The sequence below is a fragment of the Mesocricetus auratus genome, unplaced genomic scaffold (genome assembly GCF_017639785.1).
Source record: "Mesocricetus auratus isolate SY011 unplaced genomic scaffold, BCM_Maur_2.0 Super-Scaffold_100018, whole genome shotgun sequence".
NCBI classification, from domain to species: Eukaryota; Metazoa; Chordata; class Mammalia; order Rodentia; family Cricetidae; genus Mesocricetus; species Mesocricetus auratus.
The window spans coordinates 50,212,728-50,283,711 of NW_024429199.1; the positions used below are offsets into that span (position 1 = coordinate 50,212,728).

At 44.5% G+C, this 70,984-nt stretch overlaps 1 protein-coding gene, 2 long non-coding RNA genes and 1 pseudogene across 3 annotated transcripts; 2 read left to right on the forward strand and 2 right to left on the reverse strand.

Moving 5' to 3' along the window:
• The first annotated feature begins 715 nt into the window (after window positions 1–715).
• LOC121132876 lies at window positions 716–2,440 on the forward strand (annotated as a pseudogene).
• A 10,851-nt stretch (window positions 2,441–13,291) lies between these two features.
• On the reverse strand, window positions 13,292–31,643 carry Prdm9 (PR/SET domain 9). The gene is made up of 11 exons (XM_040728338.1): window positions 31,562–31,643; window positions 28,143–28,223; window positions 27,713–27,836; window positions 27,136–27,243; window positions 25,358–25,407; window positions 23,215–23,347; window positions 21,815–21,916; window positions 21,334–21,605; window positions 20,918–20,985; window positions 19,475–19,668; window positions 13,292–14,928 (listed from the first exon to the last, which is right to left on the reverse strand). Exons 2-11 carry the CDS (start codon window positions 28,197–28,199, stop codon window positions 13,376–13,378), a joined length of 2,661 nt encoding a protein of 886 aa, XP_040584272.1. The 5' UTR covers window positions 28,200–28,223; window positions 31,562–31,643; the 3' UTR covers window positions 13,292–13,375.
• An 18,517-nt stretch (window positions 31,644–50,160) lies between these two features.
• On the forward strand, window positions 50,161–66,927 carry LOC121132829. Its single transcript, XR_005869475.1, has 2 exons — window positions 50,161–50,544; window positions 66,420–66,927. It is a non-coding gene; the product is annotated as an uncharacterized LOC121132829 (long non-coding RNA).
• Window positions 52,051–56,253, reverse strand: LOC121132828. The gene is made up of 4 exons (XR_005869474.1): window positions 56,132–56,253; window positions 54,547–54,715; window positions 53,828–53,923; window positions 52,051–52,264 (listed from the first exon to the last, which is right to left on the reverse strand). It is a non-coding gene; the product is annotated as an uncharacterized LOC121132828 (long non-coding RNA).
• Window positions 66,928–70,984: the final 4,057 nt, after the last annotated feature.

Below are 70,984 nucleotides of genomic sequence, written 5' to 3' on the forward strand. Positions count from 1 at the left end.
GTGAGCATCTTACGAAGCAAAACTGACGTTAGAACAATTATTTTGTAATTGTTTGTTTTTTACCAAGGGGGCTATTCAGCTGATGTGAGATTATAGAAGCAAAACACAGGACATATTACTCATAGCTACAAATACAGACAGAAATTTTAAATATTTAAGTCTTATGTAACCATGGCTGGTCTAGAACTATAAGTGGTTATGGCTGACCCCAGACTCACTGCCACTGCCTCCTGAGTGTCAAGATTAAAGACATGGACCATCATGCACTCCCCCGAGGTCATTTTCTTTAAAAAGAAAAGCGAGCCGGGCATTGGTGGCGCACGCCTTTAATCCCAGCACTCGGGAGGCAGAGGCAGGCAGATCTCTGTGAGTTCGAGGCCAGCCTGGTCTACAAAGTGAGTTCCAGGATAGTCTCCAAAGTTACAGAGAAACCCTGTCTCGAAAAACCAAAAAAAAAAAAAGAAGAAGAAGAAGAAGAAGAAGAAGAAGAAGAAGAAGAAGAAGAAGAAGAAGAAGAAGAAGAAGAAGATCGAGGGGCTGAAGACATGGCTCAGCAGTTAGTGGGGGCAGGTTTTGTTTGTTTGTTTGTTTGTTTTTATGACAGGGTTTCTCTGTGTAGCTCTGGCTGTCCTGGAACTCACTCTGTAGACCATGCTGGCCTTGATCTCAGAGATCCACCTGCCTCTGCTTCTCCAGGGCTGGGATTAAAGGTGTACACCACCACCACCCGGCTGGCTGTTCTTCCAGAAGGTCCAGGTTCGTTTCCCAGAACCTAAATGGTGGCTTCACAACCTCTAACTCTTGTTCCAGGAGATGCAGCGCCCTCTTGGGCACCAGGCACACAGGACATACAGACACTCAGGCAGACAAAACACCCATCCATCCACATGAAATCAAACTTGAAAAGGTAAATACATTTGGTCAGGGGGTAAGGGTGGTATGCCCAGCTCAAAGTCCTGAAGCAGTTGTGTAAAGTAAAAGATTAAAGTTGGGTGTGGTGGCACTCAGGAGGCACGGCAGACGGGTGGATATCTGAGTTCAAGGCCAGCCTGGTCTGTGGAGTGAACTCCAGTACAGTCAGAACTAGACGATGAGACCCTGTCTCAAAAAACCAACCAAACAAAAAAACTGGTATCTTAGAATGCATCTGAAGGAATTTCTTCTTGGGGTTTCAGAAAGGAAGCAGAGTAGGAAATAGCAGAGCGCATCGAAAGGGGATTGGAGAAAAGGGACTAATCTGGGACACGTGGCAAAGAAGACAGAGGCTTTTGCTCTTGATAGTGTGAACGTAGAGTCCAGGCCTAGCAGGAGGTGTGTCCCGGGGCTGACTCTTCCGGATCAGTGCTGCCTGGAAGTGATTAACATTCCTCTTTCACGAAGGAAGCAGCCAAAACAACGTAAGCAAATGAAGAAAACGGCAAAAGACACGTGGGCAGAAGAACCCTCAGTAGGGTGAACCCAAAACAAGGTGACTCAAGACGCCATTCAGGATGAAGATGTGTGCCGCGAGACAAGCTTACACAGAGTGCATCGCCAGAGGTGAGTTTTCTGAACCTTTTTGGAAGAGGATTTACTTTTTAAATGTTTCGAAAACCTAGAGAAAGCCGAACAAGGCCTTTTGCCCCAGGTCCCTGACGCGAGTTCCCTTCTTGAAAGTTCTTTGGAATAGGCGACTAAGGGGACAAAGCAGGAGAAAAAGAGGCCAAGCAAGAACAGCCTCGAGAGATTGTTGGAGCGAACTCAGCACTTGAGTCTTCGAGTACGTGACTAGCGGGCAGCTTCCGGTTGAAAAAAAAAATCACGGTCGGGAAATTGATTTATCAGATCGCGAGCTGCTTGCGGAACCTCCTGTAGAGAAGCCGAAGGGTGGTGAACACTGCTCCTTTGTTTTCGATGCCGGAGTGTCCTCAGACCGGGTGCAGGAAGAAGCTGAGGAACAAAGCCGCGCCGAGGAATTCCGCACATGCTTGTGCACGGTCCCCCGTCCGCACGCATGTGCCGAGTGTGGGAAAGCTTTTGTAGAGAGCTCGAAGCTCGAGCAACATTTTCTGGTCCATAGTGGAGAGCAGCCCTGGGAAGCTCTTCTCCTGGACTTCGACTTGCGCACAGGTACCCGCATCCTCACACGTGAGAAGCGCTTTGTGTGCCCCAGAAGAGCTTTATTCAGTCAAAAAACATGAAAACTCACATCCCTATCCACACAAAGGCAGGGAAGAAATGTTGAAAAAAGGAAAAAAAACCAAGACAGAGATTGTCTGCAGGTCGGATGGTCTTAATGGATGAGTCAATAGGGATATGCGCTTTGTGGATTATTGTTTGTAGGGTGTGATGCCATCATGGCTAAGATAATTTTGCAACTTAAAAGCATACTCTTATTTTTTTTAATGCTTCTTTGTACCATCTTAAGAACATTCTTATATTCCGTGGTATAGTTCCAACAGTAAAGTCAATGATGAAGTCGCTTCAGAAGCATAATCCTTAAGGTATATGCTGCATTATTGAATTGATGAGGGTTTTTTTGTATACTTCATAGAAAATCACTGATTTTTAATTATGCCATTTCTAACTGCCTGGCTCTTTTTTTTTTTTGTTTGTTTGTTTTTTTTTGTTTTACGAGACAGGGTTTCTCTGTATTGTTTTGGAGGCTGTCGGTCCAGCCTGGCCTCGAATTCACAGAGATCTGCCTGCCTCCCGAGTGCTGGGAGTAAAGGCGTGTGTCACCACCGCCCGGCGACTGCCTGGCTCTTACCTTTAAAAATGTACTTCATGGTAGATGAGATAACCCTAAAGAGTGGAAAACTTTGGCTGTAGTCAGCAAATGAATGAGTTACTTACATGTTTTGGTGTCAAACTATTAATCATAATTAAATGTGAGTGGTTGTATATATTGTTTTTAAAAAAGAATGCTTCTGAGGGGTTACAGGTTAGATAGGCTCCCTGGTAAGCAGATAGGGGAAAGGGGCCATAGCCAGGCAATAAAGATATCAAACTTCCAAAATAGCCAGCTTCACCCTCCTGACCTGAGACAAAAGCCTGGCAGCTTAAAACAAAGACCTTGTAGGCTTTTTTTTCTCCTGCCTGTGGCTTCCTACTGGTGGACTGGGCCATCAGCAAGTGTGAAGCCAGATCAGGACATGTCACACTGTTGTGGGCTAACCAACCATACCTTTCTTCCAATCAACCTTTTCTAAAGTAGAGGGGAAACTCTTTGAGGGAGGCAGAGGCAGGTGGATGGATCTCTGTGAGCTCAAGGCCAGCCCTGTCTACAGAACAAGTTCCAGGACAGTCTGTCTCCAAAGCTACACAGAGAAATCCTGTCTTAAGAAACACACACACAAAAAAAATTCTGAAACTTTTTACTTTACCCTCTCAATCCTGCTTTTTGGAGAGTCTTTTTCTCTGTGTACTTGCAGAGTCTCTGTCTCTGTCTGTCTCTCTGCCTCTCTGTCTATCTCTGTCTCTGTCTCTCTGTCTCTGTCTCTCTCTCTCTGTGTGTGTGTGTGTGTGTGTGTGTGTGTTCCCTTACCCATTTTGTTCCTAGGAGTCATTTTGAGTCTGTAGCCAAGTTAAGTCCTGTTTACTATAAAACTTGAGTTTCTGTTTGTCAGAGCTGGTATTTACCCTACCTAAGTAACCATAGGTGTATCATAAACCAACCTCCCCCAGAGCTGCCTGGTTTCAGAAATGTTCTATGTCCTTTATTCTAGGGCCCACTTTCCTTCACGGCCTCATCTTGCTTCTGTAACCCTGCAAAATTCCCACTGTATGGTTTTTGCCTTAAAAAGCGCTTGAGAAATTGGCTTGGGGGCCGGTCTCATAAACCCTGCCTTAGGGGAGACAGCCAATGAATTGGTTACAGGTGGCTCTGGGGAGTTGCTTATGGATATTTAATTAAAGTTTGCTTCAGATTTGGCTCATAATTTGAGGAACTGGATTTTCTCTCAAGAATCTTAGAATTAACATGTCTCTCATACAAATGCCCAACAGCTTAGATTTTAGTTGACTCCAGATGTAGTCATGTTGGCAACCAAGATTTTTTTTTTTTTGGTTTTACCAGACAGGGTTTCTCTGTATTGTTTTGGAGGCTGTCGGTCCAGCCTGGCCTCGAACTCATAGAGATCCGCCTGCCTCTGCCTCCTGAGTGCTGGGATTAAAGGCGTGTGCCACTGAAAGACCCCGGTAGAGATGCTTTCACGGAAGGGAGACCCGTACCCAAGGAACAGCGAGACCACGAACTTGGATGCAACAGCAAGAGGCTTTTATTGATAACATGCGGGTACCCGGGCGTCTCAGTCTCGGGGAACTGAGCGCCCCGAGCTGGGGACTCAGGGGTTTTTTTATAGCAAAAAGCGCAGGACAGAAGCGAGAAGCTTAGTAACAGGACCCTGGTTGGACAATTCAAATGAGGCTAGGGTTCGGAGCGCGGGCAATTGAGGTTTTTCTTGGAACTCTAGTCTTGGCCCTGTCCGAGGAACAATCGGTTTCTGTGTTTGCTCAACCTTGCTGAGCTGGCCATCTGGCCGCCCGCAGATATCTCTGTGTTTGTTTAACCTTGCTGAGCTGGCCATCCGGCCGCCCGCAGATATCTCTGTGTTTGTTTAACCTTGCTGAGCTGGCCATCTGGCCGCCCGCAGATATCTTGTTTGGCACCAGGCAGCCTGTGTCCTTGGGCTGAGCTCCCTTCTGAAAGGCAATGATTATGCAGCTGTGGAGGAGCGGAATTTTCCATAAGCCTCAGCTGCCTGTTAGACTGGGCCAGGGTCTTTCACCATAAGCCTCAGCTGCCTGTTAGACTGAGCCAGGGTCTTTCACCACCACCGCCCAGCTGGCAACCAAGATTAACTATCACAAGTGTAGAATAAGCAGAGAACCATATTTAACTAGAATGAGATTTTCTTTTTTGTTTGTTTTGTTTTGTTTTGTTTTCTCCAGACAGGGTCTCACTGTGTAACCCTGGTTGTCCTCTAATTCACTAATTAGACCAGGCTGGCCTCAAACTCACAGAGATCCATCTGCCTCTGCCTCCCGAGTGCTGGGATTAAAGAAGCACACCTCTATGCCCAGCTAGCATAAAATTTTGAATCAAGAAGGCGAAGGAAATAAAATGCTGTAAGGGCCACTTGAAGTTTAGACACGACGCCAACATGTGTATCTGATAAAGGCAAAGAAAATCTGGCAAAATGCCGTTGTGTGACTCTGTGTTAAGTATTACTACTGAAAACAGGTGGTGCCTGCCTGCCTGTCTCTGTTAGAGTTTTATTGCGGCGAAGAGATTCCATGACCACAGCAACTCTTGGAAAAAGAAAACTTTTAACTGGGGCTGGCTCACAGTTCAGAGGTTTAGTCCATTATTGTCATAGCAGGAAGCATGGTGACGTGCAGGCAGACACGGTGCTGGAGAGGAGCTGAGAGTTCTACATCTGGATCTGTAGGCAGCAGGAAGAGACAGTGAGTCACTAGGCCTGGCTTGCACTTCTGAAACCTCAAATCCCACACACACACCCCACCCCCAGTGACACACTCCCTCTAACAAGGCCATACCTATTCCAACAAGGCTACACCTCTCATAGTGCCACTTCTTATGAATCTGTGGGGACCATTTTCATTCTGATCACCACACTGCCCCTGGGACTAAAGGTGAGTGGCTTTGCCCCACTAAATAAAGCATGTTGCATTGGCCCTGGAGTCCTTGGTGTAGGGAAAAGGGACCAGTCAAAGAAACACACCCTGAGCAGAGCCAAAGAAACACACTTTGGCCCTGCAACCACAACCAAAGAAATGTACCCTGACCCTAAAACCAGTGCCAAAGGAACACACTTTGTCCCTGGAATCAGAGTCAGTGAAAGAAATGTACCCTGGCCCTAAAATTGGAGCCAAAAGGCTAAAAAGGACCAGAGAAAGAAACACACTTTGGCCCTGAAACCAGAGCCAAATCTGACCCTAATTCTGTGTAAAAAAGTAACCAATCCCGGAGCAGAGCTCTAGCCAATCTGAGTTCAGCACTGAAATCGGACCAATCCCTACTCTGGAAAAACTTCCCCAACCCCAGGAATCCCTATATAAACCCTGTGTATGTTCAGCTTCGCTGGTCCAGCTGCCTTCCAATAAACCCCTTTGGATGAGCTTTGGGTGAAGATCTTCTTTTACGGCGGCGACAGAACAGAGTCGACCCTGGGCAGAGTAGAGCAGAGCAAGCAGAGGCGATCCTGGGCAGAGCAGAGCAGAGCAGAGCGAGCAGCGCTGTAACACTTGCCCGGGAAACCTTCCTTGGCAGAGCAGAGTTGTTACACTCTGCTCCCGGCTCCCCCGCTCTCTGCTCTCAGCTCTCCAGGAGCAGAGCTGAACTGTAGCAACTTCGCCCGAGAAACCTCCAGCCTAGCAAAACTGCTACACTGGGCGAACATCCCCAGCTGGAAGACCCTGTCCTGCCGGAGTGGAGCTGACACACGGGAGAAGCCTTTCTCTGAGGCAAGGCTGTAAGCTGCCAAGTTTACTGCAGCCTGTGGTGGTCCTTGGCTCCCGAGCTCCAGGATACCTTTCCACCTGAGCTGTGTAACACTGACTATTCTGTGACTCCCGAGTGCCAGAACACCTGACCCACTCCTGTTCCATCCTGTCCTGACCCATCCCGACAAAACGCTTACACTTGGCATTTTACAATCTCTGAGTTCCAAAGCTTTAGAGTTTGGATGTCACCATCTAGGATAAATTTAGGAGTGTGCCTGATGTCTTTCCTGCTCTTGACCTGTCGCGTCTGCCGAGCAGCCTGTGTCCGAGAACGTGCGGAGGGTGTCGGGGATTGACAACACAGAGACTCGTTCAACGATATAAAGAAAACTTTAAGCAGGCCCCAAAAAGGTTCAAGAAAACTTCCTAAGAAAGGCTCCCTCCAGAAAAGCTTCTGCTCTCTCCTCTACCCTGGCTGGTTCTGCTCTGACACCAGAAACTGATCTGGGCGTGGCAGAAGGGGCGGTTAGTCTTTGGACAAGGTTGAGGTCAGGGCGGTTTCCGTGGGCAGGCCTTATTGCCCTGGGGCATTGTATCGTTTGTAGTAAACATGTTTTTAGTAAACATTGTCTTACAGCTGCCTACTCCCAGGCCATGGGGAAGTGGGTCTCTGCTCAAGGTCTGGTGTTCCCACATTGACCTTCTGACCTTCTCAAATCATGTCATAAATAATTCTATTATCCTATAAAAAAACACTGGGCTGGAGTGTAGGTGGGTTTTTCTTTGGGCCGCCCACTCACAAAAAAATGGCAAGAGATTTATTATTAATTATGAAGGGTTGGTTTATAACTTGTCCCACTAGTTCTTGTAATTGATATTAACCCGTTCATATTAATTTACATTTTGTCTCGTGGCTTTTTACTGCTCTTCCATCTTGCACTTCCTGTTTCCTGTCTGTGTCCATTGGCTCCTCTCCTGTTAGATTCAATTCATCTCCTCTTCTCTTCTCTCTCTCTCTCTCTCTGTGGAAGTATCACCTAACCTCTTCCAGTCTAGCTATTGACCATTCAGCTCTTTATTAAACCAATCAGAGAGTGCCTTGGCAAAGACACATCTTCACAATGTACAAAAAGGTTATTCCACAACACTGGACAGATGACCTAATGGTTAAGAGCACTGGCTGCTCTTCCAGAGAACTTGGATTTGAGTCCCAACACCATATCCATTATTATACTCTGAATTTACTTGGTGTCTGTTGTAGTATGCATTTCTGAGTCTGTTAATCTGGTTCCTCTCCTTCTTTAGTTAACTGGGACAAGGGTCTGCCAGTTTTGTTTGTCTCAAAGAAGCAGCTCTTTTTTTGTTTTGTTTTGTTTTGTTTTGTTTTTTTTCAAGACAGGGTTTCTCGGTGGCTTTGGAGGCTGTCCTGGAACTCGCTTGGTAGTCCAGGCTGGTCTCGAATTTACAGAGATCCACCTGCCTCTGCCTCCCGAGTGCTGGGATTAAAGGCGTGCGCCACCAACGCCCGGCTCAAAGAAGCAGCTCTTATTTGCTGATTCTTGGTATTGTTTTGTTTCTGTTTCATTGCTTTCTGCTCTTTTTTTGGTTATTTCTTGCCATTGACTAACTTTGGATTTGGTTCTTTTTTCCCTTCTTTTTGAGTTACATCATAAACCATTTATTTGTGCTCTTTCTGATTTTTAATGTAGGCACTTAGAGCTGTACATTTCTCTTGTAGCAATGCTTTCAGTGTGTCCCAGAAGTTTTGTTGTGTTGTGTTTTCCTCTTAATGTAGTTCCAGAAAGGGTTTTTTCCTTGATTATTTCTTTGACCCACTCATCATTCAGTAATGGGTTGTTTAATCTCTGTAGGTTTTCATATTTACTAGAGGTTTTATTGCTGTCCATTTTGTTTTATCACATTGCAGTCAGATAGACACAAGGAGTGATTTCAATCTTTTTGAATTTTTAAAGATTTGTTTTATATCCCAAGATGTGCCTGCTTTAGAGAAGCTTCCACGTGCTGCTGAGGAGAATGTGTCTTCTTGGGTGTTTGTATAGGATATTCTGTAGATAGCTGTTCAGTCCATTTGATGTATCATGTCAATTAACTCTGATGTTTTCCTGCTTTTGTTTGCCCAGGTCATCTGTCTATTGGAGATAGTGGGATTTTGAAATCATTTACTATTAGTGGATTAATATTAATCTGTGTTTTTTAATTCCAATAGTAGACTTTTTTTTTTTTTTTTGTTTTTCGAGGCAGGGTTTCTCTGTGGCTTTGGAGGCTGTCCTGGAACTCGCTCTGTAGACCAGGCTGGCCTCGAACTCACAGAGATCCGCCTGCCTCTGCCTCCCGAGTGCTGGGATTAAAGGCATGTGCCATCAACGCCCGGCTCAATAGTAGACTTCTTATGAAATTGGGCACCTCTAAGTTTACAACATATATGTTTGTGGGAACACCAGACCTTGAGCAGAGACCCACTTCCCCTTCTGCCTGGGAGTAGGCAGCTGTAGACAATGTTTACTAAAAACAATACAATGCCTGGGGGCATTAAGTTCCTGAAAAGGCCTGCCCGCAGAAACCACCCTGAGCTCGACCTTGTCCAAAGACTAACCGCCTCTTCTGCCACGCCCAGATCAGTTTCTGGGGGTCAGAGCAGAACCAGCCAGGGGAGAAGAGAGAGCAGAAGCTTCTCTGGTGGGGCCTTTCTTAGGAAGTTTTCTTGAACCTTTTTGGAGCCTGCTTAAAGTTTTCTTTATATCGTTGAACGAGTCTCTGTGTTGTCAATCCCCGACACCCTCCGCAGGTTCTCGGACACAGGCCGCGCAGCAGACGCGACATATGTTTTATATATATATTTTATTGGTTAGCTGTTCCCTTTATTAGAATGAATTATCTCTTTTTATCTCTTCTGATTAGTTTTAGTTTGAAGTCCATTTTGTCAGATATTTAATTGGAAACACCTGCTTGCTTCCCTGTCCTCTTTGATTGGAGTACTTTTGTTTATCCTTTTATTCTGAGTCAGTGCCTTATCTTTAAAAGCCAATTGTTTCTGGTAGGCAGCAGATATATAGATTTTTGCTTATTGATCCATTCAGTCAATCTGTGTTTTTTGATTGGAGGATTGAGATCATTGATAATTAAAGTTATTATTGATGAGTATGTTAGTTGTCATCATTGTTTTGTGGCTTGTTGTTGTTTGTTTTCTCAGTGGTATTTTGTGTCTTAATAATTATGCTTCATATTTCTTTCCATAGTCTCTCTTCTATTTTCATTCCTCTTTTGAAATAATGTTTCCTGGATTTTCCTTAGGTTTGGTTTGCTGGATATAAATATTTCTAGGCTGTGTATGTTGTGGAAACATTTTCTTTCTCCTTCGATCATGGCAGTTTTTTGTTTTTTGTTTTTGTTTTTAGATTTATTTATTTATTATGTATACAGTGTTCTGGCATGCATGCCAGAAGAGGGTATGAGATCTCATTATAGATAGTTATGAACCATCATGTGGTTGCTGGGAATTGAACTCAGGACCTCTGGAAGAACAGCCAGTGCTCTTAACCTCTGAGCCATCTCTCCAGCCCCGGCAGATAGTTTTGTTAGGTATACTATTTTGGATTGGCTGTCATAGCCTTCTAGCACTGCTTCAGCTCTTCTGGCTTTCAACATTTCCACTGAGAAACTAGCCATCACTCTAATGGATTTTCCTTATATGTGACTTAATTTTTTTTCTCTTGATGCTTTCAATGTACTTTCTTTGTTATGTATACTTAATATTTTAACTTTAATACACTGTGGGGATTTTCTTTTCTAACCCTATTTCCTGTTTTGTGTGCTTCTTGTAATTGTATGGGTTTGTCTTTCCTTAGTTTGGGGGTGTTTTCTTCTGTGACTTTGTTGAAGATCTGTTCTATGCCATTGACTTGGGATTCTTCTCCCTTGTCTATGCCTAGAATACAAAATTTTGGTTTTTATGGTGTTCCACATTTCCTGTGTGTTTCTTTCCAGCATTTTAATTTTTTTCATTTTTCCTGTTTATTTGATCTATACACTCTGTTTTATCTTTGAGAACTGATATTCTGTCTTCTGCTTGATTCTTTCTACTTGTAAGGTTTTCCTTTGAATTTTCTAGTTGGGCAATTGGGATTTTCAATTCCACCTTCATTTCATCTTGATTCCTCTTCAGTTCTTCTTTTCCCTTTTTAAATTCCATTTTCAAGTCTTGTATTGTCTTTGTCGTGTTCATCAGCCTTATGTTTGTCTTTTTTTGGTCATCACTCAGGCATTTATTCTGCTCCAGCTTCTTTCTCCTTCATTTCATTGAGCTGTTTCTTTGTGTCTTTTTAAAAACTACTTGAATTATTTGATGAAGTTTATGATTGTTCTTTTAACTCTTGTGTCCTGGAATTCAGCTAAGTAATTCCCACTAGCAAACATTTCTACAGATGTTGGGGAAGTCTTATGTCAATAAAGCACTGTTGAGCCAATAGGAACCAAGATAGGTGGGACTAGGAGTCCAGGAGGACTCTGGGAAAGAAAACACAGGAGAGTCGAGATGTAACGCCATGGGGTAGGAAGCCAGGAAACTTCTCCGGTAAGAGACATACTTAGATTAACAATTATGGGGTAATTACTTAAGTCAGAGCTAGCCAGTAAGAAACAAGCAAGGCCAACAGCTTCATAATTAATATAGCCTCCTGTGTGTTTATTTGGGACTGATGTGGCTCTAGAACCAGGCTGCCGGGAAGGCTTCTCTCAAAGAAAAAGCTTCTCTTAACATACAGACCTCATAGGTTTGGAGAGAAGATACCTGCTTGATCTTTCATATTGACGGGATTCCTGTAATGAGATATGGGCATGTGGACTTCCTTTGTTAGTTCTAAATTTGTTGTTGGTGGAGCATGTTGAGGGAGAAGAGAAGATGTGGGAGTTTCTTGGGTCTGGAATTTGAAAATGTATTGAGTGGAATGAAGTCAGGTGGGCAAAGAGAACTGTGCTGGTATACAAAATGTACTTCCTATTCCAAGTTGGGTAGTATGGGGTTAGACAGGTCTGAGTAGAAAAGTTGGGTATAACATGGAAGAATCCTATGATTTGGAGAATAGGGAGGGAGAATATTGGCCCAAGCCTAAAGTTCCTTTGTAATGAAGGCAGGAAAGGCCAGACTAGGCTGGTATATTGGCTGTGGGAACCAAGCTAAATCTGGCGGGTTGTGGGTATTGGGATAACAAGTATAGGGTGGTAGTGAATAGTCACCAGGCTAAAATTTGGAGGAAAATGTGAGAAGTCTAGATATGGAGTTGGGTGATGGAGGCACACCCAACTCCATAGTAGTCTTTTTTTTTTTTTTTGAGACAGGGTTTCTCTGTGGCTTTGGAGGCTGTCCTGGAACTCACTTTGTAGAACAGGCTGGTCTCGAACTCACAGAGATCCACCTGCCTCTGCCTCCCAAGTGCTGGGATTAAAGGCGTGTGCCACCAATGCCCGGCCCATAGTAGTCTTTTCAAAAGGTATCATTTTCTATATTTTAATTAGTGTGTATTAATTGTACAAAATAGTGGGTTTCATTGTGAGATTTTCACTCAGGTAAGATACTTTGATAGTATTTATTTCCCTACTGCCCACATTTGTCCTGCTCACTAATCCCTTACCTTATTCCCTGACAGACCCTCCTCTACATTCATGTCTTTTGTTTGTTTAGATTTCCACATATGAGAGATAATCTACAATGCTTGTGTTTCTGAGTCTGGATTATTTTGCTAAACATTTTGCAAATACCATGATTCTGTTCGTAAGGGCTAAGTAATTCTCTGCTATCTATCTATCTATCTATCTATCTATCTATCTATCTAAAATAAACCCCTTCCTTGCCCATTTGCTTTTGGTCATTGTGTCTTATTACACCATAGAAACCATAACTAAGACACTCAGTTATGACTTAAATCTCAGATAGTTCTCCTTGGGTCCCAGACTTGATTATCTAGTACTCTTTTTTTCTTCTAATAGTGTCTTTCTATGTAGCTCTGATTGTCCTAGACATTTACAATGTAGAACAGAATGGCCTTGAAATCACAGAAATCTAACTGCCTCATCCTCCTAAGCACTGGAATTAAAGGTGTGTGTCACCATGCCTACCTGGCTGATTGTCTAATACTATAACTGTAGTGACCTCAGACTTATACCTTTCCAGGGACTGAAATTTCACAAAGACCTGAGCTCAGAATATGCATTCTCTAATGCCCTTCTGACTTTTTCTGCCTCCAGTGATTAATGGGGAATGAGGTGCTTGGGCTTCAGACTTGTATGGAGACAAACTTATTAGACCAGGAAGCTAAATAAATAAATAGCATAAAAACAAACAAAATGTAGAAGGGACTTGCGTGGGAAAGAACTGACAGACATCCTTTGAATATCCAAGAACCCTTCTTCTGCTTTTTTGTGCATTAGTGTTTTTGCCTGTGTGTATGTATGAGGGTGTCAGGTCTGGGAGTTACAGACAATTGTGAGATACTATGTAGGTGCTGGGAATTGAACCCTGGACCTCTGGATGAGGAGCCAGTGCTCTTACTCTTTGAACTACCACTCCAGCCCCCTCTTCTGCTTTCTTTGTTGTTGTTGTTTTTCTAGCTCACATCATGAAAATGGAAATTTGTAGTAGTGGGGCACATGCCTTTAATTCCAGCACTCAGAAGGCAGAGGTAGGAAGATTTGAGGCAGAGGCAGGCAGATCTGATTTTGAGGCCAGCCTGGTCTCCAAAACAAGTCTCAGGATAGCCAGGGCTACACAGAGAAACCTTGTCTCTAAAAACAAGTAAGCAAACAAAAAGAAACGACGAAAGAAAAGAAATGGAGATTTTCTGATAATTTTATACTCAAGTTTAGAAAATCAGTGGACTTGTCAGAAGTTTTAGTAAAGTAAGTGGGAAGATATTTAGAGGCTACATTTGTCTTCCTGTGATTGCTGAGGTGTGGTTTTATTGCCATTGGCTTTCTCATCCTTCTTGTGTGTCCTCTGGTGACTGATGAGGCATGACTTCAGTGTAAAGCCCCGCCCACACTCCCTGCAAACATAGGGCTTCTCCCCTGTGTGTGTCCTCTGGTGTCTGATGAGGTCTGACTTCAGTGTAAAGCCCCGCCCACACTCCCTGCAAACATAGGGCTTCTCCCCTGTGTGTGTCCTCTGGTGTCTGATGAGGTGTGACTTCAGTGTAAAGCCCCGCCCACACTCCCTGCAAACATAGGGCTTCTCCCCTGTGTGTGTCCTCTGGTGTCTGATGAGGTGTGACTTCAGTGTAAAGCCCCGCCCACACTCCCTGCAAACATAGGGCTTCTCCCCTGTGTGTGTCCTCTGGTGACAGATGAGGTTTGACTTCAGTGTAAAGCCCCGCCCACACTCCCTGCAAACATAGGGCTTCTCCCCTGTGTGTGTCCTCTGGTGACAGATGAGGTTTGACTTCTGTGTAAAGCCCCGCCCACACTCCCTGCAAACATAGGGCTTCTCCCCTGTGTGTGTCCTCTGGTGTCTGATGAGGTCTGACTTCAGTGTAAAGCCCCGCCCACACTCCCTGCAAACATAGGGCTTCTCCCCTGTGTGTGTCCTCTGGTGACAGATGAGGTTTGACTTCAGTGTAAAGCCCCGCCCACACTCCCTGCAAACATAGGGCTTCTCCCCTGTGTGTGTCCTCTGGTGTCTGATGAGGCGTGACTTCAGTGTAAAGCCCCGCCCACACTCCCTGCAAACATAGGGCTTCTCCCCTGTGTGTGTCCTCTGGTGACAGATGAGGTTTGACTTCCGTGTAAAGCCCCGCCCACACTCCCTGCAAACATAGGGCTTCTCCCCTGTGTGTGTCCTCTGGTGCCTGATGAGGTGTGACTTCAGTGTAAAGCCCCGCCCACACTCCCTGCAAACATAGGGCTTCTCCCCTGTGTGTGTCCTCTGGTGACAGATGAGGTCTGACTTCAGTGTAAAGCCCCGCCCACACTCCCTGCAAACGTGGGGCTTTTCCTCCGTGTGTGTCTCCTGGTGCTCACTGACATTTGACTTTTCACTGAAACATTGCCCACATTTTCTTTCAATTCTTGAGATTTCTGATCCAATAAACAATTTGACTGTGTCCTCTGTATTTGTTTTCTGGCCGGTTCTGAGCACTTCTTCCATAGTTTTCTTATTTTCCTCAGATCTCAGTTGTCCTTTGAGTGTGGTGGGAAAGGCTGTTGAAACCCTCTGTCTTGTCCATTTATGCATGGGTTTGGACTTTCCTTTGACCTCTTGACTTCTGGCCTTGTCATTTTCATTGTGTGAATTGAAATGTTTCTGTTCCTGAAGCTGATCTGGATGAGGATCCCCTGGCTTGGAGTTTATCATTGAAGATGCTCCTGAGAAGATTTGAGTACGATGATTCCATTGCACATGTTGACTGAGGAATTTTGGACTTGAGAAGGCCAAAGAGCACAAAAGACAAGGATGGATCTCTGTCCTTAATTCTGTGGAAAGAAGTTTTTGGTTAGAGTGAATATAATAAACAAACTGCCCAGGCATCTGATTTTCTATGTAGTCAGGCCTATCCCACTACTCAGTCTTCATGTGTTAACAACACAAAACTCAGCCGGGGTTGATGGTTCATGTCTCAACACTTCGGTTCAAGGACAACCTGGTATATGCAGTGAAACTTTGTCTCAAGACAAACAACTAACACGAGTTGTCTCCCATCAGGTACAAACGGCAAATGCATTCCCTTATCCCATTTTATTTACTATATCTTTTACAGAAATCTATAAAAGCTCATATTAGGGGCCTTTTCTACAAGTCAGCCTATGGTCCTCCAAGTAGGATCAGAGGAAACTTTACTTCTGATATAAATGGTGCAGGCGGTGAGCATACCCTACAAACTACAAGTATCTTCTAGGTTATATCCTATCGTAACCCAACAACCCTATTCCTCACCCACTGACTCAAATCCCTGTGCACCTTTCCCCCATGCGCTCTCTGCACCCATTTCATTCTACTGAGATATAGCAACACTTCCTGGCGTAGGTGGAATTTCCTTTAATGGTTTTTCCTAAGAAGGGAAATGGATATGTCAAATTGGAATCCATCCAAGTAGAAGATTGACAACTGTGAGCAACTGGGTAGATAAAGGCAGAACGTGTGAATCCAAAATTGTCTTCTCTTTCAAAAATACACATTCAACGGGGGATTCTCCTTCAGGAAGTAGAATTCAGGTTCGAGAAGGCGTCGTGTGTTCTCGGTCCTATTGACTAAAATACCCTGGCTTCTGCTGCCAGGAATTGTCTTTCTCAGTGATCCAGAATTTTTTGTTTGTTTGTTTGTTTTTGGTTTTTCAAGACAGGGTTTCTCTGTAGGTGGTCCTGGAACTCGCTCTTGTAGACCAGGCTGGTCTCAAACTCACAGAGATCCTCCTGCCTCTGCCTCCCGAGTGCTGGGATTAGAGGTGTGTGCCACCAACGCCCAGCCCAGAAATCTTAAAATGAAAGTTAACTCCTTCCTCAGGCCTCACACCAAACATTCATGCTTACTTTATTTACTCTTATCCCTTTTCAATTATAAAAGAAAATTCCTGTTTCAAAGCATATCCTTAGGGCTGGAGAGATGGCTCAGAGGTTAAGAGCACTGGCTGCTCTTCCTGAGGTCCTCAGTTCAATTCCCAGCAATCACATGGTGGCTCACAACTATCTGTAATGAGATTTGCTGTAAACATGCCAGAACACTGTATACATAGTAAATAAATCTTTAAAAAAAGTAAAATAAAATACATGAATGTTCCTTTAAAAATAGGTATTCCTATATACCTACTAGATCTCTGTGAGTTCGAGGCCAGGCTGGACCGACAGCCTCCAAAACAGAGAAACCCTGTCTCGTAAAACCAAAAAAAAAAAAAATTAAGTTAACACCGTTAGTAAACAGAACATCATCAGATGATTTATTCTGCCTTTGTTATAATAGAGCATCTATCTAAATGTGCCACCATAGGTGAAAAGTTCTATCTGCAGTTATTTATTTCTTGCATTGTGTTTTAGTTTCTTATATTTTCTTGGCCTTCTGTATCATTGATTTATTTTTAAAATCTTGTGTACGTGTTAGGAAATCATGATTTGAACTATTGAATGTTAATGGCATGTACATGCTTTTATTGTGCACATCTGCTGTCTACAGTGTGTTTGTGCACACCTCTATTTTCTGTAACTTATTTTACTGCCACCATTTCTTGGAAGTTCTTACCAGTTTAGAAATGTACCAAACATCAGTTCATTAGATTAGAATCTATCTGTTCCAGGTAAATCTTTCTAGGCTTTACTAAAATATGTACAGACTAATCCCCTCTCCATTTGTTTTTCTTTTGTTTCTTTCCACCCCTTTCTCCTTCCCTCACTTTTATTTGTGATACTGCCTATGGAAGTAAGGGTCTTGTTCAGTTACCTATCACAGAACTATATCCCCAGCTAAATTTTGTTTTTCTTCTTTTTGGGAGTGAGGGGCAGGAGCCTTGCACATACCAGGCAACACCCAATCCTGTATTTATTTTGAGACAGTCTTGGTAAGTTAGCCAGGTTGGCCTTGAACTCACCCAGTTTTAATTTTTTTTATAAAGTTATTAGTTTGGTGGGTAGGCAAAAATTAGAGATTGCTCAGTTCACAACGTTTCATCATATCCTAAACAAAGGCCATAGAAGTAACTACAGACGTATGAGTGAAAAGAGCGTCCTCTTGATATTGAAGTAGTCAAGGCAGAGTGGGGGAGAGAACTACCTGAGCATGTACACACTGGCAGCTTACCCTGTCTGTCCTATGTGTTCTCATTGTAAATGGACAGGAGCTATACTTTTTAAATGTTTTTAACAAAGAGGATTCTTTTCTGAATCTTTGCAGCACTATGATTTGTAGAAGGAGGTGCTGAGAGAATCACCAGTTTTGTTGTCAGGAGCAGAACAAGGCAGTTTGACAACCACTGTGTAGAACTGCCCCCAATTCAGAACACCAGGAGGCTGTGAAGCCAATCATTTCAAGTTCCACATATTAAATATTTGAAAATATACCTTTCATAAATCCTCCTTGACATACTGCTTTTTCATGTCAATAGGTATATTATGTGTGAAAGGGGTAAACTAAACTCAAGGGCTTCACTTCTAGTAATTTAGAAATGAAAGGACCAGACCCTCACTCAGCCCCCTGCCTTAGTAGCCATGACAGGCTACAGAAGAGACACGTAGGCCTCTGACACAAGGAAACTCCAGATCCTCTGGTCTCCAGGAGTCTAGGGCCAACACTGAACACAAAGAAACTCCCGCCCCTGCCCCTCCCCCACAGCCTCTAGATACTTGGTTCCTGGGAACTGTTTGGCCACAAAAGAAACTTCAGGGGGGATCAAAACCTCCCCTGTAGTCTCCAGGATATAGTTCTGAAAACTATTGGTCTCTATGAACTACAGGCCACCTGCAAGTAACAAGACAATGCCATAGAAACCACAGAATGTTCCCTCTCAGCACTGACCAACGAAAATAATCGGTACACAGGTACTTCATGCCAAAATATGACTTTGAGAAATTATCCTAATTGTTTCCAAATGTCAACCAATCAGAAACCAACTTGTACCTACTGATGTAATCCTGTAACTTTTAAAACCTAGCAGTAGACAGGGAACTTTACTCCCTCTGGAGACTACTGCAACAGCTTGCCACAGGGGGTCCCTCTCATTAAAGCCTTGCTTTTGCAGTCTTCCTGGTGGTCTCTGGAGACTTTGCAACTTGGGCACAACAATGTGAACAAAATAATATTTTCTTAGGCTAGGTGTTGGTGGCACACACCTTTAGTCCCAGCACGTGGGAGGCAGAGGCAGGCGTATCTCAGTGAGTTTGAGGCCTGCTTGGTCTACAGAGTGAGTTCCAGGACAGCCAGGACTGTTACACAGAGAAACCCTGTCTCGAAAAACCAAATTAAATAAATAAATAAATAAATAAATAAATAACATAACATATTTTTTTCCCCTGATATTGACCTTTTCGGGTGAAGAGTTCTGAAAGTTTGCAGCTCTTGCCTGTGTTTGATTCACATTTCATTCTGAATCTGGGGTGGGTAGAGTGGGTAACATCTGGTTTAAGCCAGCTAAAACCTGGAGATTTGAGTTGTAGTTTTTGGTTTTGCAAGACAGGATTTTTTTGTGTAGTCCGGGTTGTGCTGGAAATCACTCTGTAGACCAGGCTGGCGTGGAACTCACAGAGATCCCCCTGCCTCTGCCTCCCAAGTGCTGGGATTACAGGCATGTGCCACCACCATCCCACCAGTTGTAGTTATTTTTTATATTTTTTAAAATTAGAAACAAGCTTGCTTCATATGTCAATCCCAGCTCCCTCTCCCTCCCCTCCTCCCCCCCAACCAACCTCCCCAGGCCCCCCCTACATCCTCACTCTGCTCCCCAGAGAGGGTGAGGCCCTCCATGGGGGATATCCAAAGTCTGTCATATCATCCAGGGCAGGGCCTACGCCCTCCCCCATGTGTCCTTGTTTTTTAATTTTTAAATTTATTCTGCCTTTGAGTTGCTTTCTGTTGTATCCAGGGTTTCATTCCTGGTGAGGTTTGTGTCTGTTCCTTGCTGTGGATTCTGTTTCTAAAAATGCCTTTGAGGGATCCTGTTCATGTTTCATTTTATTTCTTTTTGTTGTTGTTGTTTTGCTTTTGTTTCTTTGTCTGTTTTTCGAGATCCACTTGACTCTGCCTTCCAAGTACTAAGATTAAAAGGGTGTTCATGTTTCTCACATTCCCCACCCTCCTTTTTACTACTTGTATTACTAGTGCTCTAGATGCTGATTTTTAGGAAGTTCTTTTAAGGTAAGTTTTTAACACTTGAGATTGTACCTCCTATAGAAGTGCTTGAAATTTTCATTTTTCTCTAATGGATTTAAACTTAACTTTTGTTTACTATAAATCATTAAGGAAAAAAGAGTTGAAACATGAACATTTTCAAGGAGAATTCCTCCTTCTCTTTGTTTTTTAAGGAGCCAAAGTAGTACTCACCTCTTCCTGTGGCAAATCCTTTCTTGATCTTGCTTCCCCACTGAATGCCCAGTTCCTGGCCATACTCATCCCCATACCAGACCAGAAGCTCACAACCGGGTCTGATGATCCGGCAGGTTCGATAGAAGATCTGTCTGTGATACTGAAAGGCCACCAGGTTCTGCTCCTCATCATCCCGGGCACAGTTCACATACCTAGAGTAGACACAAAAAGGAAGGAAATACCAGGCAGGCAGTTCTGAATCTGCACCTAGCCCCTGATTCATGCTCAGGGCCTCCATGCTTCAAAGTTTCCACTCCCACACTTTTCAAAGAACCTTATGTCCCCATCTGTCTTTTCCCTAATGTTATGTACATCATAGCTCCAAGTCCTACACCTCTATCCCCGATCCCTTTCTTTCCTCAAGAGCCCAGCTTTCAAAACTGTTTCAGACTTCCAACTTTACTGGTGACAAACAGTGACTTTCTGCTTCTCTAAATACTAACTTTTCCAGTTTATACCTTGGAGCTTGGCACTGTCCATATATTTTGCCTCTAGACTCTTACATTTCATCCTACACTGATCCCAAGTTTGTTTGAAATTTCTTCCCACTTTACCATAGCCCAGTTTACCATAGAAATTTAGAGGTCTCTTAGCCAGACAACACAGAAAATAGGACTAAAGATATAGCTCAGTTAGAAGAGTGCCTGCCTAAATACACAAAAATCAGGACTCCATCCCCAGCACCTCATAAAACTGGATATGGTGGTGCATACCTATAATCAGAAAATGAGGTCATGGGGATAGGAGATTTAATATTACCCTCTGCTACATAGGGAGCTTGAGGAGAAAGAACCTGGGCTGCCTTGTCCTAAAAAAAAATAATAGAAAAACAGTAGTTTGTTTATATTTTCTAAGACTCCTCCACAGAAAAGGGCGCACAGTACCCAAAGCTAAATCCTTCCAGTGTGGATGTCTCTGAAGCCAAGGACATCCCCTGTCCTCACAGACTGAGGGTCCTTTGTTGTAGGTTTTTTCAGCACTGTGTACTTCTCAAAAGATCACCACCAAACTTTCATATAGTAAATTATCTGTAACATGCCTCTTGTAAGGACACAAGTTGTATGACCTGCTCAAGTGATAAAATCTGTTTTCTGAACTGGGACACAAAATAAATGCTTCATAAATATTGAATAAACTGTAAACCCAATGTTTTCAATGGATGTAGGCCCCTTAAGGTTTGCCTCATTGTTCCAATTTTGCTGAGCAGATTTGTGCTTTGATAAAGTTAACGATAATATTAGTAACTTGTTTTTTTTCCTGACTGTTCACAATATGAAAAAGTACTATGCTGAGAAAAAGATAAGCAAAGCATATGGGAACCACAGAGGGGGCCGTGATGAAAGGGAAAGGGACAAGTCTTGTGACAGTCTTTCCTGGAACCCAGAGACCTAATGGCCTTACCTCATCCAGTTGGCTTGGGACTCATCCTGTCCATCCACATACTCATAGCAGTTTCTCCCCTTGGTGATCTGAGTTTCAGAAAAAAAAAATACGTTAAGGCTCTGGGATGACAATAATTAAATCACGTCACCCCACTCCCATTAGTGCTTCCTGACTTTTGGGTCAGCCTCTTACGGAGACCCCACTTGATGCTTCTGAGTCATCACATGCACACGCGCTTCCTGGGGGCCACCCTATCCCCACTCACCTTTAGTTCTGGAAGCAGGACCTCCACGATTGTGCAAAGACCATTCAGCACACAAAGTTAGTCATTTTGCCCCTTACCACATCCTAGTCTATCACACTGGAATCACAGAAAGGATTGGGGCGGGGGGGCGGCAGAAACGGAAGATGGAGGGAAAGGAGGCATTTCTCACCAGCCAGGAGTAGCCACTGTTGGCTGCCTCTTCATCATCTGTGATCTGGCCTTTATAGGGACCAAAGTGCAGACCCACTGGCAGGTCGGATGCTTCATTCCATACTCCAAGCCCAGCCTCAGGAATGCCGGATGGACCAATTCTCAGCCCAGGGGGCAGACTGAGGACTGAGCGGTTGGGATGACCGCTGTCCACCACACTGTCTTTTACAAATATGGGAGGCCCATGGTTGGGGCAACTGTTGATGAAGAAATTCTGGCACTTCTCACAATCTAAGATAAGAACAGTAGGGATTAGTGAAGGTGTGTGAACATTCCCAGATCTGAAGGTCTTCAGAAAGACCACAGCACCGCTGTCATTCCCTCTCAGTCTGCACCGAAGTCACTAGAGTAGATATAGTGGAGGCCCCACATGATCCAGATGAGCCTTTATATCAGAGCAGAGCAGCCTTCTACACGAGAAAGCCTTGATGGACACTTACAGAGGTAGTCATCATCCTGTGGCTCGTTGACCTCTTCATATGCAAGGCCCTTTCTCTCTCGAAGACTGTACATCTTCACTTCAACATTCTTTCTCCTTAGCTCTGGATTGGAGAACAAAGGTGAGTTAAGGTTTGTAAGTCCGGAGCATTTATCCCTGTTTCTTGAGGAAAATCTAAAATTTGGGTCTGGAGTGATGGCTCAGCAGCTAAAGTACATGCTGTTCTTGTAGAGGACCTGGGTTTGGCTCCCAGCATTAACACAGTGTCTCACAACCATCTATAATCCCAGTTCTAGGCAATCAAACACTCTCTTCCAGTCTTTGCAGGCATCAGGCACACACGTAGTACAGGTACATACATGGAGGAAGACACTTAGACCCAATAAAATATAATCTTTAAAAACCTAGATTGACTTTAAATTTTTAAAAGAAAATGTGACATTTATTGCTATAAAGTTATATTGTTCTGTATACTCTGCTTCCCCTTTAACTTTCTGTTTAAAGAAACTAAGATTCACCCAACAGCGATGGCCCACGCCTTTAATCCCAGCACTTGGGAGGAAGAGACAGGTGGATCTCTGTGAGTTCGCAGCCAGCCTGGTCTACAAAGTGAGTTCCAGGACAGGCTCCAAAGCTATAGAAACCCTGTCTCAAAAAACCAGGGGAAATAAAAGAAGCTAAAACTGTGCCTTCAGCTGACTACAGATGCCTAATCCAATTTTAATTTCTGACTTTTCAGGTTTAATTTCTATTTGACCACATCTTCTACTTAAAATGGTTCATTCATGTGTTGATTCATTTAGGAAGTATTTGTTGATGGCACGCTGCAGATCAGGCACTGAGCAAAGGCCTGGGAGCACAGCATTGAGAGAATTTGGTTCCTGTTGCCACAGAGAAGATTTATTGGACACCTTGCCTGAATCGGTTGTTTTATTCTTCACTTGCTGTTTTAAAGCAACATAGGAGCTATCATACCCTTATTTCCACATATTAACATTTAGAAGCTTACAGATTGCCCAAGCCCTGGTCCCTCCATGTGAATAACAGCCCAAATGTATGTCTTTCGAGACAGGGTTTCTCTGTGTTGCTTTGGAGGCTGTCCTGGAACTCGCTCTTGTAGACCAGGCTGGTCTCGAACTCACAGAGATCCGCCTGACTCTGCCTCCCAAGTGCTGGGATTAAAGGTGTGCGCCACCAACGCCCAGCTCAAATGCATGTTTTTAAAGTCAGTCCTGCTACAGTACTTAATGGCATGTCCACTCCCAATGCCATAGCTTAGACAAGACCAAGTTCAGAACTATCTGAAGTTCACTAAACTGTGGACCATTCTAGATCACTCTCATCAACCTTCCAAGGTAACCAACCTAAAGGGATTAAAGCTCCCAAATTATTTACTCTTACTTGGTTTTTGCCCAGCTTGCTGTCCAACAGCATTTCCTTCTCCAAGAGAAGACACTGGTTTCTGGGCATGTTCTGAGTCACTCGTATTCAGCAAATTTTCAGGTCCAGACACTTTCTGTATTCTCTGTGTTTCCTTTAATTAGAGGCACACACAAAAACACAACAGGCATTTCTGTAGTTCTCTATGCCTTTCCACATGGTTTTACATGTTACTTTAGCTAACGAGTGAAAAATCCTTGACGTGTGTGTGTGTGTGTGTGTGTGTGTGTGTGTGTGTGTGTGTGTGTGTGTGTGTACTGTCTGAATAAGAGAAAAGGAAGAACCTACATGGACTGTGAGTTTAGGGCAAGAGGCCATATCCTAGGTTCTCTACCTTCAGGCTTCATTTCCAGCTAGAGGGGGGGATATTTGGGAAGGCTAGCTGGAAAGTCAGCAAAGTTTGTAAATGAAGAGGGTAAGGCTTACAGAGAGAAAGAGGGCATATCTATAAAGTAGGAGATATTTGATGAGATGAGAAATGTAAAAAACAAAGATAAAACACACCTGTAAAAGTAAGTGACAGAGCAGAACAGTAACTTTGGGAAGAGAAGGAAGAGATGGCCAGCAGAAATGTACCTATACAGCTAACTAAGTGATGCTAAAATTGCAAAGTGGAATGTCGGAATTAGTTGACTCTGGAATTAGGTTGTTTATTTGAGACAGGGTCTCATGTAGGCTGGCCTCAAACTCACAGGACTTCTACCTCAGCCTCTCAAGTGCTTGAATTACAGATCTGAACCATCATTCTTAGGTTGACTGTGGAATTAGATTAACTAGTTCTTGGACTAATTTTGCCAGAAAAAATTCACTAATTTTCTCAATCATAAATGTGTTTACAAGCTAATTGTTCATTTTTAAATATTTATTTTCACTTCTGTGTGTGAGTATGACATGTGCACAGGTTCTGTCAGGATCAGACAAGGGCATTCAATCTCCTGGAGTTGGAGCTAATTGCAGCTTTGAACTATACTGTTAGAAACCAAACTCAGGACCTCTGGAAGAACAAGAAGTACTATTAACCATTGAGCCTCCTCTCCAACCTCTATACATGCTCTTTTGTGATACTGAATAGAACATGTGCAATTAAATATAATATTAATGTGAGATTAGTGACTTCTCTCACAGTCTCTCCCACAGATGGTATTTCAATGGAATAATGTATGCCTATATGGAAGTCTTACATCATTTTCTCTTCCCCATCCCAAGATGCACTATTGTGTACCATGGCTGATCTGGGGATCCTTATGTAGACTAGGCCGGCATCAAACATACAGTATTTCCTTCTGACACTGTTTCCACATAATTACAGGCGTGCACCACCATGCCTGATTAACTCATTTTCCTATTTGTGGATCTATTGCTGTCAAACTTGAATCTTCTTAGGGCTGACAGCTGCTCTTTCAGAATGAGTCTCTATGAGGGGGAGGACCATATCTCCTTTATCTTGTCATCCAAAGTAAAAATTCTCTTTGTATTTATAAACTATCCTCAAAGTACATTAGTGTATTTTCCACTTTGACATGGCACTAAAAAAAACTGAGGTAGAAACACTGAGGTGAGTGATATGAAATGGCTAACGCTATGACTTTATAATACTAAGTTTTTTAAAAAAGTTTCTTCTTTTAAGATTTATTTATTTATTATAAATACAATGTTCTGGCATGTTGATGGTTGTGAGCTACCATGTGGGTGCTGGGAATTGAACTCAGGATCTCTGGAAGAGCTATCTCTCCCACCCATAATACTAAGTTTTAAAGAGCTTTGGAGAGAGAATTTGGAATTGACTGCACCACTGCTTGCTATGATCTCAGGCATTATTACTGGACATTTCGGTTCCTTATCTATAAAGTGGCTATAATTTACTTCCTGTCTCATAGGGTATGTTAATATAAAATACTTACAACCTGAAATACTGTGAAAATAAAACAAGTCCAGTCAATACTGTTGATGTTCTCATTAAATTCAAATAGTGATAAGGATGAGAAAAGATGCAAAAGAGACTGGAAAGACAGATGTTCGCAGGGAAGTCTTTGCTTCTCCTTCTCTTATCTGTGCTTAGATCCATGGGGAGCATTTTTGTCTGTAGGACCTGGGAAGGACTTACCTTCTGTTGTTTAGTGTGCTTCACTTGGAAAGGGACCCAAGGAGGACTACCTGGAAAGTGATGAGAAATGGGTGTTTTGGTTGGTACATATTTTTACTCGTGGGATTCTCAACAGGAACAGAGAATTCTGAAAAACTGAGTGAAGACTTCAAGGAAGAGGCAAGAATGATATGGAAATTTTTAAAAATATGATAAACCCTATCTTTCTATTGGGGGCATTGATGATTTTCTTTAGGTTTATTCAAAAGTAGACAAAACTCATCTTCTCTTTATCTTGTGCTCATGAGATATCTATTGCATTTATTTTCAAGTAAATAAATCAATTGACCTGCAATGAGGGAAAAAACTGAATAAACCAAGAACAAGAAGAAATTAAGTACCCATAAAAAAGTCATGCAGTAAAAGGACATTTTTAGTATTGTTCTCAACTGAAAACATGGGAGTCTTTCCCCTGTGGTCACAACAGGCATGCAAAGATCCCCATTCTTGCTATTTCTATTTAACATAACACCAACAGTCCTGATTAGCACAAGCAGGCCAAAAAAGAAAGAAAGAAGAAATACAAGTCAAAGCTGGGGTGTCTTTAATCCCAGCACTCAGGAAGCAGAGGTAGGCAGATTTCTGTGAGTTCAAGGCCAGCCTGGTCTACAGAGTTGCACAGTGAAACCGTGTCTCAAAAACAAAACAAAAACAAAAACAAAAAATAAAGAAGGAATGAAGGAAAGAAAGAAAGAAAGACAAGTCATTTTAACTTGGAAAGAAGAAAGTAATTTTATAAATTACATTGTATTTTATACAGAAATCCTTTAAGGTTCCACTAAGAATTGCAGGACATAAACACTTTTTAAAAATCCCACAATAAACAATCCAGGAAGGAAAAATATTAAAACCACATCTACAAAGGTTAAAAGAATAAAAATAGTTAGTAGTAAACTTAGCCAAGGATTTAAAAGATTTGGAAACCAAAAATGACAAAACATTATTGTGGTGATATTTTGTTCGTGATCTCACAAAGCTTGCCTGAAGATCAGAGTGCAGAGTGAGATACTAGTTAGCCATAGAGGCCAGGCAGTAGTGGCTCATACCTTTAATCCCAGCACTTGGGAGTCACAAGCCTTTAATCCTAGCAGTAGAGAGATGAAGACAGGAAGGGATATGGCTGAACAGAGAGAGGAATATAAGGTGGGAGGAGACAGGAACTCATTGAATTCGGTCTGAGGATTTCCTAGAGGTAAGAGCTCTAGTGGCTGGCTGCTCTGCTTTTCTGATCTTTCAGCTTTCACCCCCTAATATCTGACTCCAGGCTTTTATTATTAAGATCAATTAGAATTCAAGATACACATTTCCAAAAGAAATTAAAGACTCAAAGAAACCCAAAAAAATAGAAGTTTATATTACCTCAAATAACCTACAGATGTGTTTATTATCAAAATGTCAATGCCATATTTTGCTGAATTAAAATAATATCAAAATTAGTATAGGGTTTAAGGGAATCAGAACAGGTGCTTGTGCTAACTATTCTAGATTTGACATTTCTAGTTTATGCCCACATTTGTCTATATTTCATACTTATTATATATATAGTACATAATTTTCAGATATTTTAAAACATACAGGAATAGCTTCTTAGTTAATTTTGCCTTGCATCTTGTTTGCTTGTTGGCCTTTGAGTCTTGAGGGGAAAAACTCCCAGTTTCCAGAAGTTAATTCTGAGGATATTTCTGAAACCTAAATGTGGCCTGGTTCCAAATAGGTACGTATAAATCCTGACCCCTCACCTTGCCGCTTAGGCGTCCATTCTTCATCAGAGTCCTCACTGTCATCTATCTGGGGCTTGAATGCTTGCCTTTGGTAACACATGAAAGCTGGTCTGGGGGCTTTGAGACCTGCAAAGAAGCAAAATGTTCCTCTTAAAGTGGAAGCAGGCCAGCCGGGCATTGGTGGCACCACCCACACCTTTAATCCCAGGCAGAGGCAGGCGGATTTCTGCGAGTTCGAGGCCAGCCTGGTCTACAGAGTGAGTGCCAGGACAGGGTCCAAAGCTACACAGAGAAACCCTGCCTCGGAAAACCCAACAAACAAACAAAACGAAGCAGGCCCTAGAAGAAGCAACAAAAGAAAAGTATCACAGGCCAGGTGGGTTCTGAGAAAGGAAATGGGATCTTGGCATGGCCTGTACTGTGTTGACTTTTAGCCCCAGATATATACACACACACACCAGTTTCCTCTACACTTGTCTCCACAGGGAACAAGGCCACTCTAGATACCTGGGAAGCACACCAAAGGGGGGAAAAAAAAACCAGGGGGATTGGAGGTTTTTTACCTAGGCTGGTCTGACCCAAAACTTCTCGTTACCTATAGAAACCAGCATTTTATAGTTCCTTTTCACATTCCTATAGCGAATTTTCTCCCACTCTCCCATCTCTGCCCACTCTTCTTTGGAGAAGTGTATGGAAATATCTTTGAACTCATCTTTGACCTGGAGGGAAAAAAACAAAAATAAAAAAACAGACCGTGCAGGGCAGAGCATGGGACCCTGGGGCGGCCTCAGTGATCAAGATTTCCTCCCCATCCCAGGAGCCCCTTTAAGCAAACCCTGGATGATCCTGATGATAAAGCAGTTGCTAATGAGCCTTTCTCCTCTCACACATCAGGGACCCCCCCCATCCTGTCACAGGAAAACCAGCGTGGTAATGTAGGCCAGGAGTCTGTGGTCCCCCCAAGGTCATCTGTTTGCTTCTGCACACCCCATGATTCTCCTGACTCTAGGACAGCCTTGTTGTACCTTGGGCCTCTCTGCATCTCCCGCTGGACTAATCCCTCCCTGCTCGTTGGTACTCATGGTGCAGAACACTTCCCCGGGGTCCTGTGGACGGAGAAGAAACTCGTAAACGGAGAAGAAACTCGTAAGCGAGCAGGAGGCCCACCAGCACGGGGGAAGGAGCTGGAGGCTGGGAAGCCAGGCGGCCAGCACAGCGGGTTGCTGTTTTCTCCGGCTGTCTGTCTGTCTGTCTGTCTGTCTGTCTGTTTTTTTTTTTTTTTTAACCTCTGTGGTCCAGTAGGCTGGTAAGGGTGCAGTGGTTCTAACCCTAGGCACCAAGCCTGCATCGGGTCCCCCTCACCTGCCCTCCACCTGAACCTAGGAGTGAGGGCAGAGCACTCGGGGCTCTCGCCTGACCGTGCTGGGTCTTGGAGAGATGTTTTCACGGCAGTGGATTCAGGGATCCTGGGGACAAGGGATGGGAGTCCCTGCGATGAAGGTGTGAGGATTTTTAAGTTAGGGTTACGGCGGGTTAAGGACCGGGGTTGTGTCAGGTGGTGGGAACTGGGAGTCTCTCGGGCAGTGTGCATTTTTAGGGCGGGGTCTTCAAGACAGGGTTTGGGGACTTTGGACGTCGGTAGGATTCGAGGGTTGTCACTGGAAGGTGTTTGGAGTCGTGCTGGAGGACCGCGCGTAAGACGATGGAAGCTGATCTGAAGGCGTGGCGGGAGGTCCGGTCAGCACCGAGGGTGTTCGGGGTCTCGGGGGCATGGGAGAGCATCTACACTGAGAGCCCAGGGGAGAGCGTCTACACCGAGAGTCCAGGGGAGAGGGGAGAGCGTCTACACCGAGAGCCCATGGGAGAGGGGAGAGCGTCTACACCGAGAGCCCGTGGGAGAGCGTCTACACCGAGAGTCCAAGGGAGAGGGGAGAGCGTCTACACCGAGAGTCCAGGGGAGAGGGGAGGGCATCTACACCGAGAGCCCATGGGAGAGGGGAGAGCGTCTACACCGAGAGCCCGTGGGAGAGCGTCTACACCGAGAGTCCAGGGGAGAGCGTCTACACCGAGAGCCCAGGGGAGAGCGTCTATACCGAGAGTCCAGGGGAGAGCGTCTACACTGAGATTCTATGGGAGAGCGTCTACACCGAGAGTCCATGGGAGAGGGGAGAGCGTCTACACCGAGAGTCCAGGGGAGAGCGTCTACACCGAGAGCCCAGGTTCCCAGCGTGGAAACTTGGTCTCTCTGTGGCGAGCTACCCGGGTTCCTCAGAGGGTGGGCTGGTTCCACGCAGGTGCGTTTGGGACTAAACCAAAGGGCGTTTGGGGCTCCCGAGAAGCTGAGGAGTCTGTGCGTGTGTGTGTGTGTGTGTGTGTGTGTGTGTGTGTGTGTGTGTGTGAGAGAGAGAGAGAGAGAGGGAGGGAGGGAGGGAGGGAGGAGAGAGAGAGGGAGGGAGGGAGGGAGGGAGGGAGGGAGGGAGGGAGAGAGGGAGGGAGGGAGGGAGAGAGGCTGAGGAGTCTGTGAGAGGCTGAGGAGTCTGTGAGAGGCTGAGGAGTCTGTGAGAGAGAGGCTGAGGAGTCTGTGAGAGAGAGGCTGAGGAGTCTGTGAGAGAGAGGCTGAGGAGTCTGAGAGAGGCTGAGGAGTCTGTGAGAGGCTGAGGAGTCTGTGAGAGAGAGGCTGAGGAGTCTGTGAGAGAGGCTGAGGAGTCTGTGAGAGAGAGGCTGAGGAGTCTGTGAGAGAGAGGCTGAGGAGTCTGTGAGAGGCTGAGGAGTCTGTGAGAGGCTGAGGAGTCTGTGAGAGGCTGAGGAGTCTGTGAGAGGCTGAGGAGTCTGTGAGAGAGAGGCTGAGGAGTCTGTGAGAGAGAGGCTGAGGAGTCTGTGAGAGAGAGGCTGAGGAGTCTGAGAGAGGCTGAGGAGTCTGTGAGAGGCTGAGGAGTCTGTGAGAGGCTGAGGAGTCTGTGAGAGGCTGAGGAGTCCGTGAGAGGCTGAGGAGTCTGTGAGAGAGAGGCTGAGGAGTCTGTGAGAGGCTGAGGAGTCTGTGAGAGAGAGGCTGAGGAGTCTGTGAGAGAGAGGCTGAGGAGTCTGTGAGAGGCTGAGGAGTCTGAGAGAGGCTGAGGAGTCTGTGAGAGGCTGAGGAGTCTGTGAGAGAGAGGCTGAGGAGTCTGTGAGAGAGAGGCTGAGGAGTCTGTGAGAGAGAGGCTGAGGAGTCTGTGAGAGAGAGGCTGAGGAGTCTGTGAGAGGCTGAGGAGTCTGAGAGAGGCTGAGGAGTCTGTGAGAGGCTGAGGAGTCTGTGAGAGAGAGGCTGAGGAGTCTGTGAGAGGCTGAGGAGTCTGTGAGAGAGAGGCTGAGGAGTCTGAGAGAGGCTGAGGAGTCTGTGAGAGGCTGAGGAGTCTGTGAGAGGCTGAGGAGTCTGTGAGAGGCTGAGGAGTCTGTGAGAGAGGCTGAGGAGTCTGTGTGAGAGGCTGAGGAGTCTGTGAGAGGCTGAGGAGTCTGTGAGAGAGAGGCTGAGGAGTCTGTGAGAGAGAGGCTGAGGAGTCTGTGAGAGGCTGAGGAGTCTGAGAGAGGCTGAGGAGTCTGTGAGAGAGGCTGAGGAGTCTGTGAGAGGCTGAGGAGTCTGTGAGAGAGGCTGAGGAGTCTGTGAGAGAGGCTGAGGAGTCTGTGAGAGAGAGGCTGAGGAGTCTGTGAGAGAGAGGCTGAGGAGTCTGTGAGAGGCTGAGGAGTCTGTGAGAGGCTGAGGAGTCTGTGAGAGGCTGAGGAGTCTGTGAGAGAGAGGCTGAGGAGTCTGTGAGAGGCTGAGGAGTCTGTGAGAGGCTGAGGAGTCTGTGAGAGGCTGAGGAGTCTGTGAGAGGCTGAGGAGTCTGTGAGAGAGGCTGAGGAGTCTGTGTGAGAGGCTGAGGAGTCTGTGAGAGGCTGAGGAGTCTGTGAGAGGCTGAGGAGTCTGTGAGGAGGCTGAGGAGTCTGTGAGAGGCTGAGGAGTCTGTGAGAGAGAGGCTGAGGAGTCTGTGAGAGGCTGAGGAGTCTGTGAGAGGCTGAGGAGTCTGTGAGAGGCTGAGGAGTCTGAGAGAGGCTGAGGAGTCTGTGAGAGGCTGAGGAGTCTGTGAGAGAGAGGCTGAGGAGTCTGTGAGAGGCTGAGGAGTCTGAGAGAGGCTGAGGAGTCTGTGAGAGAGGCTGAGGAGTCTGTGAGAGGCTGAGGAGTCTGTGAGAGGCTGAGGAGTCTGAGAGAGGCTGAGGAGTCTGTGAGAGGCTGAGGAGTCTGTGAGAGAGAGGCTGAGGAGTCTGTGAGAGAGGCTGAGGAGTCTGTGAGAGAGAGGCTGAGGAGTCTGTGAGAGAGGCTGAGGAGTCTGAGAGAGGCTGAGGAGTCTGTGAGACAGGCTGAGGAGCCCGCGGGCCGGGGCTGCTGGAGTGGGTGCGGCGCCGCTCACAGCCGGGGCCCCCGGGGTCTCACGCGCTGCGCCGGGAACGCCTGGCTGGCTGCACGCGCCTGCGCCTGAGCGCGCGCACGGCCCGGATCCCGCCGCCGCCGCCGCCGGAGGAACTCGGACGCCGACTGACGGCACCGGCCGCCGCGGGGCGGGCGCCGGCAGCGACGGAGGGGCGGGGCTCCGCCTGTCAGTCACCGGGGCGGTCCTCGGGGAGCCCCGCCCCTCGCCGGGATTGGCCGCCGGGGCCCACGAATGGGGCGGCATCCAGGGCGCAGGCGCAGTCTCGCCCTACGCGCGTTGTCTGCGTCTCTGGGCTCCTCTTGCTGCTTTTTATTTTTATCTTCTTCCCGTTTTATTTTCTTTATCTTATTTTATATTTTGTGTTTTATTTTTCTTGGGGGGGGTCCAGTCTTCCAGTCTAGGTTCCCTGAGCTTCGTCCTCAGCACTCAGGTCTGCTCTGTCGTGGGGTTTCTTTCCCTCAGTCGGGACACCGGGAACCGAGTCGCGGGTGGACATCTCAGACCGGAAGTCCGGCCTTAGATAAGTAGCTAGCCTCAAATATATATGCAAATAAAGCAAATCTGTGTCCCCTGAAAAGAACCTAAAAAAATATATCAGGCTGTGGAAGTTGATTTTGTTTTGTTGTTGATTTTTTTTTAAATCCTTAACAATACTTTAGAAAACCAAGCTCATAGGTTTGCTCATATTTTCCGTGAAGTGTTGAAAGAGTGACTGGTGTAATATAAACCGCGATTAGAGGCTACAAGGGATGGCCCAGCGGTTAAGAGCACTGGCTGCCTTTCCAGAGGTCCCCGGTTCAATCCCTAGCATCCACATGGCAGGTCACAACCGTCTTGTTACTCCAGTTCCGGGGGTTACTTGGCATCCTCACACAGGCTATACTTGCAGGCAAGACACCAATGAACATAAAATAAAAATAATAATAATTTTTAAGAAAAAAGAGCTCTCTGGCTGCTCTTCCAGAGGTCCTGAGTTTAGTTATCAGCAACCACCATCTGTAGTGAGACCTGTTCCCCTCTACTGCTATAAAAGCGTACATGCAGGTGGAACACACAAAAACATAAAGTAAATACATAAATCTTTAAAAAGAAGATCATGAATAATTAATGGAGAGACGGCGCAGTGGTTGAGGGCACGTGCTTGTCTGGCAGAAGACACAGATTGAGTTCCAGCACATACGCACACTCAGACCTACATAATACGCATAAAGTAAATAAATAGATCTTTTGGGAAGAAATTGTAACTCCTAATGATTTCAAGCCAAGCCCAGGTGTTGGTGGGTTATTGTGCTCAGGGCAAGCAGACAAAGAGCACAAGCCTCCTTCTTCTATGCCCCTGTATAGACTTTCCACTGAAGGTATGGCCCAGATTAAAGTCATATGTCTTCCAGCCTCAAGATCCAAATTAAAGGTCTGGACTAGAAGTGGACTCATCCTCCTCAAATGTGCCCTCCACTTCTAGGCTGTAGTTCATTCTAGATGTAGTCCAGGTGACAACTGAGATTAGCTATCACAACAACTCATAGAATAAACTATCCTGGGGCTTCCAAGATGGTTCAGTGGATAAAAGTTCCTGTCAATAGACATGACCTGACGTTGATCCCTGGAACTCACATGGTAGAAGCAGACAGCCGACTTACATACATACATACACACACACACACACTATATTTAGCTAAATAAATGTAAAAACAAATTTAAAAAGAATAAGGCATCTGTTCCCTTTGAGGTGAGTGTTGTGTTTTGCATTGGCAAGAGAGACCCCTTGAGTTTTGCTTGTCTTCTGCTAGATTGAGAGAGAAAACAAATAGAAAACACTATTTCGGATATGATTCCTAACTTGGGAGGCAAAGGCGGGCGGATCTCTGTGAGTTCAAGGCCAGCCTGGTCTACAGAGCTAGTTCCAGGACAGCCAGGGCTGTACAACAACAGCCTCAACAACAACAGCTCAGCAACAGCGACAACAACAAAAAACGATTCTGAAATAGTGAACACTTGCAGGGCTAATTGTGATCCTGGAGTGTTGTGTGGAAGTTTCCTCTGAGATGGAAGCATCCCATCTCCCAGGGAAGCTTCTTAAAACAGAAAGCGAATACCTGAAAACAGCAATACCTGAAAACAGCTTCAGGAAGTCCCTGAAACTGACCAGATTCACTAGGTCCCCTCCCGTCCTTCTGAGAATAAGCAACAAAACCCCTAAAGTCACCCTTGAGCAGCCAAGCTGCAAAAGACCAGCCCAGCAGCTTGGAGGAAGCAGAAACTAGCCGAGATACATGGGAGGAGCTTAGGCCAACCCGTAAGCTGTCTTGCAGGCTGTGCAGTGTTCTCCAGGTTCCCGGCCTTTGTGAGCCGACAGGTCTTAAGTGTGTTGTTCTTTCTTTTTCCTTCTCCTCGTATCAAGCCTAAATCTCTTTCTTCAGACTAAAAGGGGGAATTGTAGTGAGATATCCACCCCTCCCACAACTGTAGCACTGACCACATTCGTTTGGGGCGTGGTGTCACAGGGAGGACTAGATCTGGGGTCCCGGACCCCAGAGCGCTCTCTTGCTTCCAGTCGGGTCACAGGGAAACAGTCTGGGAGGATCTTCGGAGCTGAAACCTGCGGGCGGTCACCGTCTCTTGTGTACAGTGCGCTCTCCCCGAATAAACTTCACCTAACCTGTCTAGTGAATCTTGACTCCCACGCAGTAGGCACCCATGGCGGAGTGGGCTTTTGTGGTGCATTTGAGTCACTTCTGCTCCTGCAAGTAACCCCAATACAACTTATAGTTCGCCAAGTTTGGACTTTGGTGATATCATGACGATAGCGTAGCTCATAACCAAACAGCGTGCTTTCTCAAGGCAGAGAGTGAGGAGAGCAAAAATTTTTACAGAAGGTGGTTGTCACAGAGGTTTACAGCAGAGACATCTTAGCCCTTTTACCTAATCTCATGCCCAGAGAAACTCCTGTCGACCTAGTATGCACACATGTAGCACGTAGTGGTGGGGGGTGGTAACCAGGAAGTGAGGATTATTGAAAGTAGCACGTGTTGGGGGGGGCAGTGGTAACCAGGAAGTGAGGATTATTGAAAGTTATTCCATAACTGCACACCATATGAAGATGCTATAACGAAATTGTAAGAATTTGCTGAGTTGAGGGAGACTTCACAGCTTACACCGTTCCCAAAGCCTGGTGTAATTTTTTTTTTGGAAGCAAGTCATGCAGGCGGGATTGACTCGGTTAAACCTAAGTCATGCTGGGATACCAAATGTTGCTAGAGTTCTGTGGCGGAATAAGGTAACTGTAATAGCTGTTTGTTTACACCCCGCATAAGGAGCATGCCCCTGGAAGCTTCGTAAAAAGAAGTCATCCGTGGCTAACTGGGGGTCCAGCCTCCAGTCAGCACCCAGGATATGCAAAAAAAATCCGTGAATTCGGTGAGGACTTAGAAAAAAATTCTTATCTAAGGAGTAGATTTTTTTTATATATCGGGGGGGGGGAACAGATGCTTTCTGATGGTAGCTTAAAAAACCTCTCTTCACAGCTTCTCTCATAAGCTCTCCCCTCCCTCCTCTCCTTTCCTCGCTCCCTCCCTCCCCTCCCTCCCCCCCCTCCTTCTTCTGCTCTGTCTCACACAGTCCAAACTCTGGACAATTGTTAAGTTACATTTTCAGGGCCTGCCCCATTTTCATAACTCTTGATAAAGTCACATAGTTTCTCTTAGGCTTGAGGTGTCACATTGACCAGGCAGCCAGTAATGCTTGGCCATACACATAGCCTAAATGGTTAGGGTTCCCAGACAGAAAAAGACATTGGAATTCAAGACTTAACAATAACAATTTACTAGCTAGACCTTGAGTGGTAGGGAGTACACGAGGAAAGTCCATTTATGTCTACTGAAGTTGCTTCAAAAAAAGTTCTGACCACGAACCAGCAAAACACCTGGGAAAATGACCTTGTGTATTTGTCTCCAGGAGCAACCAGATATTTGTCTCCAGGGGCAACCAGCCTGCTTTGAATTCGTTCTGGAGTCTAAAATTAGCTATCCGTGTAAAAGGTTGTCTTTGTGACTGAGAATTCTCCTGTGTCAGTCTGAGTAATATAAAAAAAAATCCTAGTATTATTTCTACTCATCAGAATTATAAGGCTGGGCGTTGATAGCACATGCCTTTAATCCCAGCACTCAGGAGGCAGAGGCAGGCGGATGTCTGTTTTCCAGACCAGCCTGGTCTACAGAGCGAGTTCCAGGACAGCCTCCAAAACAATACAGGGAAACCCTGTCTCGGGGAAAAAAAACAGTCAGTAACCCCACAGCATTCCCAAGTGGGGCTCCCCAGCAAGAATTATATATGTCTGGTGGGTCAACTTGTTAAATACGACTTGTCATTGCTGTACGTTCCCATGACTCCTAGCAACCAAGCAGTTCTTGGCAAGCGTTTAGTTGACAATTTGAAAGAGAAACAGAGCCCTACTGAGGCACTTCTATAGGATTTTCTAGCAAAGTTCCAAAGATACTACTTGGGTGTATTCTGGGTAACTTTCCAAAACTTGAGTTCAATGACAGTATCTGGCAGCCTCTTTTAATCAGAGTGTAGACCCTAGAGTTAGCTTTTGCTAAGAGGAAGACTTGGAAGCCAGGATAAAGGGCCAATTGAACCACCATACAGGTCACACGTCAGTCAGATGGTAGGCTTAGGCACAAAGTTTCTTGTTCATAGCTTCCTCATATGTCAGATCTGGAGACATTGAGGGCAAAATACTTGCTGTTTCTCTCTTGTTTTAGAGATTTAGACTCTAATATCCTCCACTGGGCATCAAATACCATGGACTGGAGTAATGTGAAGCCATGACCCATCTAACATAAGTGCAAGGAACCAAACTGTGGTCCTCTTCAAAACTAGCAAGCACTCTTAAACACTAGGCAATCTCTGAAAGTGGAGTTTCTTTTTTTTTTTTTTTTTTTGGTTTTTGAGACAGGGTTTCTTTGACTTGTTTTGAAGGCTGTCCTGGAACTAGCTCTTATAGACCAGGCTGGCCTCAAACTCACAGAGATCCGCCTGCCTCTGCATCCCAAGTGCTGGGATTAAAGGCTTGCACAGCCACCACCCGTCGAAAGTGGAGTTTCTTTACCTTAAACTTTAGTATCAATCCTGAGATTTGACATTTCCACCAAAACGTCACCATAGTATGAGTCAGCACAGATACAATTAGCTTTCCACATTCACAGTCATTACTCATTTTAGAAATAACAAGCACAGGCTGGACCATGGTGGCACACACCTTTAATCCCAGGCACTCAGGAGGCAGAGGGAGGCGGATCTCTTGAGATTGAGGCCAGCCTGATCTATAGAGCAAGTTCCAGGATAGGCAGGGCTACAAAGAGAAGCCCTGTTTTGAAAAACAAAACAGAAAGACAGACAGACAGACAAAAGGGAAAATGCAAGCCAGAGAGATGGCTCAGTAGTTCAGCATTTGCTGCTTTTGCAGAGGAACCAGGTTTGGTTCCTAGCACCCACACAGTAGCTTACAACCATGTATAACCCTAGTTCCAGGGTATCTGATGCCCTCTTCTGTCCAGGTATGCATGAGGTAATCAGATGTACATGCAGACAAAACACCCATATACATTAAATAATATTAATTGTCTAAATTTTTTTAAAGACAAACACAGGCTAGGGGTGAAGTTCCATTGGTAGTGTGCTTGCCTTGCTTGCATGAAGCCCGGGATTTGGGGCACGCCTGTTATCCCCACACTTGGGAAATTGAAGCAAGAGTGGCAGACAATCATGGTCATCCTCAGACACATAGTAAGTTCAGGGCCAGCCTGAGCTAAGTGAAGCCACTTCTCAGAAATAAATAAATAAAACAAACAGAAATATGAACAAGTTTTATGTTTTGCTTAACTCAGGGTTGGGATTTTGTTTTTCAAACGCATAGACTATAGTATCTTTTGTTTACTCCAAACCACTCTTCACCTTACTGGCATATCTTGAGATGCTTAGGTTGTAGCAATGGTATTTCCACTGTGCCTTCCACCATAAGATCTACCTGTCTCTGCCCCCACTGCTTCCACACACACTGTCTGTCCTATCTCCTGTCTTTTGATGATAGGGGACGTCCTTCTGTATGCTGCGTATGCGGGACCAGTTGGGACAGAAACCTCTGTCTACATTTTGATCTTCAGGAATCATCTTGTTCCTCTTAGGTGACTCTGTTTATAAACTCTAGAGTAAGTGTGATGTGGAAAGGGTCTCCAAAGGGGATTTGCGGTCAGGATGAGAAAAAAAACAAAACAAAACTGTTATTTCAGATAAGGAAACCCTAAGGAGGTCAAGAAGTGCTCCAGCTGGTACCAGTAGAGGTGCATAATGACACCCAAAGTCTTACAAGACCCCTCTCGCCTTACATTAGCATGGGACTTTTGTGTATGTGACCCTTTATTAACTCAGACCATTTGCACTAATACATACTTAGAATATCACAATAGAAATTAATTCCAATTAAAGAAAATTAAAGTTGTATTTCTTGCACATCTGTGTTTTGTGTGTGTGTGTCTGTGTGTGTGTGTGTGTGTGTGTGTGAACTGACACAAGCTAGAGTCATCAGAGAGGAAGTAGCCTCAGTTGAGGGAATGCCTCCATGAGATTCAGTTGTAAGGCATTTTTCTCAATTAGTGACCAATGGGGGGAGGGCCCAGCCCATGGTGGATGGTACCATCCCTGGCTGAGTGGCCCTAGGTTCTATAAGAAAGAAGGCTCGCCAAGCCATGAGAGCAAGTCAGTAAGCAGCTCACCTCTGCATCAGCTCCTGCCTCTAGCATCCTGCCCTGTTTGCATTCCTGTCCTGATTTCCTTCCGTGATAAGCAACAATGTGGAAGTGTAAGCTAAATAAACCCTTTCCTCCCCAACCTCCCTTATCTCATGATGTTCCATTGTAGCAATAGAAGCCCTAACTTAAAGAGGCAACCATAGCACCTCCATATTTTAGGGGGAACAAAACCGAGGGCTGAAATAGCTCAGTGGGAAAAGGAACCTGTCACCATACTTTAGAGCCTTTGGGCAAAGATAGAATGGTCAAGTCACCCTTTTCACCTAATAAAAATATTATGGGTAAAAAGTAAGATTCAAAACTCAAATCAAAACGTCTCACTGCCCTGTGACGTCTCCGCTGTTCTATGGCTGTGTCTTCCATCTCTCCCAGGAGATATCCTAGAACCTGAGGTTATTGGAGTAATTTGTTTCTCTTAGTTTTCAAGCTGCAATTTGTTGTGAGGGAATAGGAGTATCAAAATAAAAGAAGTGTCATATTCAAGGATGCACTCACTCCTTTCGACTCAGTAACATATAACCAAAGCCAAGGAAAACCCAGCTTTCCTCTTTTCACTTGATTTCTCCTTCCCCACAATAAGACTGCATCTCAGTTCCTGGTTCTGTGATTGAGCAAGAAGTGACTCACAGTGTTGCAGAAACTCAAACCATCTAGTATAAATACACAGGGAAGTGATTCATTGTTTCAGATGTACCCAAAAAGAAACCACCGGTGTCACCAGCAAGATTAAACACCCATGATATTTGTCCACCAGAGGGTGCTAGAAGGTAACGTTTTAAAATGCCATTTGCGGAGCCCTGCTGGCTCAAGAATGGGGAGAGTGGGAGGGACCAAATTAAAAAAAAAATCTGATTGTTGTTGATTGTGGCAAATGTTTAGGTCTAGAAACATCCATAGTGGTTCAGATTTGAAAGTGCCTTGCTAAATCAATCTCTCTCTCTCCTTTTCCCTCTCCATTAATTGAACAGTTGGCACACGTTGGTTTTTGAAATTACCAACATTTTATTTACATAAAACTATGGTGTGCTAATCAGCTGTAATGTAGAGTACAAACGAATGTCTTAGAATACTGTTATGAAAACTTACACAACAGTCATGAGAGAGAGAGAGAGAGAGAGAGAGAGAGAGAGAGAGAGAGAGAGAGAGAGAGAGAGAGAGAGAGAGAGAGAGAGAGAGAGAGAGAGAGAGAGAGAGAGAGAGAGAGAGAGAGAGAAAGAGAGAAGGTTTCACATGCTCATGCCACGGCACACTTTGTGGAGGTCAGAGGACAACTCTCAGAGGCTAGTTCTCCCTGCCATCTAGTGGGATGGGTTTTCAAACTCAGGTTGTAACCACTGTGGCACAAGCACCTCTACTCACTATAAACACTATAAACAAATCATCTAAAAACTGCTTTTAAAGGAGGAGGTGACAAAATACGGTGGCAAATTGCAATACAATTGGATTTAACCAACTAAGCCTCGGTGCCCACACTATTGCAATTGGATTTAAATAAACTTCTTTAACAACAAAAGAAAATGCCAGTGGCGTCGGGGATCCAGTTTCAGCAGGAAAATATAGAACTGGTGATTCTCACAGCAAACCTTCCCAGTCTAATTCCATTTTTAGTCTCTCGTAACTATATTTAGTTGTGCTTATACGTAAATAGTGCTAATGAGTTACAATAGGCCATTGTGCCTTGCATTTTTTTCTTTCAACACACAAAACTGTAACTCGGACACCACACCCCTTTTTATAGACAGGTGAGGTAGTAAAGTCCATAGGCCTAAAGTCTTTCTGTGAGCAAGTCAAGCAGGTGCGTGGAACTGAAAACAATAAACAAACTGCTCAGGTTTGAGCAAGGTGTTCAGACACTTCAGAATCCTCAGCACTGGGAAACCTTGGGGATGGTTCTCTTTTTAATTCCTTTCTCCACGTACTGATTTTCCCCTGGCATAATGACTTACCGGAACACACAGTGACAAAGCAACAATGATGGATGATCTCCTAGTTTGTTTGGCTGAAGGTATCTCACAAGACATGAGGGTACCAGTCATCATCGGCATCGGAAGCCTTGGCTGAGGCTAAACCCACCTTTGGATGTTGGAAGGAGGTCTCAGCTCTTTGCTTGTGGACCTGTAGGGCACCTTGAGGATCCCCTCACCATAGCAACAGGCTGCTCCAGACATGAAGGTCCAATGGAGCCAAAGGAGAAACTTATGGTTTCTTCGTTTGTTTGTTTATATTTATGTATACATGTATACCTGTATGCCTACGTGCCAGAAGAAGGCACCAGATCTCATTATAGATGACTGTGAACCACCATGTGGGTGCTGGGAATTGAACTCAGGATCTCTGGAAGAGCGGTCAGTGCTCCTAACCTCTGAGCCATCTCTCCAGCCCGAAGCTTATGTTTTATAACCCATTGTTTCCACCATATCCACTTGGCTACACAAGCCAGCACCTCTAGTATTGGGGACTACGTAAGAAGCAACATGGGAGGCAGAGGCAGGCGGATCTCTGTGAGTTCGAGGCCAGCCTGGTCTACCGAGCAAGTTCCAGGACAGTCTCCAAAACAATACAGAGAAACCCTGTCTCCAAAAACCAAAAAAAAAAAAAAAAAAAAAAAAAAAAAAAGAAGAAGAAGAAGAAGAAGAAGCAACAGTGCTGGGTAGTTAGAACCACCAAGGGCCCCACATCGAACCCCTCTGGTGTTTCCACAGGGCCATCCTAAACACAGGCAGAAAATTCTCCACCAGGTCTTTAATCTCCTCCCTCCTATAGCCTCTATTCTGCATATTCTCCTCTTGGTTCTTTCATATTCTTCCAATGAAGTGTATGACAGAGACAAGGGGAGGAAGAAGGACTTACTTGACAGTTTCTACCATAGGAGGACATGACTGGGCAGAGCACTTCAGTCAAGCCAGCTAGGAAATAAGAGGGGATACAGGAAGGAACCAGGGGAAGCTACAGCCCCAAGGAATACCAGTGACCGGCTTCTCTCACTGAACTCACCCCCTACCTTTTACCGCCTTCCTATAATACTCTGGTGATTTTATTATCTACCCACATGCCTTGACAGACACACCCAGAAGTACTTGGCAAGTCCCCTGTGTTTCTCAGTCCAATCAAGTTGTATAGTATTAACCCTCACAATCCTTAATTCTCCTGGCCACCCCACACCGTCTGTTGCTGCCCTCTCTGCTTCCCCACATTCCGTTGCCTCACTGCTCCAAAGATTTTCGGTTGCTAAGAGCAAAATAGAAAAAAAGAGGAGCTGGGCGGTGGTGGCACATGCCTTTATTCCCAGCACTCAGGAGGCAGAGGCAGGCAGATCTCTGTGAGTTTGAGACGAAGCCTGGTCTACCGAGCGAGTTCCAGGACAGGCTCCAAAACAATGTGGGGAAATCCTGTCTCGAAAAAAAAACCAAAAAAAAAAAAAAAAAGAAAAAAGAAAAGAAAGAAAGAAAGAAAAAAGAGGAAAAATTCCTTCACTGATGTTGGTCTTAAATACTAAGTTTGAAGTATCTAAGACCATTGTCGTTTCGTAATACCAAGATTAACGTCTTTCACTTTATTATTGGAAAGTATTCCTGTCTTAGGCCAGCGAGGTGGCTCAGGGGATAAAGGTGCTTGCTGCCAAGTCTTACAACCTGAGTTCCATCCCCAGAACACACCTAGTGGAAGAACCAATTACTGAACGTTGTCCTCTGACCCACACCAGTGTACCATGGTGCACGTGCACGTGACATTCTCTCACACACACTCACAAAATAAATAATAATAAAAAGCACTGTGTTTGGACTGGAGCTGGTGCTCAATTGGCAGAGTACTTACCTAGCATTCATTCATGAAGCTTGGGTCCAATCCCAGGGACAGAATAAACTGGTAGCCTATTATCCCAGTGCTCTAACATGAGGACCAGAAGTTCAAGGCCATCCTTGGTGACATAGCAAGTTCAAAGTAAGCCTGAGCTACTTGAAACCTTGTTTTAAAAAAGATAATACTCTTCTCCTTTAGGTAAATCTCCAAAACCCTTGTTTCTTGGTCTTAGTAGGGGTTAAATTTCAGAAAAGATGGGTGAGAGGGAGCAGGGAGACCAAAGTCTCTAATGGACATTCTCATGATTTTGCTACTCAATCAATTTCTGCCTATAAGAACGACACCAGCAGAGAACCTTGATACCTCTGCATGATCTTAGGACCTCTATGTGACTTGCTTTTGGGGTTTATTCATCTCCCTTCTTACAAAGCAAATTAAGAAAGATAGTGTGACACTGGTCCTGAGACTAATTTCAAAGTTGTCCCATCTTCAATAAGCCTTTCTAAGTTGCCACTCTCGGAATTTGTGTCCCAATTATCATTTGTTAGACTTGATGCATGCAAACAGAACAACCCACAGCTAATTTGGCAACATGTAAACGTTCATTAGAGCATGAAGGAAAAGTGTATGCCACCAGGTATAAGGAAGTATACATGAAGGTACAGCCTGGGGCCAGATTGGAGACCCAGAAGCTAGGAGCATCCAGGACAGCCCCTAAAAGGCAGATCAAGGAATTGCCATTGGTGCAACCAACAGATGAGTAGTCTGCACTTGGGGTGTTGAGCCTTTTACCCTTCACTTGCTTCATAACCGTTTAAAATACTAACGCACAGTGGTGACAGTAAAATCTGAAGACCGAGTGTAGGGCGGAGTCCCAGGAGAAAGCGATTTTCTGATGTATATCACTGATTCTCGTAGAGAAAAGCCTTTTCCTTGCCAGCTGCTTTGGTTTTTCCCCACCAGTCGCCTGGGCTCTGCCATGTTGTGGTCCCCAAATAGCACACAAGACGCTGTATTAATTATGAAGCTGTTGGCCTTGCTTGTTTCTTACTGGCTAGCTCTGACTTAAGTATTTAACACATCTAAGTATTTCTCTTACCAGACGGATGTCTTACTTCTCTTCTCTGGCGGGCTACATGATGACTCCCTGTGTTTCTCCTACCCAAAGTCCTCCTGGACTCCTAGTCCCACCTATCTTGCTTCCCTATTGGCCAACAGTGCTTTATTGACATATACACAGGACTTCCCCATCATCTCCTCTTTTCTGTCTAAACAAAAAGAAAGGTCTTAACTTTAACATAGTCAAATTATATATAACAGAACAGTTATCAAGTAAGAACACAGTTACAATATTTTGTCTATCAACATTTAGCAAGATTTAAAGAAAATATCATCCATCCTTGTGAGTCCAAAGTTCTATATGTAGCTTATCTTTTATCATAACTAAGGAAAACTATAATTATAACTATCTGCCTTCAACTCTATCAAAGACCACAGAAGGATAATATATAAACACTAGAATTGACAGAGACACCTTACTGCCTGGACAATCACCCGAAGTTCCTCTGTAACGTTGGGGCATCCATCCTCAACCCATAGGCCACAATGTGTCCAGAAGACGTCCCAGCAAAGCAGGAAATTTCATCTGCATTGGCATTCTGTCAGTCATTTCTCTGTGTCCTGCAGAAAGTCTCGTAGACTCTTCCATGAAGCAGGAACCCTGTAGGACTGTTTGAGTTCAGCAGTCACTTTCCTGTGAGTCCTGCATGTCCAGAAGGAAAGAGCTGCCTCAGTCCTGTTGTGTTGCTGTGAAGAGACTCCATGACCAGTGCGACTGCCAGAAAAGCGTTTAAGTGGGAGCTCACAGTTTCAGAGAATTAGTCCATTGTCATCATGGAGGGAACCAGGCAGGTGTGGCGCAAGAGCAGTAGCTGAGAGTGTTGCATTCAGATCCACAAGCAGCAGGGGGCACGGGTAAAGAGGGGGGAGGAAGGGAGGGAAGGAGACAGGGAGAGAGAGAGAGAGAGAGAGGGAGGGAGAGGAGGGAGAGGGAGGGAGGAAGAAAGAGAGGGGGAGAGGGGGGAGGAACGGGGAGAGAGGGAGAGAATCCACCCCCAATAACATACCTCCTCCCCTCCTCCAACAAGGCCAACACCACCAAATCCTTCCCAAACAGTTCCACTAACTGGGAACCAACCACTCAAACACAGGAGCCTACGGAAACCATTCTCGTTCAATCAAACCACCACAGAAACAACTCCACAAAGCTGCCCTCCGACCTTCACGCGGTGCGGCAGGGCACCCGTGCATCCCACCTCCCACAACAGCAAGTAACAATAAGTAACAATTTTTTTTCAAGTGGTCTCCAGAAAGAAATGTTGTTAGAATACCTGAACTACCTATAAAATCTTCAGGTTCACCCAACCCTCACAAAGAGATAATGTTAAGTTGAAAAAGAGAAGCAACCTAAGAGTTGAACCCCTGGGAAGCAGTCACAGGGCTTCTTCACTTGCGTAAACACAGCAGTTACCTTATTTCTCTTCCTTCCGGCCGGTTGCCACTTCCTAAGCTTACGTGCTGTTTCAAAACAAGTGCCCCCAGCTCTTCCCCGTTTGCCTTTGTTTCGTTTCGTTTTTTTGTTTTGATTTGGAGACGGTGTACTGCTATTTAGACAAGGTTACACTGAACCTTGAGGACCTCCTGACTCAGTCTCCTGAGTTTTGGGAGTACAGGTGTGTGTTGCCAATGTCAGCCACCAGAGACCCCCTTTTTATTGGTCTGTAAAGATTTCATTTATTACGTCAGTGTTATCACCTTATATATAATGCATCATATCTTGTTTTGCCTCCTTTTTGTTCTTCAGTCACAGAAATATGAATATCCATCGTATTTAAATTTTAAGACAGGTCTTGTCATGTGTGCTGACACACGCTAGAGTCATTTGGGAAGAGGAACTTCAGCTGAGAAAATGCCTCCAGGTTCCCATTTTTAAACGAAGACAGTGCTAGCTTTTCGACGTGACAACAAATGCTAGGCTGAACCTCCTGAAATTTTAATTTGTTGTTCATTTTGAGTGAACATGGATTTTATGTGTATCTACAAACGTGTGTGTGTGTGTGTGTGTGTGTGTGTGTGTGTGTGTGTGTGTGTGTGTGTATTAAAGAGGTTTTGTTTTGTTTTTCGAGACAGGGTTTCTCTGTATTGTTTGGAGGCTGTCCTGGAACTTGCTCTGTATTTAGACCAGCCCGGCCTCGAACTCACAGAGATCTGCCTGCCTCTGCCTCCTGAGTTCTGGGATTAAAGGCGTGTGCCACCACCGCCCAGCATTTGAGAGTTTTTGAGAAAAGTTCTCACTTTATAGCCAGGATTCGATCATAAAGTTGCTCTGTAGCTCAGGCTGGCTTCAAACTTAAGACCCTCCTGTGTCAGACTCCCAAGGACTAGGATTAGTGATCCACGCTCTCATATCCCAGCTTCTGTTTTCTGAACTGTCTCCCTCCACAGTGACAGCCATGGTCCTGGCCCCTTTATTTATGCAAGTATGGTTCAACATTTCCTTTCTTAAAGACCATAATACCAAATCAAAGCATCTAAGCAGATGTTTATCTCTTGCAAAAACCTCCTGTTAAAATGCTGCCTTGAATGATCCAACATTCCTGCAATTCTACAACTATGCTGTTTCCTGACCATTTACTATACTTTCCCCGGTGAGATAACTGACTGTGGATCAATGTTTTTAAATAAATGGTCCTAAAGGCTATTTAAAAATCACTAGCATATTTGTTAACACTAAGTATATATTGAGCATATCCTAAAACTGAAATTAAGTTGTTGTTTTTTACTTCAAGTGATCCTCATTACAAATTTATCTACTGTTTGCTGCAGAGATGGCTCAGAGGTTAAGAGCACTGGCTGCTCTTCCAGAGGTCCTGAGTTCAATTCCCAGCAACCACATGGTGGCTCATAAATTTATCTACTATGCATTGGCATAGAACTTTTGTATTCAGAGGTACTCATATCTATAATGTGTGTCCAGCCGAAGTTTGCCATTGCTTTTTAAAAATCAGTTGGTAATTCTTCTACTGCCTTACTTGATATAGGCCTGGCTTTTTTTCAGAGAGTCAGAAGTCAACATCATCAAGGACTCTGGATCTATACAGCAAAGTCTATTGTCACATTTGTCACCTAAACCATTCATAACTATTTCAACTGGATCTCACTAGGTGAGGTCAGAAAACAATTCCTTCTTTATTTACCATGTGATGTATTCCACTGAATGATGATGGCCAAGAAAGCCATGGAACTGAGCAGGAAAGATAATATCTCATTTTTTAAAATATGAGGGTGCTGTTTGAATCAATAACTCCATTCAGCCTTCTATCCAACTATGTTAAAATTAACTAGCCATACTGGTGCACTTTATTCCACAAAAACCACTTATTAATCAGTACTTGTATTTTCATTTATGTATTTTCTCTTTTTCATGCATGTTTAAAAGGCAAAATGTAGGCAGGGCATTTGGTGGCACATGCCTTTAGTCCCAGCACTCGGGAGGCAGAGGCAGCAGATCTCTGTGAATTCCAGGTCAGCCTGGTCTAAAAAAGAAGAGGCAAACTGTTCTTCCTTTTCTTTTGTTTGTTTTTCTGGTTGGCTGTTTTTGTTTTGGTACTGAAATCAAGCCCTGGCAATTACCCTACCACTGAACCACAGTCCCTGCCCCAGAACTTCCATGTTTTATAGATTGGCAAGCTGAGAATCACAAATACTTAATGATGTTTTTCAGTGTCGTAACAGTGAGGTTATGGCAGAAGCAAGACTGACTGCTGACAGTGCTGATTCTTACTTCCCCTCAAATTTAGGCATTGGCATTTTATGTAAAGTGCAGACACTGACAATTGTTAACAGTACCATCAGGTCCCACGGCAGTGAAAACAGTACCAAGCATGACTTCTGGGAACTTAAAGCCTGGTTATATGTTGCTAAATTCTCTAAATCAGCTTGTATTAGATTTTCAGTTCTTGCCATTCTTTGATTGTTTGTTTTAGTTTGCTTTGGTTTTTTGAGACAGGGTTTCTCTACGTTGTCCTAGCTTTGTAGGTTCTGTAGACCAGGCTGGCCTTGAACTCACAGAGATCCAACTGCCGCTGCCTCCAAAGTGATGGAATTAAAGACGTGCAACCTGCCGGGCGTTGGTGGCGCACGCCTTTAGTCCCAGCACTCGGGAGGCAGAGGCAGGCGGATCTCTGTGAGTTCGAGGCCAGCCTGGTCTACAGCGTGAGTCTCAGGACCGATGGGCCTGTTACAGAGAAACCTTGCCTCAACTCCCACCCCACCCCCCCACACACAAAAAAAAAAAAAGAAAGAAAAAGAGAGAACACTTGGGCCTGCCAGATGTGAGACATTTATTGATTTATTTATTTTGGTTTTTCGAGACAGGGTTTCTCTGTGGCTTTGGAGGCTGTCCTGGAACTCGCTCTGTAGTCCAGGCTGGCCTCGAACTCACAGAGATCCGCCTGCCTCTGCCTCCCGAGTGCTGGGATTAAAGGCATGCGACACCAACGCCCAGCGATGTGAGACATTTAAATGAATGTACCAACCCTAAAGTTCTGAGTTCAACCGCTGGGACCCATATGGTGGAAGGAGAAACCTGCCTGTCTCCAACACAAATAAGTAAAACATGATTTATTTTTTATTTTTAGAGTTACTTTTGAGATTTACTTATTTCTCTTTATGTTTATGGGTGTTGTGCCTGCATGTCTGCCTGCACTACGGAGGACAGAGACGCCATCAGATTCCCTTGGAACTGGAGTTAGCCAGGTTGTTAGACCCTACTCGGGTGTTGAAAATTGAACTTGGATCCTCTAGCTCTCCATCACCAAGTCCCAAGTTGTTTGAAAAGAAAACCATCTGCTTGCCATACACATGGTAGTTTTCTATGAAACAAGGAATCATCACAACTGTTAGGCCAGCCTTGGTGAGATTACAGATCCAGCCAGTTGTTATCAATAGATGTTTAAAACCTTTAAACAACAGTTGGTGGTTGAGGTGTTCGTGGAGTACCGGCCGTAGCACACGGACCACAGACTGCGATTTATCACTCAAAAGTGGGACAGTGAGACAGTGAGACCTTTCCCCTCTTAACCCCACCATTGGCTCCCACTGTTGGCGAGACAAAAGCTACTGCTTTGCACTTTTGTAAAATGCACACCGCCTGTGATTTTAATTCTGACATCACCCAACACAGCACCCGAGAGGGTGTCAGCCTGGACAGTGCTCTTAAAGGACGGAAGAGACGTGACAGATTTAACAAGACCTTTTTTTTCAGACTGTATCTTTAAAAAAAATTATTGAAAATAGATTTTTTTCATGCGATATATTCTGATTACATTTTCCTTTTTCCCAGCTGATTCTGGGTCCTCCCCACCGAAATCCACAACCTTTCTTTCCCTCATAGAAATACAAACAGGCATCTAAAAGTAATAGCATAAAATAAAAACAAACATAGGACAAAAACAGACAAATGGGAAAAAGAGCCAAAGAAAAAGCACAAGAAACACATATAGATGCTTGCACTTTGATTTTGTTAGACCAAAAAGGGATAATACAAAAAAAAATTAAATATGGGTTGGGTATGTTCTGAGATTAGTCAATATTTTGTTAGCTTTAAAGTTTCATTTTGGTCAAGCATAGTAGCACATACATTTGACCTCAGCTCTTAGAAGGGGCAGGCAATGTCTGAATTTGAGATGAGCCTGGTCTACATAGCAAATTCCAGGTCAGCCAAGACTATATAGAGTCAGTGTGATACGGATAAAAGAATTAGTGTTTACCTTTACACTATAGGCAGAGCTGACATTTGGAAGACTATTCTTCCAGCTTCAGTCACCTCCATCTTAGTCACCGAAGCGTGTATTCATTGATGTACCTACCGGGTCTTAGTAAATACTTTGTGTGAACAAAACGGCATGTTCAATGAAGGTAAATTTACTACAAATGCTGACACTTCTGCGGCTGAATTCTGTTGCTGTGGTCCCATGTCTGACTTGTGTGCACCTTCTCCTCAAGCCGAATGACCCAGAAAGCTAAACTTCACTAGGAAAAAAGAGACAAGCGGTGAGGCCTGCTGGTGCCATCACACTAACCAATGTCCCTCGAGTTTCCGCATTCTGTCTGGAGCTCGCTTTGTTTCTTTCCCCCCTAACAGATCATCCATACTTAAGCTGTGAGGAGACAGACTGCAGTCTCCACCTGAATCTAATTATTTGACGTTGGGAGCCACCTTTACTACCGCAGAAAACCCACTATGAGGGAGCAGCCTTGCTAATGTCAGTCTGCAGTAGGCTAACGGAATCCCACAGGCAGCCATTTCAGGCCTACACACGTATAATCACCGTACCAAGTACAAGATTTTAGCACTGGTCAGACACAATTATCATAAAGTTCACGTTACATAGAGACAAAACTCAAGACCACAAAACTTCTGTCTATCTCTAACTTAAAAGATCTCTCAGAAAACAATTACTGTTGTCTTACTTAGTCTTGCATACAAAAGTGTATCTGAATAAGTATTTCAAACCAAACTCTAACCCAGTCCCTTTGACTATTTATTTAAAACAACAAAACAAAACAAACACCCTCCCTAGAATAGACTCTTGGCATCTTTTTTTTTTTTTACTATAGAAAATGTATTTATGCTTCTTCTTTGAATTTAATCATGAACCTTATAATTCCTTCCACAGGGAAAAGCAAAGGATTTTTTTTTTTTTTGAGACAGGGCTTCTCTGTGGCTTTGGAGGCTGTCCCGCAACTAGCTCTTGTAGACGAGGCTACAGGTCTCGAACTCATAGAGATTCACCTGCTTCTGCCTCCCGAGTGCTGGGATTAAAGGCGTGCACCACCAACGCCAGGTGCAAAGGATTTTTTTAATACTTTGGTTTCCTCTTACAAAAATCACTGTCTCAGGTTCACTGCTAAAACAACCTTCCTGGTACTGAAGCTTGCCAGAGCAAGTCTCAGCTTTTGTGGTGAGAACAGGAAGGACCAAGAAGCTGCCTGGCATTAGATCCCCAGGCCTGACACTCTAACAGAGCAAGCACCACATTTTTAAAATCAAAGGTCAAATGCCAGAGCTTTCTGGCCAAGCAGTAATTTATTTTAAGATTCCTGGACATAGGGAGGGCACGGGAGAAGGGGAGGAAAACGGAGAGGGACCTGGAACTGACTTGTGAAGCAACCTTGTTTTTAATTTAAATTTAAATTAAAAAAAAAGATTCCTGGACACAGCTTATCAAGACAACCCTGAAAAAAAAAAAGACGACCCTGTGGGTTCAAGTATTTCCTACTACTAAGCCTCAGGCATGGAGTGATTTGCACAGGTAAGTGATTTGCACAGGTAAGCAGCATGTATTCTAGCTTATTTTTAATTCAGAAATGACCTTGTGTAACTTAAATGAAAATAAAAATCTATTTCATGTAACATACCTACTACTTTAAAAAAAAGTCCAAATATCAAATATTTTAGCTTCATCGGGAGTTGTTTATTTAATGTCATCCTGAAATATGCAATGAATACATGGTCATATAAAGGAGAAGAGTCTTTTATACCAGATTATAGACGCCATAGGATAGTAGCTTTACTTCTAAACTTATGTCAAGTACCTCTAGAATTTCTGAAGAAGGTACAACCTGAGCGCGGTGGCTCATGCCTTTAGTAGCAGCACTCCAGAAACTGAGGCAGGAGGATTGCTTTGAGCTCCCAGACAACCTTACGTCTTCTCTAAGGTCTCTGTGAGTTCACTAATGTCATTCATGAAGGATCTCCTGTCACGGTATAATTGCCTCCTAGGAGTCCCATGTCTTCATAGCATGTCTGTGGAAGTTAGGATTTCAACACAAATTGTAGCGCACACAATCATTTGACTATAACCGTAAAGTTCTCGAATGTCACCAGGTTTAAAGTTGATAGCAGCAGTTTGAATCCTTCTTTTACCTTTAATTTTTGTTGTTTTTGTTTTTAGAGACAGGGTTTCTCTGGATCTTTGTTTTAAAACTCTGAATCAACTTCAGTAGACTTTTCCTTTTGGTGGCTGGTAGTGTCAACTACAGTCTTTTTTTTTTTTTTTTTTTTTTCAAGACAGGGTTTCTCTGTCTTTGGTGCCTGTCCTGGAACTTGTTTTTGTAGACCAGGTTGGCCCTCCAACTCACAAAGATCCACCTGCCTCTGCCTCCTGAGTGCTGATATTAAAGGCATGCACCACTACCACCAAGCAACTACAGTCTTACTAAATTACTCTCAACACAGATACCTGGTATTTAACTAGTTTATAATTCTCAGGAATGCCAAGTCCCTGCCCAGTATTTCCCTTAAAAACAAATTCAAACCAGGTGTACATGCCTTTTATCACAGCACTCAGGAGGCAGACAGAGGCAGGCAGATCTCTGTGAATTCAAGAACTCTTAAGTTCTGTGGTCTACAGAGTTGAGTTTCAGGACAGCCAGGGCTACACAGAAAAACCCTGTCTTGAAAAACCACAAAAAGAAAAAAAAAGGGAAAGAAAGAAAAATAAATAAAACAAATCATCCTGGGGGCATTTCTCTCTCCCTGGCTGAGTCCTATCCTCTACAACTACAAAGGCTGAAAACCTTCCAGATGTATTTATTGCTTTGCTGTAATTAGTGGGAAATTATCTGACTTTTCTTCTGAGCCTTCCTGATCAGGTAATACTTCATTTTCACTACATTGTTTTTGCCATTCTGAAAAAAAAAAAAAGAAGAAATACTTCTCTTCTCGTTGTATGTATAAGTGTGAATGTAAGCATGTGTGTGCAAGTTACACTCATCCCAGTAGCCTAAGTAAGGGACTGTTAATACACTTTGCCTCGTATTTTTAGTTCACATGTCTTTATTGGCCTTGCATGTCTGTGCGAAAGAGAGAAGACATGTCAGCGTGTGATGCGACAGGCACTGGAGGTCAGTTCTCTCTTTCCACCGTGTGAATTCTGGAGGCTAGAGTTGAGCCTTCAGGCTTGGTAGCAAGCACCTTTACCGGGGAAGCCGTCCCTTGTTATAGTATTCCTAATTGTAAGATTCATAAATCTGGAGAAAATCGGGGGAAAAAAACAAAACACTCTTTCTTCTGTGAGCCAAAGATTATGTTACTTATCATCCAAGTTTCTAATGTTTACTACAATCTCAGCACTAGGGAGGCAGAGGCTGACGCATCCGTGCAGGGCTAAGGCCTGCCTGGTTACGTAGTTAGACCCTGTCTCCATAAACAAAACAAATGAACAAAACCAAAAAACAAAAACAAAAACCCAAACAGGCTATATTTAAAAAAAAAAAGGCAAGCATTCTTTTCCTCTGTTTTCTCTCTGTTTCTTGAGTGGTGGATTAAGGATGGCCTTTGCCTCCTGTGCCTTTCACCACAAGAGACTGTGTCCCTGGAGCTAGAAGCCAAAGTTAAACCTCATTTTCTTTCAAAGGAAAACCAGCACATTATAAATTTTTCCTCAGCCTATTTTTCCTCTACCAACATATAATTCTCTTCTCTTTGTCTGTCTGTCTCTGTCTGTCTGTCTGTCTGTCTCACTCTCTCTCTCTTTTTATGGTATTGTACCTCTTTAATCCCAGAAGTAAAAATTGAGGGATCAGGAATGTGGATTCAAGGTTAGCCTGTGGCTACATGGGAAGTTCCAGCCACACTTAAAACAAACAACAAATATTTTTCCTTTATATGATTTTAAAGGAGTCGTGGTAATTAGGATGTTTTTAGTGGTTGAACAGTTTTCATCTTTTGCTTCCCATTAGAGGTAAGGCGACAGAGAAAACCTCTGAGCAACAAAAGCATTTCAAAATCAGTGTTGTTGTTGTTGTTTTTTTCTTCATCAAGGCAATTTATGTCAAATGCCTATTTGCTTCTGAAGGAGCAGCAGAACAAATACAAATAACCAAGTTTTCTGAACCATTGTAAAAGGGCAAATCAGTTAAATGATGCTTTCTGTGAGCTGGTTTATGACGGAGGTAGGCCTAGGTGCAGAGAAAGGACATCTAAGAATGACAGTCACCTATTGAGCAACACTAAAATCCTGGAGGACAGGTGGGAGAGGGAATGAAGTTTAAATAGAGCTGCATTGCCAAAATCAGCCTCGTCATAAACTCATTTCAGATAAGACTTATTCCTGGAAGTTCCAACTCAATAAATTAAGGGCCAGGACAGGAGTCTGCTTGTTTGATAGTGCCGTCAAAATGTTGACATTTGGGCAACCTTGCACACCAGCTCTGACCCTTCCGCTGGAAGCAGTCCTGGGTTACAGCACTGAAGTTGTCAGCAACTCTTTGCCCATTGTGGAAGGTCTACAGTAAGCTTTGACCTTACCCTGACAGACAGCCTGCAGACCAGGTAGCCTGTGGGAGAATCACTGTGGCTGAGACTGTCATCCCTCAACTACAGAGACTAAAAGTCACGGGGGCAGACGTAGGCACACAGGGAATTCTTTCCGTATAGTGAAACTTTGTCTCGTAACACCAAAATTAGGGGAGAGGGGAGACAAGAAAAGAAAAACCACTCAAACAGCCAGAGTCATGATAGGGAATGAAACCTAATTTTGAGATGATTAATGTTGGAAGTCTAGGTGAGCAATGAAGAAAAAAAAATGTTACCAGCTGTTCTTCATAGGTTGCTCTGTGATCCCAGGTCCTCGGGAGGTTAAGACAGGATCCCAAATTTGAAGCCAGATTGGGCAAGTCAGTGAGGCCCTGTCTTAAGATAAAATTAAAAGCCCCGAGGATGGGGCCAACAAGAAGGCTCAGAAGACAAAAGAGCTTGCTGTTAGCCCTGACCACCCAAGCTTGGTACCCAGGACCCATAAGACAGAAGGAGAGAATTTACCTGTGACTTTTACAAGTGTGCCAAAGCACATGTGCACTTACGCGTGTGTGTGCACAAGGTTCTGGTTCTAATGTCTAGTATCCCGGGATGTGGCAGTGTTGGGAATGGGGCGGGGGCTACAAGCTTAGGAGAGCAAGACATATCTGGGAAGCAGACGCTGCAAGGGCAATGACTTGTTTACTTTTATGGATAAACAAGAACAACCCAGGAAGACTTTCAGAGGAATAAGAGATATGCCATTCATTAAAAAATGCATTTAAAGGGGCTGGAGAGATGACTCAGAGGTTAAGAGCACTGAGTGTCCTTCCAGAGGACCCCGGTTCAATTCCCAGCACCTACATGGCAGATCCCAACTGTCTGTAATTCCAGGTCCTGGGAGTCGGACACCCACAATAAAATGGCAATGCCATAAACGTTGAGTTTATTGAAAGTTCAAGTGTAAAATTCTACCTAAAACTCAGAAGAAGGACCACCAGGCAGTGTAACTTACGATGTAACAGCGGCAGAAGTTGAAACCGTGGTCTCAGAAGAAATTCAGAGCCCTGAGAAGACCAACATTGTTCAAACACATCTCTAAATCAGTCCTTGGTAGGTGAAGGCAGGAACAGCAGGTGTTCAAAGTCAACCTCAGCTATATAGTGAGCTCTAGACTGTCATGGCTATAAGAGAGTAACAACAACAAAAGTAAGGCAAAAAGACAGATAGAAGAGGTGAGTGTGTGTGAATGGTCCAGCAAAATCATTGCACAGACAAGGACATTAAATTCTATCTTCTCTATAGGTTGGGAAAGTAGGCAAGTTAGGGACCCCTTTCACCAGGAAGCAGAAGTGCCAGAGACTACTCTAATGAGTACAAGGTGCTAGGTGTGGCTTATCTCCAAGCCCTTGGCTTCTTAGTGAAATGGGCAGAACAGTTCTTGGTTGAGTGTAAGAGTTCACTTTGAGAACAGAGGCGAGCACTTAATATTTCCACTGTCAACTGGTCAGCATCCGCAGACAGTAACAGAGAACCCAGACCATTCAGACACCAACTGTTTAGTTGCATCAATTGCACAGCTATATGTTTCTTTTCCTTCTTTCCTTCCTTCCTTCCTTCTTCCTTCCTTCCTTTCTTTCTTTCTTTCTTCCTTCCTTCCTTCCTTTTTTTTTTGTTTTGTTTGTTTGTTGAGACAGGGCTTCTCTGTGTAGCTTTGGAGCCTGTCCCGGAACTCACTCTGTAGACCAGGCTTGGCCTCAAACTCAGATCCTCCTGCCTCTGACTCCCAAGTGCTGGGCTAAAAGGCACACACCACACCAAACTTATATAATGTTTAACTCTGAAGTGCTCAGCTTGAGGGGAGGGGATCCACTAATTGTGGAGAGTGGTATTAAAAACATGATTTAGGTAGAGGACACCAGCATCTGGAGTAGCACAGGGTAAAATGAAATGCAGAAAGGAACTAAGTGATTAAGAGAGAACAGAGGATTCAGAACCTCGGAGCCATGGGGTCAAAGTGCAGGCATGGTTAAAGTAGGGACAAGGAGGTCTCTAAAAACAGGCATAAAGAAAAGCAGATGTGCCGAGTCTAAGGACGGAGGATGTGCTGGTCATCGTGCATCATACTGGTCTTCCCTTCTGTCAGACTTTCTTGGGGCCTTGGAATGATTTTCTGTGACTTTTCTTCCCAAATTGATGACCACTTGGTGGAGCTCTTGCAGAAAGAATGACTTAACTAAAGCAAGCCCCCCCCCACCCCCGCTCCAAGAGCAGATGCTGTGAAGTTATACAGTTCATGTTAGCCCACGCTAGTAAGTAGAGAATTTATTGAATACTACCTCCTCCCATTTTTACGGGCTGCCCGACCCTTACTGCTCCCAACAGAGCAACGGCTGAATGATGGGGTTATGAACAGCCAAGAGTTTGGAAGGTTCTTCAATCCTCCCACAATGGCTGATGCCACCGTCACCCATCTCCTCCAGTAGGATTGTTAATCCTCCGCTGGCCATAGGAATATCTGTAAGAGAGGATTCCCAAAGGAGGCCAAAATTAAATCATTACTCCTTGAAGTTTAGCCTGTGAATATCACCTCTACTTACATTTTTCCTCATAAGTGTGCAAAAGCAAATCAGTGTATTTGCTCAGCTCTTTTCCTCTCTGATGCCGGCCATGAAGTCGTACTTAAATTGCCACCTAGATTTTACTCTGTAGCAGGCAGGTATTAAAGATGTAAGGCCAGTAATTACCGGCGATAAGAGTGACGTTATCTGCTGTAACTTCCGGTTCAGCTCGGCTGGGGTTGCTTTACTCACTAGGGTAATGTTTAGCATTCATACCCCACAAGGCACTTACTCTCCTGTCCTTGGCAGTACCCTTCAAACATGTCTTTATTACGGCAAGAAGCAAATGTGTCTAAACTGCTTTGCGTGCATCCCACAACTGGTCAGGCGATTTGAACCACAGGATCTCTTGGGAAGTTTCATCACGGTTTACGACCGGCAGCAGATACTGTCTAAAAGCGGTGTGAGAGTAACAAGAAAGCCTGGCTCATTGCTTTGCAGGAAAACGCTACGGTGGTGTCAGGAAGGATGAGGAAGTGATTCCAGTTCAGCTCCATATTGCAGATCAAATGCTAAAACTCCCACACGCTCCTCTTCTTCAAACTAAGGAATATAGTGGTGGTTCTAGTTAGATGTCATAGGATTAAGTAGAACTCTGATGGAGTCGGGAGAGGTGGCTAGTTCCAGGGAATTAGATACCAACTTCTGACTTCCTTAGATACCAGGCAAGCACTTAGTGCACATACACCCAGGCAGGCAAAAGACTAATACACATAAAATGAATAATCCAAATAAAAAAATATTTGAAATGACAATACCACTTTGATATGTTTTCAGGTGGGCAGAAAAATAATCTTCAACGTTGTATCATCAAATGCTTTTTCCTCTGCCTCTATAATCTTTTTTTTCTCATGGTGATGGGTCTTGTTACATTCTGCCATGCTCTCCTAAAGATAGTAAGATGTGTTCTAAATCCTCCAAAACCAGTGGCGTTACTTCCCACCTAGCTTGGGATGGTTGGAGTAAAGACGGACCTAAGAAGCTATGGGTCAGGAAATACCAGTTACCTGTAGGACAGGTAATTCTTTTTTTTTTTTTTTGTTTGTTTTTACGAGACAGGGTTTCTCTGTATTGTTTTGGAGGTTGTTGGTCCAGCCTGGCCTCGAACTCACGGAGATCTGCCTGCCTCTGCCTCCCGGGTGCTGGGATTAAAGGCGTGTGCCACCACCACCTGGCAAGGTAATTTTTTTTTTTTTTTTTGGTTTTTCGAGACAGGGTTTCTCTGCATTGTTTTGGAGGCTGTCCTGGAACTAGCTCTGTAGAACAGGCTGGCCTCGAACTCACAAAGATCTACCTGCCTCTGCCTCCCAAGTGCTGAGATTAAAGGTGTGCGTCACCAACGCCCGGCTGGCAAGGTAATTCTTAAAAAGAGAAAAGTAAGCAGCCCTGAGCTGAACTAAAACTGGAAACATAGTAACTTTATGGTGAGCAAATCTGGTGGGCATCACTAATGACAGAGTAAGACAAGACTATCTTCTCAAAATATTCTGTCAAAATGCATAACCAGATAAAATCCTGAGGGAAAACATGACATAAGCTGCTATCTACAAAGCAAATGCCAGGACAGTCTGTTTACTCATCTGCCTGTCTGTCTGTTACTTTCTGTTTTGTTTTGCTGTTTTGGAGTCAAAGTCTCACTGTATAGTCTTGGCTAACCAGGAACTCGCTATGCAGACTAGCACAATTCTGTTGTTTCTGCTTCCCGAGTCCTGAGCTCACAAATGAGAACCACCCATGTGGCCCTGAACTCTTCTTACAAATAGAACCAGTATCATGCAATAAAAGATAAATTGAGGACGTGTGCAGATTAGAGACAAAGGCTTCAAAAAGAAAAAGAAACCTAAACGCTATCTGTGTACCAGAAACATACTTCCAATGATTTTTCTCCGTGAATATAGAGTATGGTGGGGGAAGACAAAACTCAAACAGTAAAAACCAACAACAGGTGGCCGAGACTAGGTATAGTTCTTTCCCGTGCTCTTGTAAACCCTTCTGTAATTTTGAAATCATTTCAAAATAAGTTTTATTGCGTTTTTTGTTGTTGTTGTTGCTGCTGCTGTTGTTGTTTTTCTCAAGGCTTTCATAATATTTTTCTTTCTTTTGTTGAAAGCAGATTTTCCTTATAATGATATGTTTCCTGATATGTTTCCCCTCCCCCAGCCCCTTCCCAGATTCCCCTCACCTTCCCTCCCACTGGAATCCACACTCTTCCTATCTCTCCTTAGAAAATGAACAGGCATCCATATAATAAGGTGGAGACAAACAAGAAAAAGAGCCAAAGAAACGGCATGAGACACAAACATGTAGAAGCAGAAGCACACAGGTTTGCACGCACGGGAATCCCCTAAAAACACAAAATCGGAAGCCGCAATTATACATGTAAGGTTAAAGAAAATCCTTATCAAAACCTTAGGATACAAAGAAACTCCAAAGATGCCGTGCAGTTCATTTCATGTTGGTCATCTACTGCTTGGCCTGGGCCATGACTTAAGAGCAGTTTGTATTCCCAGTGAGGCTCTGTAGGAAAGAACCGAATTTCATTGGCCAGTGGCTGTCAGTTGGAAATAGCTTCTGGGTTAAGAATGGGGACTTGCCTTCACTTCTCTTCCGAGGCTGAGACCTCATCTGGCACAGACCCATTCGGGCCCCCGTGCTTGCTGCTGCCACGGTCTCTGTGAGCTCGTGTATGTCAGTCCAGCTGCTTTTAGAGGGCCTCGATTCCTTAGTGTACTTTTCCCCCTGTGTTGTTAATGTTATGCCCAAAGCCTGGAACCAAAAATCACCACCAAGAGACCAACTCTGATGCAAAAACAAGAGTCTTTATTTTTGGGTTAACTCGAGTCCCTCTGTGCTGCTGCAACAGGAGTAGAGCAGGAGAGACACTGAGGGTTGGAGGGGAGGGTTTTTTGTTTTTTGTTTTTTGTTTTTATAGATTTGGGGGAAATTCCAAGCCTTCTGGTTTGTGATTGGCTGTCCCACTATGGGTAAGGGGAATTCCCAAACTCAAAGGCTTGTGATTGGCTGCCCTGTGGGAATTCTGGCTCGGGATTGGCCAGTGTTTCCAGCTCAGGGATTGGCTGGTTTTGTGTCAGGGGCAGAGATGGCTCCAATTTCAGGGCCAAACTGTGTTTCTTTCTATGGTTCTTTTCAGATCTTAGGCTCCAATTTTAGGGCCTGGGCAAATTTCTTTTACTTTTCCTAATTCTAGGAGTCAAGTGTATTCTTTTGGCACTAGTTCAAGAGCTATGGTACTTTTCCCTGGCTCTAGGTTTAGTAATAAAGTACTCTTCTTCTGGCTCGGGTCCCAAATCCAGTGTGTGTTTTTTTCACTGGGTCGGGGATCCAAGCCAAGCCATTTGGGGACTGGGGGGGGGCTTCAGATGAGGGATTTTCTGGGGTCTGCATCTCCCACTTAATAATCTTTCTGGTCGTTTTCCCCCAAGATTTCCTGAGCTGGGAGAGGAAGGATTTGATGGAGACTGAGTATTACAAGGCCTCTAACTTTCTGAATATTGTCCAGATGAGGGTCTCTGTTCCTATCTACTGCAGGAGGAAGCTACACTGATGACTGCTGGGCAGAAATTGATTTATGAGTGTAGCGTGATGTCATTAGGAACCATTTTATGACTTACATTCCTTTAGCAGAACAGTGGTATTTACTTTTCCCCTAGGTCCCTGGCCTGTCTGGTCTCCTGTCCTTGACTTGAGCAGTGTTGAGCATGGAGTGTGCCTTAAATCAAATCAGTTGGTTACTACCATAAGCTTTATGACAGACACTGTTGCAGTAGTGCAGCTTATAGGCAGGTCATCGTTGTTGGTTGAAGCATTTGTAGCTGGGTTGGTGTTCACCTTTCTCCTTTGGTTGTATGCGGAGTGCCTTCCGACTTACCTTGAACGCTAGTTCGCAGGGCTGAAGACTATAGGTAGGCATTAGCTGGATTCCCCTGTGTTCAATGTTTTGTGTAGATGTTGTCTTCAGCCACAGAACCTAACCGCCAGTTTATGGAGAGCAATCAATAGTCGTGACAGCAGCCTGGGTTGTTTGGGTACTCCCATAGGGCCCCTTTGGCCAACAACTTGATTACCTATAACCCACTGCTGGGACTGAAAGCTTCATTTAGTGATGGGAGGTCTCCAGTTGGGGCTCTGTGACACCCATTATCTGGTGATTTCATTTAGATCACCTCCATATATGTATGTATTTTAGGAAGAGTCTACTGTATCAACTTTCTACATGTCCCCTCAAATGGTCCATAGTTTCGGCTGTCCATCACCTTACTGTCTTCCTCATTCTCTCCTCCCTCTCCTTCCCCATTTGATCTATTCCTGCCCCTCACCCCATCCATACTTAACTATCTATTTGATTTCCCCTTCCTAGGGAGAATGATCCCCCGCCCCATTTCCTTACTCTGTACCTCACCTCTGTGGTTATATGGATTGTACCTTGTTCATCGAAGACTTAACAGATAGCATCCACATATAAGTGAATATATATACCATATTATGCTCTGAGCCTGCATTACCTCACTTAAGATAATTTTTTTTCGGGGGCTGGAGAGATGGCTCAGAGGTTAAGAGCACTGACTGCTCTTCCAGAGGTCTTGAGTTCAATTTCCAGCAACCACATGGTGGCTGACAGCCATCTACAATTCAATCTGGTGTATATGTAATAAATAAATAAATCTTTAACAAAAAAGATAATTTTTTTCTAGCTTCATCCACACTGATTCCGTAGTAGCTGTACAAGATTGCACTCCTATCAGAAATGTATGAGGGTTCCCCATACTCTATTATCTTTGCCAGCATGACATCATTTGTTTTATTGATTTTGGCCATTTTTGACTGCCATAAAATGAAATGCCAAAGTAGTTCAGATTTGCATTTTCCTGATAACTGAGGATGTTGAACATTCTTAAAAAGTGCTTCTCAACCATTTGAGTTTCCTCTTTTGAGAATTCTCTGTTTAGATGTGGATCCCACTTTTTAATTTTTTTCTTGACATCCAGATTTCTTTGTTGTTGTTGTTTTGTTTTGTTTTATTTTAGCTTTATATATTTTAGATATTTGACCTCTATTGGATGTGTAGTTGGTAAAATTTTTTTCTCATTCTGCAGGCTATCACTTTGTTCAAATGATGGTGTCCTTTGCCGTACAGAAGCTTTTCAGTTACATGGGTTCCTGGTTGTTTTTTTTTTTTTTTTTTTTTTTTTTTTTGGTTTTTCGAGACAAGGTTTCTCTGTGGCTTTGGAGGCTGTCCTGGAACTCACTCTGTATACCAGGCTGGCCTCGAACTCACAGAGATCCGCCTGCCTCTGCCTCCCGAGTGCTGGGATTAAAGGCGTGCGCCACCAACGCCCGGCTGGGTTCCTGGTTGTTAATTGTTCTTAGTGCCTGTGCTATTGGTTTTCTGTTCAGGAACTACTTTCCTGGGCTAATGAATTCAAGACTTCCTCCCCACTTCTCATCTATATGATTCCTTGTATCTGCCTGTATGTTAGGCCTTTGATGTATTAAATTTTGTGCAGAGTAATAAGTATAGAACTATTTTCACTCTCCTGCATGCAGCCATACAATTTGGCCAGCACCATTTGTTAAAGACGCTGTGCCCCCAACCAATGTGTATTTCTGACCTTCATAAAAATTAGGTGTCTAGGAGCTAGAGAGATGGCTCAGCGGTTAAGAGCACTGGCTGTTTTTCCAGAGGACCTGGGTTCAATTCCCAGCACCTGCCTGGCAGCTTACAACAGCAGATTTCCTCAAAGAAACATCTCCTTGTTTTATTGTTTGTATTATTTCATTGTCCTTTTACATGGGTATCAGCCCTGAGTTTGATTATTTCTTGCTGTCCACTCTGTGGTGATATTTTGCTTATGATGTAGCAAATAAAGGTTGCCTGAAAGATCAGAGAAGTGAAGCTAGCCACACTAGTCAGCCATAGAGGCTAGGCAGTGGTGGCACACACCAGCCGTGGCGGTGTACGGCTTTAATCCCAACATTTGGGAGGCAGAGGCAGACTGATCCCTGTGAGTTCAAGGCCAGCCTGGGTTACACAAGCTTCATCCAGTCTAAAACAGAAACAGAGCTCACACCTTTGATCCCAGCCCTTGGGATCACATGTCTTTAACCTCAGCACTCAGGAGGTGGAGACTGGAGTACAGCATATTCAGTCTGAGGATGCAGTCTGAGGACAGGATCGCCCCTTTGGTCTGAGCCTTGGCAGAGGTAAGAACTCTTTAGTGGTTGCTGCTTTGCTTCTCTGATCTTTCAGCTTTCACCCCAATTATCTGACTCTGGGTTTTTAATTACTAATACCAATTAGAATTCATGCTACACTACTCCTTTTGGGTATTATGTTTTTGTTGTTCTAGAGCCTTCAGGTATGATATGAGGTTACTAATATGCAATTACTCTGATTTTATTTATTTATTTATTTATTTATTTATTTATTGTTCTTTTGAGGCAGGGTTTCTCTGTGGCTTTGGAGGCTGTCCTGCAACTAGCTCTTGTAGACAGGTCTCTTAACTTCCAAGAGATACACCTGCCTCTGCCTCCCGAGTGCTGGGACTAAAGGCTGACCACTGCCCAGCCCTAGATTACTCTGACTTTTTATGTAGGCAATTAATCCTATAAGCTTGCATCTAAGAACTGACTTCTTTCTGTCCCATAAATCTGAATCTGTTATATTTTCACTTAATTCTGGAAAGTTTTTAATTTCCATCTTGACCCATTTTTCATTCAGTAGAGAGTTGTTCAATTTGCATGAGTTTGTAGGCTTTCTGCTGTTTCTGTTGTTGATACCCAGTGATAGACTGTGGTGGTCAGATTGAATGTAGGGTGTTATTTACATTTCCTTGTATTTGTTGAGACTTGTTTTGCTTCCAAGTAAGTGGCCAATTTTGGAGAAAATTCCACGAGGTACTGAGAAGGTGAATTCTTTTGTGTCTGGGTGAAATGTTCTATAAATATCTGTTAGGTCCGTCTGGTTTGTAATATCTAATGAGGGCCATATATGATTTCAGGTAGTGTTTTTTTTTTATAAACTTAGGTGCCCTTTTGTCTGGTGCATAGATGTTAATAATTATAATGTCCTCTTGGTGGGTTTTTCCTTTGGTTAGTATGTAGTGTTCTTTCCTGTCACTTCTGAGGAGTTTTTGGTTTGAAGTCTGCTTTGTCAGATTTTAAAATGTCTCCACTGGCTTGCTTCTTTGGTCCATTTGCTTGAAATATCTTTTTCTGTATTTTAACCCTGAGGTAATGTTGTCTTTGATGTGTTTGTTTGTTTTTGGATGCAGCAGCAGAAGGTTGAATCCTGTGTTTGAATACAGTCTGTTAGTCTGCGTCTTTTTACTGGGGAATTGAGACCATTGATGCTGAGAGTTATCAACGAGCAATGTTTCTTGACTCCTGTTATTTTGTTGTTGTGGTATGGGTTTATTTCCTGACTTTTGATTTTCTGGTTTGATATTATTTATTCCTTGTGTTTTCTTGGACATGCTAAACTTCAGGTTGAAGTTTTCCTACTAACACCTTCTCTATAGCTGGGTTTAAGGATCAATACTGCTTAAATTTGGTTTTATTGTAGAATGTCTTTCTCTTTCCATAGTAGTACCATAGTTTTGCTGGGAATAGTAGTCTGGACTGTGGTCTTCTAGAGTCTGTAGCACATCTGTCCAGGTTCTTCTGGCTTTTAAAGTTTCCACTGAAAAATCAGGTTTTATTCTAATAAAGTATTATTTTACATGTATATTATATGTTACTTAGTCTTATTCCCTTGTAGCTTTTAATATTCTTTCTTACTTCTGTACACTCAGCTTTTTTTTTTTTTTTTTTTTTTTTTTTTGGTTTTTCGAGACAGGGTTTCTCTGTATTGTTTTGGAGGCTCTCCTGGAACTTGCTTTGTAGACCAGGATGGCCTCGAACTCCCAAGTGCTGGGATGAAAGGCGTGCGCCACCACTGCCCGGCGGCATGTTGTCTTGACTGTTGTTGATTGTGCTTTTATACTGCAGTCTAGGCACTTCTGAGATGGAGATAAATGTAATTCTAGGTGCTGGTGTGTTTGCTTGGTGAGTGTTTCATTCCTTGAATTCCGTTGCCCTCTCTGGTTCTTAGGAGAGTGTGATGCCTTTGGGTTGCCTGGTGAGGAGTGCTTCTGCGATTCTCCCAGGTGTTCCTGGTCTAATTATGTTTCTAGGTGTCAGGGGCTGACTCTAAGGAATGGGGATGGGCTAGGAGGAGGTGGGGCTCTGAGGAAGTCTACAGGAGGGAGGAATGCTGGGTGTGTCACAAGCATTTGCACAGACCCCTGGGAATGGGGGCAGACAGGAAGGAGAGGACCCAGAACATGGTCTGCTACAGGAGACTGGAATTGGAGGAGAGGTGGGAGAGTGAAGATCATTTATTTATCTGATTCTCTGTGGATGGCTGGTTCCCAGGGAGACAAAGGGATGGTGGGATAAAGGAAGGCTGTAGGAGATCTGCATGACCTACTGGGTATGGGGGCAGAAAGGAAGGAAAGGCCACAGTAGATGGTTTGCTACAAAGCTGTGGATAAGACTAGGTGGCTGCAAGCCGGGCGTTGGTGGCGCACGCCTTTAATCCCAGCACTCGGGAGGCAGAGGCAGGCGGATCTCTGTAAGTTCGAGACCAGCCTGGGCTACCAAGTGAGTTCCAGGACAGCTTCCAAAGCCACAGAGAAACCCTGTCTTAAAAAACCAAAAAAAAAAAAAAAAAAGACTAGGTGGCTGGGCTGGGCAGTGACGGTGGTGGCACACACCTTTAACCTCAGTACTCAGGAGGCAGAGGCAGACGGATCTCTGTGAGTTCGAGGCCAGCAGCCTCCAAAACAATACAGAGAAACCCTGTCTCGTAAAACTAAAAAAACAAAAACAAACAAACAAAAAAAGACTAGGTGGCTGGAATTGGAAGGGAGGGTGGAGAATGAAGGTTGCCTACCTGATTCCCTGGCCAGTGTAACCCTGTTTTTGTTTTTTTGAGACAGGGTCTCTCTAATGTATTCTTGGCTGATCCTGGAACTCATAGAGAGCCTCTTGCCTCAGTTTCCTGAGTGCTGAGATTAAAGATGTGCACCCGAGTGTCTGGCTTCAAAAGGAGAATTTAAAAACAAAAACAATGGGGTTCAGATCAAATGGAATTACAGGAGGGTTTCCAAGACTGGAGTTTCAGCTGATGTCCCTGGTAACAGATTCGCTTCCTGATCTAGAATCATGCAGAACAGTTGAGGGACCCGTATAAGGCGGTGTGTACACAGGGGATTTGAAGGTTTAAAATAAAACATACTTCTTTATCATGGTTAGAAACAAGAGTCTAACATTGAAGATGGCTTTAACGGATGGGTGTCAGATCATGCAAGCGATGCCGGATGTATCCAAAGAGACAGGAATGTGTGTGATAACGGGAAAGCATTTTAGGGTGTTCTCAGCCATCAACTTCCGATCCCAAGTAGGTTCCCTTGACAGGCTTTCATAACCTAGCACACTAATCCATGCACATTTTATGAAAACCTCAGTGCCTAGCTGGGGTGGAGAGCCGGCGAGTAAAATGCTTGCTGTGTAAGTTTGAGGACTTGAGTTTGGATCACTGGCACACACATAAAAATCCAGACCGAGGTTATAGACACTGGAAGATCCACAAGGATCGCTGGCCGGGTCGGTTGTCTGGATCTGTGAGCTCAGTGTTCGGCAAGAACCTCTCAAAAGCTAAGGTGGGTGAGGTGTATGGCACATACCTTTGATCCCAGTACTCAGGAGACAAGAGGCAGACAGATCTCTGTGAGGTCCACAATGGCCAGGGCTGTGTGGAGAGACCCTGTCTCTCTCTACAATAAAACAGAACAACCCCCAAAAGCTAAAGGGAAAGCTAAGCATGGTGGTGCCCTCCTTTAATCCCAGCACCCCAGAAGCAGAGGCAGGCAGACCTCTGTGAGTTTGGGGTCAGCTTTGTCTACATAACAAACTCCAGGCCAGACACAATTCTTTACCTTAGTCCTTTGTTTACTCCAGTTGCCTTTCTTTGATGCCCTGTAGCTCCCTGATGCTAGCTCATTTTGGTGCAGGGCTTCTGGCAGTGGGAATAGCCATTTGGCACCCTGAATCAACAATATACCCACTTCTCACCAGTTGGTTCCGTCTCTCCTGCCTCTACTCCCCACGCCCCCCACCCACCCACATACCTCCCTAGCTAATCTCTTCATTTTACTCTGTAGCCAGATCATTTGCTTACAGATTTGTAACGGTCATTTTTCCAAAGCCTCTCCAGGAATGGCAATCGCCTGACCCATCGCAGCTGCTGAAGTTAAAATTCTCCTCCTGATAAATTACCTCCCTCTTCAAAGGACCTGGAACTACCCCTGCCCGACGAAAACCCGCCTCACCCTCAAATATCTTCTGCCTGTAGTGAAGTAAAAGAGGCAGCAGGAGGAAGCTCTTGAAATACAGAGTTCTCAGGCTCCATCCTCAGAGAGCTTTAGGAGGTCTCTAGAGGTAACCTGGCTGGCATATGCCTCTTTTAACAGGTATTGTTTTTTCCCCTGGGATGCAAGGTTGTAATGAACAGTGTTTAACCTGAACAGTCCCACAGCACCACAACCCGGGGGACTCCGTGAACACTTCCTGTCTCCAGGCTCTTGGCCAAGGCTGACTCAGGCGGCTCCCTCTCTGGAATGGACAAATTCTGCTGTATCCAACACTCATTTGAGCTTTTGTTCTTTGACCTCGCTATTTTAAGTTCTATTAAAATTAAAATGTTGTTTGCAGCATTGTTGCTCATCGTATACTGTGATGGAGACATCAACACAATTTGGATAGACATGTGATGATCTAAATAAGGCTTTGTTGTTGACCTTTTGGAGAAAATTAGATTAGTGCCCATTTGCTGTGCTGTAAATTCTAGGCTGGACACTATTTTAAAGACAGTTTAAAAAATATATTTATCTGTTTTTATTCTTCTTTCATATTTGCAAGAGAACACATTGTGAACCACAGTGTGTGTGCGTGTGTATGAGAGAGAGAGACAGACAGACAGACAGACAGACAGACAGACAGACAGACAGACTTGTTTCCTTTTGCTATTATGTGTCTGGAAGGTGGAATTCAGTTGTCAGAGCAATCTTGCTGCCTTCACCTTCAGGTGCTAGGATGACAGGTATAGACCTCCTTGTTGTAGAATAATAGTCTTTTGTATAGTGTCTTGCCTTCACTGGTTTAATAAAGAGCTGTGGGAACACCAGACCTTGATCAGAGACCCACTTCCCCTTCTGCCTGGGAGTAGGCAGCTGTAGACAATGTTTAGTAAAAACATGTTTACTAAACACGATACAATAAGTTCCTGGAAAAGGCCTTTCCATGGAAACCGCCCTGACCTCGACCTTGTCTAAAGACTAACCGCACTTTCAAAAACCCACACACATCCACCTCTGGGGTCAGAGCAGAACCAGCCAGGGTAGAGGAGAGAGCAGAAGGTTCTCTGGTGGGAGCTTTTCTTAGGAGGTTTTCTTGAACCTTTTTGGAGCCTGTTTAAAGTTTTCTTTATATCATTGAACGAGTCTCTGTGTTGTCAATCCCCGACACCCTCCGCACGTTCTCGGACACAGGCCGCGCAGCAGACGTGACAATTGGAGGTCCCACTGAGATCGTGAAAGGGAGGTAAGTGGATGGGGTTAAGAAACTATGGGGAATAGTTCCGGGAAGCTAGAATCATTACAGTATCAACTAAAAAAGTTACTTAAAGAACATGGGACTGCAGTCAAGTCTAAAACCCTAGAAGGCTTTCTAAAATCCATCGAACGAGCCAGTCCATGGTTCATTACTGGGGGAAGCTTAAATATTCCAGATTGGGAGGAGGTTCGCCGTGATCTTCATAGACTTTTACGAAAAGAGGGATCTGAGTCCTTGCCCCCTACGACATTCTCCTTATGGAGATTAGTGAGGGGAGCACTTTTGACAGATAAGGTTCGTCACCGCCAGGTAGTTCAGGACACAAAAGAGGCTTTTTTTAGAGTTACAAGAGACTGAGACTCAAGCCTCCTTGAGTTCAGGGGCAGAGAGTGAGGATGAAGAGACCCTGGCTGAAACTAGAGGCTCCATTGTTAGTGTGGATGAGGAGGAGTCTCTTAGTAACAACAAAAAAACGGGTAGAAATCTCCGGGCACGACCCAAAAAAGAAGGACTCCGGTCAGAATCGGTTATATCCTTCTCTATCAGACCTAGAAAATGGAAGTAGCTCAGACTCAGACTCGTCACAGTCTGAAAAGGAACGGTTACTTGCTGAGATCGCGGCCCTTAAAAAAGAACTAAAAAAGATTCTAATTAAGGAAAGACAGGACAGGGAGAGAAACCCTTCCCCATACTCTGAAAAAAGGGACTCCTCCTATGAGATAACCCAGTCCTTCTCGGACCTGGAGGGAAGACCCAGAGGAGGGGTCCAATGCTGCCCGGTGGTGGCCCCAGTAATGGAAGTTCCAGATCCGAACAATTCTGGACAGGTCATTAGGCGTCATAACCCTTTAAATTTTAAGGATATAAAACAACTTAAAGAGGCAACTTTAAATTATGGAGCACAGGCTCCCTTTACACTTTCCTTAATGGAATCTTTTGCGTCTCTTAATTTGACACCTGGCGATTAGCAGCAGCTTTGCAGAGCAGCTCTGTCGGGGGGAGATTATTTGATTTGGAGAGGTGAGTTTCAGGAAAGATGCAGCCAGACAGCTCAAAGAAATGCACAGGCCGGACAGCCCCAGAGAAATGTGGAGATGCTTACCGGGAGTGGTCAATACGCCACCACTCAGCAACAAATACAATATGACATCGCAGTCTATGCCCAAGTGGCAGCAGCGGCCCAAGGGGCTTGGAAAGCATTGCCTTCCAAGGGAGGAGGGGATCATCTGTCCAAAGTCCTTCAAGGACCTTCCGAACCTTTTCAAGACTTCGTAGACCGTCTCAGTCAGGTAGCAGAAAGAATATTTGGGGGCATTGGGCCTGCGATGCCAGTCATCAAGCAGATGGCATTTGAAAACGCAAATAAGTATTGTAAGGAAGCCCTTCGCCCCTATCGCAATAAAAGTCTAAATGACTATATCCGGATCTGTAGGGACATTGATGGGAACTTCATCCAGGGCCAAGTGTTAGCTGCTGCTATTCGGCCCCAAGTGGGGAAAGAAAGACCTACTCTGGGAGGGAGAAAAACATGTTTTAGCTGCGGTAGGGAGGGACACTTCCGTAGAGAGTGCCCTCAAAATAATACTACAGGTCTCAAGAGACCTGGTTTATGCCCCCGTTGTCAAAGGGGATATCATTGGGCCAATAACTGCTACTCTAAAACTGACAGGGAGGAAATTTCCTTTCTGCTAATAATAATCAGGGAAACGGGAGGAGGGCCCCGCCCCAGGGCCCCAAAACCAATGTGTACGGGGCAATGACCCCTGCTCTGGGCAGTGGCAGGACTCATTTTCTCCCCCAGAGCAACCCCTTCATATCTCAGACCTCCTTAGAGCCACCTCAGGGAGTGCAGGATTGGACCTCGCTCCCTCTGCCCGGGCAATCCTAACACCGGAAATGGGGATCCAGGCCCTCCCTACTGGGGTGCATGGGCCATTGCCCCCAGGCACAGTCGGACTACTCTTGGGACGGTCCAGTACTATTCTTCGAGGCATCCAGGTACACCCCGGTGTTATAGACCAGGATAGTGAGGGGAGATTAAAATAATGACATCAGTGGGCAGTGGGGTTGTTGCCATCCCTGCAGGAGAACGGATTGCTCAGATACTCCTCCTCCCTACAGCTCCTTGTGAGGCTAGAAAAATTAAAGAGAAAAGGGGCAACCAAGGTTTTGGAAGTACCGGCCCGGCAGCATTTTGGGTATCCACTATGGAGAACCGCCCCCAGCTTACATTAAAGATAGAAGACAAGTCCTTTAGGGGCGTCTTAGATTCTGGGGCAGATTTCTCTGTCCTCTCAGATAAATTCTGGCCCCCGCCTGGCCGAAAGAGGAAGGGACAGTGACCCTCCAGGGAATAGGACAGGCTGTGCCCCAAAAAAAGCCTCAGAATCCTAAAGTGGCAAGACTCTGAGGGCCACACAGGGCTTTTCCAGCCATATGTTTTGCCTGGCCTCCCTATTAACCTCTGGGGACGGGACCTCATGCAAGAAATGGGAGTGGTCCTCACCACCCAGGCACCCAAGTCCAAAAGCAGGGGCCCCCAGATGACACAAGGGAGGGGCTGGAGCCCGGGGAGGGAACTAGGTAAACTAGAACAGGGAGAGGTTTGCCCTGTGGCATCCCTCCCTTTGGAGACCAGGGCCCCAGGGGATAGGAAGGGTTTTGGCCATTTTTGATGAGGGTCACTGTTGCGCCGCCAGCCCCCATACCCATCACATGGCTATCAGATGATCCGGTATGGGTGGAACAGTGGCCCTTACCAGCGGAGAAACTAAGGGCGGCTCACCAGCTAGTTCAAGAACAATTGGAGGCAGGTCATTTGCTTCCTTCCACGTCCCCTTGGAATACCCCTATATGTGTAATAAAAAAATCTTCAGGGAAATGGAGGTTACTACAAGACTTGACGGCCGTGAATGCGACCATGCAGCCTATGGGGGCTCTGCAGCCTGGCTTGCCCGTGCCTGTGGCCATTCCTAGAGACTGGCATTTGATTGTTATTGATTTGAAGGATTGCTTCTTTTCTATTCCCTTGCATTCTCAAGATAGTCCTCGGTTTGCGTTTAGCCTTCCTGCGATTAACTTTAGGGAGCCTGCCCTTCGCTTCCAATGGGTGGTGCTCCCCCAAGGGATGGCTAATAGTCCAACTATATGCCAGATTTA

Bases quoted from the DNA above. Each gene is read 5' to 3' on its own strand.
- Prdm9 (XM_040728338.1), bottom strand. From the start codon at position 28,199: ATGAGTACCAACGAGCAGGGAGGGATTAGTCCAGCGGGAGATGCAGAG. The intron at 25,408-27,135 runs GTGAGGGGTCAG...ATCACTTTCCAG, and splicing joins ATGGACGCCTAAGCGGCAAG to GTAGTCCTCCTTGGGTCCCT. The intron at 23,348-25,357 runs GTAAGTCCTTCC...CTCTAATTAAAG, and splicing joins AGCACACTAAACAACAGAAG to GAAACACAGAGAATACAGAA.